Genomic DNA, 72,089 nt, shown 5'->3' on the forward strand with positions numbered 1-72,089 from the left:
GTTTTGATTTTGCCAACCCAAGCTGAAATTCTAATTCCTACGCATAAAGAAACACTTCTGCACGGGGAGCAAAATTGGTGAATATAGGGATGCCTATTTCTTGGAGAAATGTTTTACCCCAAAATTTCACAAAGATGCAATCAATGAGAAAGTCCGGCACTTCACATATTTTTTTGTCGGTAGACCTCAAATGATATTTGGATTCATTTTTGGCAAATTGTCCCGAAAGTGAAAAAGAGTACAAAAGAGGAACAGATATGTCTTCAGGTTTAAGAGTCAAGCCGAACGTTGACAGCACCGTTGAATGGTTTAGGCAGATTTCTTCCTCAGTTAATATACTGGCCTTATATGTGTCATTATTTGATATGTCACGTTTACCAAGCGTATATCAAAGCTCCATGTCAGATTATTTTCTACTTAATCCCCCCTGTTTATTGGCTTCATCACCTATGTTATTTGGTTTTTTTAGTCCCCAACTTGTGATTCAATTGTCATAACAGAATATGTATATAGACTTCTCATCACTTGGTTGAGTTCTGTAAAGCGCACGTTAAATCATCTTCATCATCGGTCGTAGTCACTTGATAAGGGTGTAAGAATCTACGACGAAACGTAACTCTAGCAAGAAACAAGAAATTGTCATCCATAACGTTTTATGCTTCATTTTTGACTCACCAACTTCTAGAATGCCGATCAAACAATTAAGGTTTTGTCCACGTGCATCCTGGAATCCCGTTTTGTTTCTGGAGTGGGATTTCAATAAGCAACTGTTGATGGTTTATGAATTGAGGTTTTCCACAAAATACATGTGTGCTCAGAATAAACAAAAAATGCGTTGGTACAGGTTTGAACCCAAGCAGCAAATGCAACATGGTCCCGATAATAATGCATCTGAATGCATCTGTCTGGAAGCTTCGTGTGAAGCGTGCATTTTTCGAAGGTGAAAACAGTAATTGTGAGACACTGGTCCAAATGCACGTGCATGATTGTGGCACATATACCGATGTTGGACAGAGAATGCATGCATTAACCAAAACCACCACGAATATGCCAAGATTTACGCTAGCGTAACGAGACAGGGTGATCGGTATGGCCAAAAGGGAATTCACAACGCGCTTAACATTTCATCGCCCAGACCCGTCTACACCGTAGATCCAATGGACACGAACTGTGCGACTTGGAGAGAGAGCTTTATACAGATGAAGTCGGTTCAGTCGGTTCAGAGTGGTTATCATCCGAGGAAATCTGAATGCCCAGCGATTCAGGGATGAAGAGTTGAGACCTCTTGTTATTGGACACCAGACAACAGGAGTCATTTTGCATCAGGGTCTCATGTCACTGCCAGAATTGTTCAAAAATACCAACGTATTGCCATGGCCAGCGCGTTCTCCAGACTAACAAACCCATTGAACATCGTTAGGACCATCTTGATCGTCAGCTGAGACAACGTGTACCATCCCCCAGCGAGCCGACAGGAACTTGAACAGACTCTCTTAAGACGTATTGAACAGGATTCGTGCTGACGTCATCCGTAGACTGACGGCGTCAATGAGTGGATGTGTGCTGGAGTTTATGGATGCCCAGGGTGGTCACACTGAACACTGGAATTTTTGACGGCTTGACTCTTTCGTGGTGAATTGCGGCAAGTGCAGGGCCGGCATTACAATGAATTTAAGTCAATTTATTGGACAATGATTTCTGTTTGTAAAATAATTATCATAACTCTCACATGTTTCATACTTTCAGGTGAAGTCAGTGATGAAAGTTTATACTAACTACACAGCATCTATATTTACACCCAATTAACGATATTCGTACCCGATCATGCTAAGATTCAAATAGAAAAGAAAATGAAACGTTCTCAAGAAGCTTTATTTCTCACCAACCACAACAATAATTCTCACCTGGGCCGCTCGTTGAAAACTCGGTGACGTTAACGGTACACACCACATCAGTGTTAGCAGCAACATGTTCTACACCAAAACTACAGTGACATCAGCGGGCACCATGTGACACCAGGACATCCACCACTTGTCTATGTCCTTCATCTCTCGCCACTCCGGCCGCTGTCTGCCGGTGGTCATTCCTACTGTTGATGTCCACCACATTCAGAGACAAGACAAACTCCACTACCCCCACGTCTCCTCCACCACAGGCTACGTGGAGGATGTTGTTACCGGCATCGTCCACCAGTGACACATCAGCTCCTTCCATCACAAGGAGCTCAACGACATCTCCGTGTCCACGCCTCGCTGCCTCCATCAACGGGGTCCTGCTCCCTCCTCCTCTACAGTTGATGTCCATCAAGTTCAGGGACAGGATCACCTTCACCGTCCCATAATCTCCCCCCTGGCAGGCCAAGTGAAGAAAGCTGTCATCAACATCATCCCTCAGTGACACATCAGCTCCATCCCTCACAAGGAGCTCCACCACATCTTTGTGTCCACGTCTTGCTGCCTCCATCAGCGGTGTCCTGCTCCTCCTCCGTCCTCTCACGTTGACGTCCGCCTGACGCAGATCCAGGATGCTCTTCACCACGTCCAGGTCCCCAGCACAGCAGGCGGCATACAGGTCGAGGGAACGTTGGGGGTTGTTGCGGGAGGCTTTCTGTGTCACTGTAAGAAACTTGTACATTGTACACAAACTGTCACTGTCCATCAATACAATAATGAAATACTTGTACTCTGTACACAAACTGTCATTGTCCATCAATACAATAATGAAATACTTGTACTCTGTACACAAACTGTCATTGTCCATCAATACAATAATGAAATACTTGTACTCTGTACACAAACTGTCATTGTCCATCAATACAATAATGAAATACTTGTACTCTGTACACAAACTGTCATTGTCCATCAATACAATAATGAAATACTTGTACTCTGTACACAAACTGTCACTGTCCATCAATACAATAATGAAATACTTGTACTCTGTACACAAACTGTCACTGTCCATCAATACAATAATGAAATACTTGTACTCTGTACACAAACTGTCACTGTCCATCAATACAATAATGAAATACTTGTACTCTGTACACAAACTGTCATTGTCCATCAATACAATAATGAAATACTTGTACTCTGTACACAAACTGTCACTGTCCATCAATACAATAATGAAATACTTGTACTCTGTACACAAACTGTCATTGTCCTTCAATACAATAATGAAATACTTGTACTCTGTACACAAACTGTCATTGTCCTTCAATACAATAATGAAATGAAATACTTGTACTCTGTACACAAACTGTCATTGTCCATCAATACAATAATGAAATACTTGTACTCTGTACACAAACTGTCATTTTCCTTCAATACAATAATGAAATACTTGTACTCTGTACACAAACTGTCACTGTCCATCAATACAATAATGAAATACTTGTACTCTGTACACAAACTGTCATTGTCCATCAATACAATAATGAAATACTTGTACTCTGTACACAAACTGTCATTGTCCATCAATACAATAATGAAATACTTGTACTCTGTACACAAACTGCCACTGTCCATCAATACAATAAAGGAATGTTTGTAGATTTTACACGTGATGTCACTGTGACATTTAGTGCAGATCTAAGTCTAGAATAGTGCTAATCTTGGGAATGAATACATATTTCAAACTCTGTGTTTCAGAAAACATATTCAGTTTTAGTACAAGGTATATTCAACATATTCACTTGCAGATCTACACAGTACATTCACTGTCTGTCATTACAATACTTATATATGGTTTTTACACTACTGGTCCCCTTGTAACAAATATGTACATCAAAATGAATATCAGAAACTGGTCGGTATATTACTAACATAATGTCCATAGCGATATGAGAACCACAATATGCTACTTGTTAACTCCTTGTTGGCATATTCATGACTTGAGAGTAAAGTTTCCTCGGGTTGTTTAACAAACATTCTTATTACAGTTCTGTGGAGTTCGTGCAACTTTGATGACGGCAACAACGATGATCCCGTGTCATCTGATTTCAACTCTTGTATCAAACTTCAGTCCCTTGAAGAATGTCTCACAGGAATTGAGATCAGAGGTCAGAGTATGTTTTTGTCAGTCACTTTCGAGGCCAGTACGGCGTCTTCCGGGTGGAGTCTGTTTGGGGAGTTTGACGAGATTAGTAATGTGGCCAGCGAACAGTGTTGAGACTATGGGAGGTCACTAACTGTGTTGCTGACATGATTCCACTTCCATTTATCTATTTTGGTCGATATGAAAAATATTCAATTAGAAACATATGTCACGTACACGTGCTTTAGTTAACTGATAAATAACTTATGCCCGATCTGTGATACAACTCTTGGCACTGGCGTGACATTCCAGTACCACAGTCCTGCCTACTGCTCTCACCTCCTTGACGTGAAACAATAACTTATCCTGATCTGTGATACAAGTTTTGACACTGGCGTGACATTCCAGTACCACAGTCCTGCCTACTGCTCTCACCTCCTTGACGTGGAACAATAACTTATCCTGATCTGTGATCCAAGTGTTGACACTGGCGTGACATTCCAGTACCACAGTCCTGCCTACTGCTCTCACCTCCTTGACGTGAAACAATAACTTATCCTGATCTGTGATACAAGTTTTGACACTGGCGTGACATTCCAGTACCACAGTCCTGCCTACTGCTCTCACCTCCTTGACGTGAAACAATAACTTATCCTGATCTGTGATACAAGTTTTGACACTGGCGTGACATTCCAGTACCACAGTCCTGCCTACTGCTCTCACCTCCTTGACGTGGAACAATAACTTATCCTGATCTGTGATACAAGTTTTGACACTGGCGTGACATTCCAGTACCACAGTCCTGCCTACTGCTCTCACCTCCTTGACGTGGAACAATAACTTATCCTGATCTGTGATACAAGTATTGACACTGGCGTGACATTCCAGTACCACAGTCCTACCTAGTGCTCTCACCTCCTTGACGTGAAACAATAACTTATCCTGATCTGTGATACAAGTAATGACACTGGCGTGACATTCCAGTACCACAGTCCTGCCTACTGCTCTCACCTCCTTGACGTGAAACAATAACTTATCCTGATCTGTGATACAAGTTTTGACACTGGCGTGACATTCCAGTACCACAGTCCTGCCTACTGCTCTCACCTCCTTGACGTGAAACAATAACTTATCCTGATCTGTGATACAAGTGTTGACACTGGCGTGACATTCCAGTACCACAGTCCTGCCTACTGCTCTCACCTCCTTGACGTGAAACAATAACTTATCCTGTTCTGTGATACAAGTGTTGACACTGGCGTGACATTCCAGTACCACAGTTCTGCCTACTGCTCTCACCTCCTTGCCGTGCAACACTTCCATCAGCTTCTCTCAATGTGGCGGTGGTTCCCCTCTCCTCAACGTCACTCGAGGCTGAAGAAAAACAATTGGGTTTTAGAAACGACAAGATACTAGTTCTAAACATCATATACAGTTTGTTGAGTAATAGATCTATGGATTCTGAGCAGTTTAGGCTTTGGGCTTGTAACATTTACACCATTTGTGTATATTGTCACTGCCGGGTCTAACTTAGATGCACTTTGATGCCAGTTTTTGTGTTACAAGACCCTGTACTTATAAATACACGCACAAGACCAGTTATATCCAGTTGTTCTTTTTGTTCTGTCATGTTTTAAGTACTAGATCTACACATTATCTTCAGTAGATATTTTTGTATTAGATCTATGTACAGTATATCTAGTTGGTTTCAAATATTAAATCTAAACATAACATATTTAAAATCTTTGCTTGTATGATATCACCCATTCTCTGTTATGGGTCTGAACTCTGGGGCACATCCTACTGTAATACTATTGAATCTGTCCATATTAAATTATGTAAATATGTCTTGAAACTTGGGAAATCCACCTGTATTAATATGGTCTTGGGTGAATGTGGAAGAGTGCCTTTACAGTTTACTTATACAACCAATGCAGTGAAATACTGGTGCAGACTTCTATACATGCCTGACTATAGATTACCAAAACAGTGTTATTTTATGCTATTATCTTTAGACAGGGTAGGACGAAAATCATGGGCAACTAGAATTAAAAATATTCTTTTTCAATTTGGCTTTGGATTTGTTTGGATAAGTCAGGAAATTGGTTATTACAAAATATTTATGGAATCATTTAAACAGAGACTACGTGATAATTTATTTCAATCTTGGCATTCATCTTTGGACAGTAACCGTAAATGTCTTTACTATAAGCAATTCAAATCTTTGCTAAATGTTGAGAGCTACTTGATAAATAATGACATCCCTCAATATTTAAAAACTATATATGCCCGATTTCGGTGCTGTAATTTTAAACTAGCAGTTGAAACAGGCAGATACACTGATGTTGCATATAATGAAAGACATTGCCTGTTTTGTAAATTAAATGGTATCTTCGTTGTTGAAGATGAATGGCATGTGTTTTATATCTGTGATGCATATTCTCATATCAGAAATAAGTACATATCAAAATATTTTAGTAAATGTCCATCACTTATTAATTTTATATCAATATAACAGAGTCAAAATGTTAATATTATCAAGGATGTATGTCTATTTTTATACTTTGTTGACAAGAAACACAGTTCTAAATGAAATATATATGTGCTCTACTTATCATCAATTTATGTATATGTAGTTTGGGCCGGGGGCCTGTTACTGAAATAAAATTCTGTTCTGTTCTGTATAACATGTTCGATGCAATATATTCACTTGGTCTTAAGTACGAGATCTACACAGTCACCAAGAATATATAAAATCAATTAGCCCAAGAACTAAAGCAGAAAGATATTGACGATTGCTTTCTTGTGTGATTCTATACATCATGAATCTAGTCAGATTTAAAACAATCACAAAGTGGTTTGTTTCTGTTGCGATGTCTCGTACATACACTCAAGAATCGCCATTTTGTTAATATTGTTCCACCAGAGACGGTGACATAGTTCAGTAATTGACTATGTCAATTCTGATATCAGGCCCTACCATTGAACTCAACCACTCAACTCTACCATTGAACTAATTCACATAAACCATTAAAACACTGAAACAACTCACACATCCAACGCAAAATCACTCTAACCATCAAACTCTCATTCTTCTTCGCCAAAATATATTGATCACTTGTGTGTTCCAGGTCAACCCCGTAACCATCTAACTCTACCTTTTAAAAATAAAAAAAATGAAAAAAAAAAACGAGAACGAAAAATTCTATCCGAGTTTAAACGTTCTAAATTCTAAACTGATATGGAAAACAATAAGAGTACTAAACAAACTCTTCCACACACACAAGGCCTGACACCTTGACTAACGGTGATATCAATTCATGGATGGAATCGTCCCACAGACATCTTGGATCACACCGCTACGTCTGTTTTGCCATACTAACCCACGTGTACTAAAGTCAGATCAGTAAATGTTATCATGTTCCTGTTTATGACATTTTAGTTCTTGAAACATAACAGTAAATTTACATACATTCCCTATTTAGCTGTGGGGAAAAACAAAAGGTATTCACTCAATATGTGAATGTGATTGATCACATGATGCCTGAGTTGTTCTTTGTTTGTTAACATCAATGTGGCCTCATCGTAAAATGGACTTCCTGAGACAGAGCAGAAACAAGAAGATGACAAAAATCAATGGCGTGTTCGTGTGTTTTCTTCTCCTATCCCTTGGTGTTGAAAAGAAGCTATTAACATTGAAGTGCGCATGGACTTAGTACATCTAGTATATAGAATTTCATACAAAAATATTATTTTCAAATATATAGCAGTTTCATATATATAGCTAACTCTAGACAGTATTTTATAATACAATAAGTTATTGAAAGTTGAGTTTGTTCTGTCGACACTGAGGCTTTTACAATCTCAACCAAAACCGAGGATTGGAGTGTTTTATCTAACTTATAAACCGTCTAAGACAACACTTAATTTCAATTTGTGCATGTACTGAGTAGAAGAACATTGATGGAACAGCCCGCAAATGATGGAACAGCCGGTGTCAACTGGGATGCGACTGGCAGCCAACACCTTGCCCCGCACGCGCAATGCTCGTGCTCTGCACCCGCGCTACCGCGTGTACCCTGCACATGGTTGCGCTGCAAAACTCATTCCTCACAGCGATCCTTCGTAGCGTGAATAAAACCGCCAGGCATGGTTCGAAACCTCGCCAAAGAATCTCAGTTTTCCTCACAGCGATCCTTCATCAGCGTAGTGGATACAAACCGCCGTACCTCTAGAGTAGCGATGGGTTGTGGTTATTCCATAATGCGAAGCAACTGCAAGAACAATAGACAACATTGGCCATAGGTTTATAATAGAGGGACAATACCAGAATATCACACCACTGTTGTCTTTGTAGACTACCGGTGCCCTGCCTTCCATAACACAATTTGCAAATGCGGTTTGTTCTACCATAGAACTTGTTGACAGCTTCACTGAGGTGTTGAATGTTATAGGCCTAACTAACTACACGGAGTCGGGGTCGGACGAGGAATGTCAGGTTAGGAAAGCCCTGTATATCAAAGCGTATTTACATGATATCTTCAGAAAATAAAGAAAGGTTTACAAATTAGGTATATACCCGTTAGCTTCAATGTAGAAAGGAATAGCATATGCCTGATAAAGTCAGCGTATGGAAGGGTATATATCTGATAGCTTCCGAAGATGTGAGATTCACTGCCTGATAGTTTCAGTATATATTAGACTGAGTAAGTTTTACGCTGTTCTTTGCAATATTCCAGCAATATTACGGCGGGGGACAGTATATATTAGAATAGTTATATCAATATAATGAGTCATATTTACCTATTAGCGTCAGTACATTCGATTACTTATCCTAATGCCTCATTGAATAAAGAAATGTTCACCTGTCTCTCTGCAGCCGTCCTTGCTATCTCCGCTGCTCCCCTCGCCATCCGTTCTTCTGTAAACAGTAAAATGCTTCATAACATACCACATCCACTTGAACGTGGTTTTATTCTGTAGTCCATATATTATTTCTGTCCATGTGTAAGTATTCTTAACGCATAGCTAATTATATACAAGCAATATACCAGCAATATAAGAGCTTTGTCATATAATCGTATTTCAGGAAGAGAAGCCAGCGGTTGCCAAGACGTACATTTGGTTGACATTTGAAATATCATGCAAATAATCTGTCAAGATTGTTTTGGCTTAGAAATTATTTCAGTTTTACTTTATGAAGCACACCTTTCATCTGGTCTTGCATTTGCCTCAACTTTTCATCATGCTGTTTCCACATCTATAATAGAGAGTAACACATACACACTAACGTTTTATGGCTTATTGTATGAATATATAAGTATTAATAAGTATTCCTCTTGGAGGAAAGAAATAAGACAAGCATTGCACGCTCTTCAATGATGGGTTATTTGATTTATTTCAATTGACATATAATAGTCTTATAATCTGGGGTTATACCATACCATAGATTTTAATCAATACTCAGTCTCTTACGTTGCTCAATGTATGTTGACAAACAGATCCAGCCATTGTGACGTGAAACATGGAGATCACACAGACCAATTGTGACGTGAGAACATGGAGGATCACACAGACGTGAGAATGAGAACATGGAGGATCACACTGACGTGAGAACATGAGAACATGGAGGATCACACAGACGTGACGTGAGAACATGGAGGATCACACTGACGTGAGAACATGGACGATGAGAAACATGGAGGATCACACTGACGTGAGAACATGGAGGATCACACTGACGAGAACATGGAGATGGAGGATCACACTGACGTGAGAACATGGAGGATCACACTGACACATGGAGGACGAGAATATGGAGGATCACAGACGTGAGATGGAGGATCACACTGACGTGAGAACATGGAGGATCACACTGACGTGAGAACATGGAGGATCACACTGACGTGAGAACATGGAGGATCACACTGACGTGAGAACATGGAGGATCACACTGACGTGAGAACATGGAGGATCACACTGACGTGAGAACATGGAGGATCACACTGACGTGAGAACATGGAGGAGGATCACACTGACGTGAGAACATGGAGACGTCATCACACACAGACGTGAGAACATGGAGGATCACACTGACGTGAGAACATGGAGGATCACACTGACGTGAGAACATGGAGGATCACACAGACGTGAGAACATGGAGGATCACACTGACGTGAGAACATGGAGGATCACACTGACGTGAGAACATGGAGGATCACACTGACGTGAGAACATGGAGGATCACACTGACGTGAGAACATGGAGGATCACACTGACGTGAGAACATGGAGGATCACACTGACGTGAGAACATGGAGGATCACACTGACGTGAGAACATGGAGGATCACACGACGTGAGAACATGGAGGATCACACTGACGTGAGAACATGGAGGATCACACTGACGTGAGAACATGGAGGATCACACTGACGTGAGAACATGGAGGATCACACTGACGTGAGAACATGGAGGATCACACTGACGTGAGAACATGGAGGATCACACTGACGTGAGAACATGGAGGATCACACTCACGTGAGAAGAGAAGAACAAATACAAATACTCACTTGTTCCTTCCATTCTCGTAGCTCCCTCATCTCATCTGGAGATAAAAGTCACTATCTATCATTTCCTGATTTAAACAATGACGCTCGTATTTATTATTCTGGAGATGATACAAATGTCCATATCATACATGGCGTTATAAAGTCCGGGTTGAACAGTATTGCTTCATGAAACATGGGGTGCCTGTTTAACGAAGAAGAACGGACTGAAATAACGCAGTTCTTGTCTGCCTACCGAAACCCTCGAGCAAATAAATTAATTAACTAAAGATAATTTTGTTTATTGTATCATACATACCTCTCAGATGTCGGCTTTGTTTGGCTTGTTCAGATCTGACAGCCTCCAGCTGTAACCAGAAACAATATCCTATCTGTAATAACCATGCTCAATGGTTTGTAGACTGACGTTTAGTTTAGTTTAGTTAAAACATATTTTATTGTCCAGAAAACAACTGGATTAGGCACAAGTGTACCACTTGATGGTCGCCTTCTCCCTAAGTACAGTTGAACATGATATTACATACTGGGGATGTACACTATACAGTGAACATGATATTACATACTGGGGATGTACACTATACAGTGAACATGATATTACATACTGGGGATGTATACTATACAGTTAACATGATATTACATACTCGGGATATACAAGTTACAGTGGAAGCTTGACACTGAGGAAACAAATGCAGTGTTGTTATACATATATACAGTGTTTTACATGATATATACAGCGTGCTGGAAAGTGGAAAATGTGCAGTTTAGTCACTGAATATTTATGATTTTAATAGTAAAAATTAAACTCATTTTAATTAGAATCAAATTGAAAAAAGAAGTCTAAAGTTGGGACATTCAAGAAGTCCTAATGAGTTGGGACATTCAGGAACAAAGGGAGAAATCTAGACTTGCTTCATATAGGACTTAGCAGGGAGGCAGTAGGGACAATAATGTGGTTCAAGGGCTGTGAGACAGACTACATTGCAGGACTTAGAGGGCTAGGCAGTAGGGACAATAATGTGGTAGTAAGAGGGAAAATAAAGGGCTGTGAGACAGACTACATTGCAGGGAGACTACAGTAGGGGCTGTGGTTCAGGGGCTGTGAGACAGACTACATTGCAGGGAGGGCTAGGCAGTAGGGACAATAATGTGGTTCAAGGGCTGTGAGACAGACTACATTGCAGGGAGGGCTAGGCAGTAGGGACAATAATGTGGTTCAAGGGCTGTGAGACAGACTACATTGCAGGGAGGGCTAGGCAGTAGGGACTAGGCAGTAGGGGGCTAGGCAGTAGGGACAATAATGTGGTTCAAGGGCTGTGAGACAGACTACATTGCAGATGTGGGAGGGCTAGGCAGTGCAGAGAGGGACAGTAGGGACAATAATGTGGTTCAAGGGCTGTGAGACAGACTACATTGCAGGGAGGGCTAGGCAGTAGGGACAATAATGTGGTTCAAGGGCTGTGAGACAGACTACATTGCAGGGAGGGCTAGGCAGTAGGGACAATAATGTGGTTCAAGGGCTGTGAGACAGACTACATTGCAGGAGAGGGCTAGGCAGTAGGGACAATAATGTGGTTTATGTGGTGTTTTGTAGACAGGTTTGTGAACCCTATATAATACACGTATATACAACGGAAAAACAGTGTTTTACATATCATTTACAATAGGTTTGTCTGCGTAGCATGCAGATGAATGTAGATGAACTGTACAAGACATCACAGCCCAAACATCATGGAGCTCGAGAGGATTGCTGATATGTTGTTTTATTGTTCATGTTTGTCCTCCTCTTGTTTTTCCTCCTCTTTAACAAGCACAATAGACATGAAGAGTAAAATGACGTCAGGCGAGACCCGCCTGTACTGCTGTGTCCTCACAAAACAGTCAGACCAACAGTCGTGTATTATATCTGGACGTATTCTCATGCCCCAATTACAAGATATAATATCTCACTCTCCGTTAGATCTTACCCAAATGTAATGGGAAGGACGTGTGTACATTTGCCAAGGCAAGACCTGTCTGCTGCTGGGAGTCGGATGTGTGGTGTATAGTGCGAGGTGTTAGTTCAAATCAACGATATTGGGTACTTACTTGAGTCTTTAGTTCTTGCACAGCCCTCATTTCACCTGAAAGTAACGGAAGAGATGAAATATTACTCCTTGAGTTGTGCGATGTAACGCTTCAGAAGTGAGCCGAATTGGCTCGAGTCATGAGAGCCTTCATCGAACTCTCCTACAACACTGGAAAAACACACCAGCATGTGTGCTCAGAACAATCCTACCTGAGGGAATGTGTCCACCTCCTTGTGTTAAACCCGCAGTTGTAGGTCACGTGAGCACTATATAGACAGTCAGACCAGTATAGAGTGGTAGATGTGTCTTATATACTCACATGTTTGTCTATCATGCCTAGATTCCACATGCTGTCTTTGTTTGCTATCATATCTTAACACAAACTTATTTACAATAGGTATGCATGTTTGTATCAAAAGAACAATTGACTTTGCCAGTAACTCGAAATGTGAGAACATTGATCAGAACAAGGCCTTCACATCAGTTCCAATATCAGATGAGTCAAAGTGTCCTAGCTAAACATCAGCTACCTTCATTTCATTCGGAAAAGCTAACCTGACTCTTTTTTCTTCATGTCGTTTTCCAACTTTCCAATCTGCAGATAAGAAAACAATCCAGTTTACTGCAGTGTCAAAAGAGAGGACGTCAGTTCACATCGATATACAACAGTATGACAAGTCAGTCAGGCTCCAGTCCATCACGTTGAGACATATCATTATGATCGGTGGTTTGATGACGGTGGTTGTGTGACGATGTTATAAGTGAGGTTTGATGTGACGATGTTATAATGTGACGGTGGTATTCTGACGGTGGTTTGATGTGACGGTGGTATGATGTGACGATGTTATGATGTGACGGTGGTTTGATGTAACGGTGGTTTGATGTGACGATGTTATAATGTGACGGTGGTTTGATGTGACGGTGGTTTGATGTGACGGTGGTATGATGTGACGATGTTATGATGTGACGGTGGTTTGATGTAACGGTGGTTTGATGTGACGATGTTATAATGTGACGGTGGTTTGATATGACGGTGGTATGATGTGACGATGTTATGATGTGACGGTGGTTTGATGTGACGATGTTATAATGTGACGGTGGTTTGATGTGACGGTGGTATGATGTGACGGTGGTATGATGTGACGGTGGTTTGATGTGACGGTGGTATGATGTGACGGTGGTTTGAAGTGACGGTGGTATGATGTGACGGTGGTTTGATGTGACGGTGGTTTGATGTGACGATGTTATAATGTGACGGTGGTTTGATGTGACGGTGGTTTGATGTGACGATGTTATGATGTGACGGTTGGTTTGATGTGACGGTGGTTTGATGTCACGGTGGTATGATGTGACGGTGGTATGATGTGACGGTGGTTTGATGTGACGGTGGTTTGATGTGACGTTGGTTTGATGTGACGGTGGTTTGATGTGACGGTTGGTTTGATGTGACGGTGGTTTGATGTGACGGTGGTTTGATGTGACGGTGGTTTGATGTGACGTTGGTATGATGTGACGGTGGTTTGATGTGACGGTGGTTTGATGTGACGGTGGTTTGATGTGACGGTGGTATGATGTGACGGTGGTATGATGTGACGGTGGTTTGATGTGACGGTGGTATGATGTGACGGTGGTTTGATGTGACGGTGGTATGATGTGACGGTGGTTTGATGTGACGTTGGTTTGATGTGACGGTGGTTTGATGTGACGGTGGTATGATGTGACGATGTTATGATGTGACGGTGGTTTGATGCGACGGTGGTATGATGTGACGGTGGTTTTATGTGACGGTGGTTTGATGTGACGGGGGTATGATGTGACGATGTTATAATGTGACGGTGGTTTGATGTGACGATGTGATGATGTGACGGTGGTATGATGTGACGATGTTATAATGTGACGGTGGTTTGATGTGACGTGGGTATGATGTGACGGTGGTTTGATGTGACGGTGGTTTGATGTGACGGTGGTATGATGTGACGATGGTATGATGTGACGATGTCATACCACCCCACAATGTCGGTATACCATCTTCATACATACGTCAGAGATCAATAACGTCCTTGTCACACCACCGCCACATTGCCACGTATGACAAGAGCGTTATTGAACTTTGACAGATGTGTGAAGGAGGTATACTGGCAATGTGACTGTGGTGTGACAAGTGTATGACTGGCATAAACTGGCAATATTCTGTCACGAGTGTATGACAATACCGTGACGGATATATGATAAGAATAGAATAACTGTTGAAGATCTTGATGGTTGAATAACAACTTCTTGAGTGGTGTGTGACACAACTATGTAAGAGCTGTATGGCAAGTTGTGATATTGATGAAACTACTGTAACAGGTGTACCGTACAGGAGCGTGGTGCTCATTATATGACGAGATCGATGGTTGTATGACAATATCGGGATGGTACCTGACAAGAAGATGCGGAATATGACACAAGAGAGAGACGAGTTGTATGTTATAACAAGAGCATGACGCACATATATGTTACGAGTGTGGAAGGTTTATGACAAGCATGTGATTGTTGTATAGCAAGCATCTGGCAGGTGTATGACAAGTATTTAACAATGTCATTTCAAGAATGTGACAGGTGTATGACATGGGCGTGACAGAAGCATGCGTTGTGAGATGATGTTACGCGTGTTAAGGGGGGTGAATTCTTGATTGATATTGATAGGGATATGTCTGTTTTTGATGTATCGTAGGACTATAGATATTCTAAAATACGTTTTCGACAAAAGTGTTCACTCGCTCTATAACGAGGAGTGTTATGTCACACAGGCTAATAAATGTTAGGAGGATGGATTGTCTTAAACAAAGTTGTCTTTGCAAAGTAAATGAGTCAGTTTATAATTGATCATGCAATTAATGAGATAATAACCAAAGCTACTTCCTCTCAAACAACTACCACAACACCTCCCACACACACACCACACACACACACACACACACACACACACACACACACACACACACACACACACACACACATTGTAAGGGAGAATGAGATTTCAGTGTGCTTGTATTGTCCCATACTCTGAGGTTAGACTGTCCGCTCGAGTCTTGAGATTATACCACAACATGTGATCGATAAAGAATACCAACCTGTCTATATAGATCTGTTATTTTCTCACGTTCATCTGTAAATAAAAAGACGTACCATGTTTGTACTCACGCATAAATAGAACTTACTGTCTTAACTGAATTAATTATTTCATACAGATCTAATGGTCAGTAATTATAGACAAGAAGGTAATATATACTCACGTGCCACGTCTGTACCGTACTTTTCTAGGACCTGTATCAGCCTCTGCATCTGAAATTGGAAAAATAACATGTGTAAACAAGACCCTGGCCAACATCATGGTGAACAGAAGACATGAAAGTGGGACAGTTGAGATACGTGAAGAAATATTGCTTGTATGAACAGTTGTCATGTCACAGATAATGTCAATCGAAATACGGTATGGGTTCGTTTCAATCAAATATAACATTTTGTCAAAGTAGAACAAATGAAGTTCTATCCACGAGATACCTTTCGCTTCAGAACTGGGATGTCGTCCATCTTATCTGAAAATAAATGATGCAGTTGATGCTGGATGAAGTATTGTTTCACAACTGTGTCAGAAATAGTTGAGGTAAGAGAGTTACCTGCCCGTACAGAAGAGCGGTAATTTGTCAAAAAGTGGTCTGCTGATTTGACAAGAAATAAGTAAAATATCAGCGTTATATGAAGGCGAACTGGGGCTCTTCTGTACCGCTATGGAATGCCGCATCTATTGGGCTCGTTCTTCAAACATGAGCCACCAGGCAAGTCTTCCATGTTTGAAGGGGAGCCCACTTCATGACTGTATATTGTCCTTGAAGCATAGGTTATAGGATAGTGATACCTTGGGCAGTCTTTTCATGTTTTTCTAGCTGATCTTTGACTTCGTCCGTCTGAAAATATTTAAAGGAGAGATTTTGTAATCAATTGTACCCACTGCTCACGTAATGAAAAACGAATGCAGTATTTGAGAACTCTGTTAGGAAACGTATGCCGACATGATTTTACTTACTATTTATTACTTACCTTGGCCATGAGATCGGGTAACACTTCGTTCTCCAACCCTGCACAAAATACAAGGAACAAAAGCATCAGTTTATAAAGTGGCCGTACCTGAGTGAGTCTTTCAATTCAATCGAATGGATTTGTGTTTGGTTTACTTGAATAACACAACCGGTCGCAAAGCGGGTAAGTGTGGTACTCACTTGCTATTTCAGATTTGTGCATCTTTATTTCTTCCTTCAGTTGACCAATCTGGAAACGGATACCAACATGCATCAACGGTTATCATGAGTTACACGACATGTAAGTCAGTCTGTAGAACACATATACAAAATCTTATATGTTGGTGTTTATTAAAGGAATTTTACAGTTACTCTTTAGACAGCCAGGGTATAAAAGCTATATGATGCTTCTAATAAAAGTTAGATAAGTTAACCTATAGAAGGTCTTCCAGAAATATAACACTGTGTTCGTCTAGAGGATCAAACAAAACTATGTAAATAAGATACATGTTTGAAGAGGAAGTGGTAGGATATATGTTTCGTTAAGCCATAAATGGGTTGTTAAAACAGTTCCCTCCAATCTGTTCCTGAACATGGCCCAGGAGTTTCGGTTTCAACAGAGCGCCCTGTTCCCTGTTACAGTGTACGGTGATACAGAGTTTCGGTTTCAACAGAGCGCCCTGTTCCCTGCTACAGTGTACGGTGATACAGAGTTTCGGTTTCAACAGAGCGCCCTGTTCCCTGCTACAGTGTACGGTGATACAGAGTTTCGGTTTCAACAGAGCGCCCTGTTCCCTGCTAGAGTGCACGGTGATACAGAGTTTCGGTTTCAACAGAGCGCCCTGTTCCCTGCTACAGTGTACGATGACACAGAGTTTCGGTTTCAACAGGGTGCCCTGTTCCCTGCTACAGTGTACGATGATACAGAGTTTCGGTTTCAACAGAGCGCCCTGTTCCCTGCTACGATGAAGTGTACGATGATACAGAGTTTTGGGTTCAACAGAGCGCCCTGTTCCCTGCTACAGTGTACGGTGATACAGAGTTTCGGTTTCAACAGGGTGCCCTGTTCCCTGCTACAGTGTACGGTGATACAGAGTTTCGGTTTCAACAGAGCGCCCTGTTCCCTGCTACAGTGTACGACGGTGATACAGAGTTTTCGGTTTCAACAGGGTGCCCTGTTCCTGCTACAGTGTACGGTGATACAGAGTTTCGGTTTCAACAGAGCGTCCTGTTCCCTGCTACAGTGTACGGTGATACAGAGTTTCGGTTTCAACAGAGCGCCCTGTTCCCTGCTACAGTGTACGATGATACAGAGTTTCGGTTTCAACAGAGCGCCCTGTTCCCTGCTACAGTGTACGGTGATACAGAGTTTCGGTTTCAATGGGGCGCCCTGTTCCCTGTTACAGTGTATGGTGATACAGAGTTTCGGTTTCAACAGAGCGCCCTGTTCCCTGCTACAGTGTACGATGATACAGAGTTTCGGTTTCAGAAGAGCGCCCTGTTCCCTGCTACAGTGTACGATGATACAGAGTTTCAGTTTCAACAGAGCGCCCTGTTCCCTGCTACAGTGTACGATGATACAGAGTTACGGTTTTGACAGAGCGCCCTGTTCCCTGCTACAGTGTACGGTGATACAGAGTTTCGGTTTCAACAGAGCGTCCTGTTCCCTCCTACAGCGTACGGTGATACAGAGTTTCGGTTTAAACACAGCGCCCTGTTCCCTGCTACAGTGTACGATGATACAGAGTTTCGGTTTCAACAGAGTGCCCTGTTCCCTGCTACAGTGTACGATGATACAGAGTTTCGGTTTCAACAGAGCGCCCTGTTCCCTGCTACAGTGTACGGTGATACAGAGTTTCGGTTTCAACGGAGCGCCCTGTTCCCTGCTACAGTGTACGATGATACAGGGTTTCGGTTTCAACAGAGCGCCCTGTTCCCTGCTACAGTGTACGGTGATACAGAGTTTCGGTTTCAACAGAGCGCCCTGTTCCGTGCTACAGTGTACGGTGATACAGAGTTTCAGTTTAAACACAGCGCCCTGTTCCCTGCTACAGTGTACGATGATACAGAGTTTCGGTTTCAACAGAGCGCCCTGTTCCCTGCTACAGTGTACGGTGATACAGAGTTTCGGTTTCAATGGGGCGCCCTGTTCCCTGCTACAGTGTACGATGATACAGAGTTTCGGTTTGAATGGGGCGCCCTGTTCCCTGCTACAGTGTACGATGATACAGAGTTTCGGTTTCAATGGGGCGCCCTGTTCCCTGCTACAGTGTACGGTGATACAGAGTTTCGGTTTCAACAGAGCGCCCTGTTCCCTGCTACAGTGTACGATGATACAGAGTTTCGGTTTCAACAGAGCGCCCTGTTCCCTGCTACAGTGTACGATGATACAGAGTTTCGGTTTCAACAGAGCGCCCTGTTCCCTGCTACAGTGTACGGTGATACAGAGTTTCGGTTTCAACAGAGCGCCCTGTTCCCTGCTACAGTGTACGTTGATACAGAGTTTCGGTTTCAACAGAGCGCCCTGTACCCTGCTACAGTGTACGGTGATACAGAGTTTCGGTTTCAACAGAGCGCCCTGTACCCTGCTACAGTGTACGGTGATACAGAGTTTCGGTTTCAACAGAGCGCCCTGTACCCTGCTACAGTGTACGGTGATACAGAGTTTCGGTTTCAACAGAGCGCCCTGTACCCTGCTACAGTGTACGGTGATACAGAGTTTCGGTTTCAACAGAGCGCCCTGGTCCCTGCTACAGTGTACGGTGGTACAGAGTTTCGGTTTCAACAGAGCGCCCTGTACCCTGCTACAGTGTACGGTGATACAGAGTTTCGGTTTCAACAGAGCGCCCTGTACCCTGGTACTGTGTACGGTGATACAGAGTTTTGGTTTCAACAGAGCGCCCTGTACCCTGGTAAAGTGTACGGTGATACATGTTACACTTGCAGTGTTATATATCCACTGACTGCACAGTGTCTATTACTAGTCATAAGTAGAAGTGCTACTTTACCTGATCTTGGACGTTTGGTGTGTCCTCCAAACTAGCTGCAAGTAGGACGGAATCCACAAACTATTGACACAGGGAATATATTTCTAATTCAAATTAACATATTAATAATCTTTGTTCTAGACTAAGATAATTTTGTTCATATGTCTAATATCCTGTAAGCTATATACATCATGAGAAAACATCCCCCACAAGCAAACAAAATCCCCTAATATTGCTTACCGTTACATTGGTGTTGTTTAATGTCGTTTTCCAGTTCTTGTATCTGTAATGTTAAGGATCGATAAAAACACAGAAGTCTAGCCAGCCAACATTTTAATACATAATAAAGTATCACTAAACAACATGTCGGCACAGGTTAAACATTGGTTGGCCGACAACATTTAGTCAGTGCTCAGCTGTGAACATCTGTTACAGAGAATGATTCTAGTAAACTGTGTGTCTCGATACTCTTTGACCTGATAATAATAGTCGTGAATTTATTTCAACATGAAACTTCTACTCACCTTTGATTCCATATCTGCAAAAACACAAAAAATATCATACCAGCATTGATATCGCACACATACACAGTATTGGAGCATAAAAACATGAAACATAAAATAAAATGATCTCCCCCTCTGTTTGAAGACTAAACTGAAATATGCACACTTATAGATCTATAAACACTGCTCAGATGACAAGCATACAGCCAATCGTGGCCAGAATAACACGGAAGATATAATCCATAGAACAAACCGAATGCTTCCACTATATGCACACTTACCATTCAATTGGCGTTGATGTATCTGCATTTTGTTTTCTAAAGTCCTGAGCTGTAAACAGAAATGACATATTTTATCAAAGTATCATTTCCATTAAGTGTTATGTTCAAGTGAACTGGGCTGTTGCATATGCAAGGAATGCTTATGAAACAATGGTTATCTAGCCATCACATCCTGTGGTTATGAAGCAATGGTTATCTAGCCATCACATCCAGTGGTTATGAAGCAATGGTTATCTAGCCATCACATCCTGTGGTTTTGAAGCAATACTTACCTTGCCATCACACCCTGTTATAGTAGGGCATCAACACAAGGATACTTTTCAAGATAATATTTCAACGTAACACTTTTATCCAAATATGGGTGTACATTTAAAGTAAAGGCAATTAAGCTGCTGACTGCAAATACGTGTGGGAGAAATTAGCTGTTCCTTGTCTAAATGCGAGTCCACATCTGATTTCCTCTGATCATTATGTTCATGTACTTAACTATGAAACAGATCATGGTTATTAAACGATATCAGATCATAGATATATCTGAAACTGACGTCAAATGTCTTGTCAAAGTTACTTTGTTTTGATTCACATGATTTTCTGACAAAAGTTTTACTCTAAATTAGATGGTATGAGTGAAGACTTCCAATATTCAATATACTTTATTCTCAGGACGATTTAAGTGACATTTGCTTTCCATCTAGATTTAGACCTTTTACTAAAGATGACTTGGTGAACGCATGTCTAATCTTGATATTCGTTCTGAAATCTTCCAATCAACAACAGAAGACGGCGTAAGGAAAGCTTTCAGAAAAATACAACCAATATAGAAATTTAAAATGCAAATAAAGTGGATGAACTATATTCTTTCAAGGCTTCTTTCAAAAGAAGGAATAAAAATGTCATATTTATGGTTCAGAAACGTTTAATAAAACAGTCATAAAACTAAACCTAACACAAAAAAACATGTAAAGAACTACATTGTCCAATAGTTAGACGTTCAATAGTTTAAAAGTGTTAGAGTAAATTTCAAATTAATGATGTGAAACAGTCAAGATGTCAAGATATTCCTCAGATATTTGAAACTTTTCAACAGGCTCTGAATAATAGTTTATTCTATTACACAGCTTAAACCGTAGCAGGTAACATGGCGTGTCTGTGGTCAATGTGCCGATACTAACATGGTCAAGATAAACAGCTGCCCATTTATTGTCCTCCAGCGCTACGTATCTACTATTGCCATTATGCACTATAGCTATGTGGGGTGGTGTATTTCCCAACACTCATAACTACCTATCAATACTTCCTGCGAGAGAAGCTGCTTTTCATGTACAATGTAATATTATTGATATAGCCACGTCCCCACAACCTAGTCGTAAATGCCTTTACCTCTTGTTGAGTCAATTAGAGCATTTCCGAAAGGATTTTACAGTTTATGCTTTTTCCGAAGTGTAAACTCATCTCATGAGGCGTGTCAATGTGTATGGTGATTGTAATCATTTCGTCTTGACAAAACAGGAATATTCAAGAGCAAATGTGTAGGCCAGTGTAGGTCAGTAGGGTCGTTTCATAAATTATTGAAACATTCATACCTGCAACGTGGAAGTAATGAATTAGACGTAACTGGCATATAATTGTTTTAATGGTTGAGAGAAATAGTATGCTGAAATTGTTCAGGGGCTCTATAAAATTCAAAATGTGTTGTCAAGATATGCCCTGGGAAGCGAATGCAGCTTTCACCCGAGGAGAGTTGTCATGTGCTACAGTTCCATGTGGCCCAGACAGCAATGTTCCATGTGGCCCAGACAGCAATGTTCCATGTGGCCCCGACAGCAATGTTCCATGTGGCCCAGACAGCAATGTTCCATGTGGCCCAGACAGCAATGTTCCATGTGGCCCAGACAGCAATGTTCCATGTGGCCCCGACAGCAATGTTCCATGTGGCCCAGACAGCAATGTTCCATGTGGCCCAGACAGCAATGGTCCATGTGGCCCAGACAGCAATGTTCCATGTGGCCCCGACAGCAATGTTCCATGTGGCCCCGACAGCAATGTTCCATGTGGCCCAGACAGCAATGTTCCATGTGGCCCAGACAGCAATGTTCCATGTGGCCCAGACAACAATGTTCCATGTGGCCCAGACAGCAATGTTCCATGTGGCCCAGACAGCAATGTTCCATGTGGCCCAGACAGCAATGTTCCATGTGGCCCAGACAGCAATGTTCCATGTGGCCCAGACAGCAATGTTCCATGTGGCCCACACAGGCAGGGACTCAAGCTGTAAGACGTCAACGCTGTGTACACGGTAACCAGTTAAGTCGAGAAGCCTGATTCCCTTTGGCCAACCCTCGTCACAATCAGTCTTCTGAACACATGACCAACATGATCCTACAAACACATCGGTTCATGAAGCCATTCTCCCCTCGAGAACACCTTCATCCAGTACGTGTAAAACAACTCATACCACAATAAAACACCATCATCCCATTCTGTGACACTGCCCGTGCTTGATACTAAACCATGTATCATTACGTGGATTTGTTCGTTGTATGTTCTTAAGAAATATGAAAATCTGCACAGATACTAGTTTTTGTATATCTGGCCACTTCAAGCGACCTTGGCACAAAGTTATGAAGTGTTCTATACACAGGCGGTCTAAGAATGTTGAGATATATGTTTACCAATGCATTCGTTACAAGTAATTAAAGTAAACAATACTTACGTTCCGTTTCAGAGCGGCCTCGGTGTCTGTAAACAATAATTTGTGGTGAAACTCAACATGTTATCCACATTTTCGTAGGAAAGTTCATCAATCCCGCCCACTTTCACTTTACTGAGAACATCAGTAGGTGCAAGCACTGTCAAAACAACAACATATAATATACCATAATATATACATGATGGTGTGATACTGTGAATACCATCATACTGCGAATACTGGGGTACTAGTATATTGAACAAGGAGGCATTTGTTACATTCTTACCTTTGTAGAAGACATTTGTGACGTTGCTGCCAACCGCACCATGTACAACCCCTGCAGCAATTGCGGTGTCGGTTCTGGCGTTTGTCCCCGTCGTTGCTGCAACAGTCATGGTCTGAACTTTGGGAAGTGTGACATGACCAGATGGGCTAAGTGTTTCTGGTCTGTCATCCTTGAGTTTGGCCTCAGTATCCAGTCCTGGGATTTGCCCCTCAGTCAGCCGCGGTGGTTGACTCATGCCTGTTATCTCCTTCCCAACTAAAACTCACAATACCTGTAAAAACAGTTGCATTCAAATGTAAGCTATATTGTACGCTATGCAGATATCTTGTGCCACTAAACACAATCCTATGTTCAATGTGGAGCACCCACTTACCCCATGTTACACCTTGGGCGGCGATGTGATCTGTTCACCAGGTGGAAGCATTCAACATGTTTATTATCGTAAATATTGCAGGGACTTTGTATTCGTACATTTCGATGATGAGACATGAATATTTTTCTTGATTCTCATTTTTTTAAATTCTTATTACTATTTTTCGCATTCTTTGGATTTTGGAAGCGTCTGATTAAAAAATTAAATAGTGTGCAACTATGAAACAAAAAGTGTTACATACATCATTACAGGAAAACGCAATAAAAAAAATCCAGTGCTTAAAGTCTGATCAAAATTAAAATATTGTTATAGATAATCAGAAATACTCATTGAAATTGTTGTTGTACATATATATATATATATATATATAGAGAGAGAGAGAGAGAGGGCGGAGGATATTCCATATAATGCAAAGGGGATATCTTATGAGCATTAGGAGAGAACTTCACGCACGGTGTTTATTATTCATATTTATATATTTCAATATATTATTGACAAAGGACATCTTGCAGCAAGAGCACAAAGGCTATGTTTCCTACCATGTTGTACCATGAAGCATTTAGTGTTAGGTCGCATAGTCCTGCAGTTGAATCATATTGAACTTATGTCGCAGTTAAATACCTGATAGGAATAGATTATCATTAACTTGATTATATTGTAATTTATGTTTCATGTTCCTGTATTTTAATCATAAAATCTTGCTACCATCATTTCCAGAAAATTAAACTAACATTTTTACTGCTGTATTATTTCACTAAAATCTGCATTGCAAAAGTGCAGAAATTTGTGCAAATTCGTGAAAGACGGTTACCGCAATTAACTTTGGGTAGGAGAGTCAGCACGCCCGGCCTTGTTATTGGCTCAACATAACGCATGCAGTAGTTTTGAATGACAAGCTGTACCCGTGTCGCCAGTGCTTACAAGAGAGGCTGTAAGGGTGTATAAACTGTATTCGGTCTTCTGTTAAACGTCCCCCTGAAGCGTTGGTTTTGTCTCGCTCGCTGTGTGTGTGTATGTGTGTGTGTGTGTGTGTGTGCGTGTGTTGACGCATAAGAAAACATCACGTACTTGGGTTATTGCAGGTGATTGGTTGGGTTTGTTTGTGTTTAACTATAATGTTTAGTAGTAGACATATTGTGAATGCAGACCGCGTCCATGTTAACATTACCATTAAGCCAGCAGACTTACCCTCATGAGGCGTCTCCTCCGAGGTCCGGGTGTGTGGCTCTCCCCACCACACACGTCCAATGCACACCGTCGATGCAGTGAAACACCGGGCCGAGTTCACAGTGTCACATCAACACACTGCTCGGTACAGTTAGACAGGTGTTGGTTTATAGAGAAACTGTGGTGTGGAAAGTACGTCCTAAATACTACGCTACGCTCTCCCACTTTATCCGTGTATTGTACATTCGGTACACTTCGTTCCTCTACGCAATCTGCAAGAAATATGAGCACGCCAGTCCGCTGACACGCTTGAGGGAGCGAGGCCATTGTGCATACAGCAACATACTGCTCACTGACGTAGAGACACTGACAAACACTCGCAAGCGCAGACAGTACCTATTCCAAATACTCGTCACTATACTGACACCCGGTGTTACAGTTCAGCAACACACAGCATGCCGGAATTGCTTGGAAAATGCTTTTTTGACTTCAATATCAACATGATGAATTTGACACAAGATAAAAGCTCATATATGATACAAGTACGACTCTACCTAGTTGGATACTGAAGCTCAGATGAAAAAATGCACTTGAGGGGTGACTGTATAGGCGCAAATTTTGAAGTTCTAACAACATTCGGATTCGGGATGGGTTCGAACCCCAGAAACACCACACCCACCCCAACCCACCCCTGGATCAGCTAATGATCTTGTTCACCCATAGAAGTTTCACTTCGTGTTTGAGCACTGAACTGGCAACATACAACTTGATATCTCTGCAGAACAATTAACTTCAAATTTATACCATTATTTCATACTGGAGAAACACAGGGGCAAACCTCTCGTCAGCTATGACAGGGTTTACTGTAGAATGTGTAAACCCCTAATTTTACAAAGTTGTTAACAAATCAGTCACATATAGGGTCGTGTCAAAATCAAAACCAGGTCAAAAACACAAACTGGATAGCTTTGATAAGGTATCATACGCCGTGCAGTTTATAAACTGTGTGAATGCAAAATCCCACCGATGTGTGCTAAAATACAAGATGAGTTCAAAGATACAATACATGTCTCGAAAACAATACTTATTAGAAATGGGGTTCAGGTACACCAAGAGGGGAGATGACAGAGCTGTGTTTAGAGAAAAGTACTCAATCCTGTCCATTGGATCAGTTGAATAATACCGCAAATTGGGGTTTCAAGTTATATACCTTGATGAAACCTGGTGTAATATAATTCACTCAACCGATCGGATGTGGCTTCCTTCACATTGTTCAAAGGCACCAGTGTTACCAACAGGCAAAGGTAGACGCCTGATCATCTTGCATGCTGGTACCCGTAGCAAGGGACTGATTGGGGGTTGTGACTTTGTTTTTGAGGACAAGAAATCTGATGGTGATTACCATAGCGAAATGAATGGGCAGGTATTTTTGGATTGGTTCGAACATCAGCTTTTACCGCAGCTGGACGAACCAAGCGTTATGATTTTGGATGACGTCAGTTACCATAACCTGCGTGTCCCTGGTACCATCACACCCACCATGAGCAATCTCAAGGCTCGGTTGCAAAATTTTCTCACTACCTGTAACGTGCTTTACAGGCAGTCAGAAACAAAGCCCCGGCTCATGCCAATAGAAAGCCAATAGAGTACATCACTGACGAACTAGCTGTGAAACAGGGCCACATAGCTCTGCGTACACCAGTACGGCACTGTGAGCTCAATCCCATCGAGCTGATCTGGGGTAACTGTAAGAATCTAGATCTGTACACTATCGCTCCTTCAGTACTGTTATATTAAGAGACGTGTACAGATCTAGACAGCCCAGTAACAAGTACAGATAATACTCTTTACTGTACTGACACCCGGTGTCACGATACAGCAACACATAGCTTAGTACTGAAGTGAGTGTACAGATCTACATAGGCCAGTAACAAGTACAGACTATACTACTTACTGTACTGACACCCGGTGTCACGATACAGCAACACACAGCTTAGTACTGAAGGAGTGAGTGACGTGTGTACACCCGGTGACCCTCCTATCACTTTTGAGGGAAACGACTTTATATCAGATCTACATGATAATACATTGTTTGGATGTCAGAATCGATGAAGGATTTTTATTGTTACATGGAAATGCCAAGAGCCTCCCTCATCCATACCTGTCCTGAATGTCGAAAGGATGCAGCCCTCTTTAAACTTTGTGCTGGAATGTGCCACCTGTGTGGCCTGTAGTGAACTCAACTCTCAAACAAGCCAGGACTTTCTTGCCTTGTTAAAATGAGCTACCCATGTTTCCACCACATTTGTAGAAAGACCTATTGTTGGGGAAAATATTCTCCCCACTTCGCTTTTGATGTAGCAAAGGCTTAATTAACTCCTCTGAGGTGAGGTGAGGTGAAACTGGGTTTAATGTCGTACTTGAGAATATTTCGCTCATATGACGACGTGCATGCGTGTGTATGTGTATGTGCGGCTGCTTGTACTAGCCCAGACTGAAGCTGGTTTTATAGTGCTAGCCCACTGAGATACCATGCCACAGTGAAGCATGAATACCACACTCAGACACATTATACTGACTCCGAGCCGACCAGTCCTTGTTGTACCCATTAATGCCGAGCGCTAGGCAGGGACCAACAAGTACCATATTTTAACGTCTTTTGGTATGGCGCGGTCGGGGATTAACTACTCTGAGGTCAAGTTGGGAGTAATACTGCTAGGGCGAAGGACATGCCACACAGTTTACCATGGATGCCCTTCTGGTTTTATCCTGAAGCTACCCTGCACCAGTCAGGAAACAGGTACCATACAGGTAGGAGGGGTTCGAACCACCACCATTCCTCTTCAAACAGATGCTATGTCCACTGCAACATGAAGGTAGTCAGGAGACAGGTACCATCTTCTACAGTGTTTTGGTAGGAGGCGTTCGAACCACCAACATTCCTCTTCAAACAGATGCTGTGTCCACTGCAACATGGAGGTAGTCAGGAGACAGGTACCATCTTCTACAGTGTTTTGGTAGGAGGCGTTCGAACCACCACCATTCCTCTTCAAACAGATGCTGTGTCCACTGCAACATGGAGGTAGTCAGGAGACAGGTACCATCTTCTACAGTGTTTTGGTAGGAGGGGTTCGAACCACCAACATTCCTCTTCAAACAGATGCTGTGTCCACTGCAACATGGAGGTAGTCAGGAGACAGGCACCATCTTCTACAGTGTTTTGGTAGGAGGGGTTCGAACCACCAACATTCCTCTTCAAACAGATGCTGTGTCCACTGCAACATGGAGTAGTCAAGCATCACGGCACATTACTCAGTAGATTTTATGATCACTCGAAAATAGTTAAAGAACAAGGTCATTCTGGTAAGTGAAATGGCATGACCAATTAACTCCTACATCGTGAGAGAATGTGGTGTTGTTTTGGGTAGCACATGCCGTGTACCACATGGGGAGCAACCAACAAGTTTCAAAGAGGAAAACACTGGAGCCAAGCTACTTCAAGAATGAAAACAAAGTACAGACAAGCAGTGAAAGATGGTAAAACAAGATAAATTATGACTTTGTGCATTGTATGTTTATTCATTTTCTGCTAACAAAGGTTTGCTATGAGGCACCAGCATTGGTAGTATGTTCACATGTACTCTAAGGCCTCCACTAAAATCATTACCATCTATCGTCTACAAATCTAGGCTGTATCTAGCAGACTTCGGTAAGCAAACTGAGAATAAAGTAATAATGTTTAGAAATGGGATTTTAAAATAGTTCAGTGTTGTTGAATATAACGTTACAGTAACACTGCATTCAATACAGTAACATATATACCTAAACATAACACTCGCCTACTTACTGGTCCTGTCAGTTGAATACAAGTCACATCTTTGAAGACATCGCATTAGCTATATACCACTATAAAATGACTTTGCATTCTTTATTCCAGAGTTGTAATGTTTATTGCCACTTGGTCCCTGACTGAGTACATGCTGATAAGCCCCTGCCAGACAGATAAATGTCCAGTGTCACAACTGTAACAAATTACTGACTGCTAGAACTACCACCAAGACAAGCAGCAAACTACGGTGGTGTGTCAGTGATGTACAAGAATGACTGAGTTTAGTTTTACGCCGCATTTAGTAATATTCCAGCAATATCACGGCAGGGGACACCAGAAATGGGCTTCACACATTGTACCCATGTGGGGACTCGAACCCGTGTCTTCAGAGTGAAGAGCAAACACTTTAACCACTAGGCTACCCTACCGCCCCTGGTGTACCAGAGACTTTGCAGTGAGAACCAGTTTCAGCTACATTGTTAGAATGTGCGATAATCTCTGGAATCTCTTTTCACCATACTAATTGTTTAAATGAGGATGAGCAGTCTTAAAAACAGTATAAAAAAAATTGGTAATATGCTTATTTTGAATATTATTTTGTTTATAATTTACGTTAAAATTCGTTGTTTTGATTGGAGGTTTCTATCCTTCAGTGACTCCTCATGATTTATTCTTATGTTTGTTCTGCCGCCTGTTTGTAAAGTTCAGCATCTGTCAAACCATTAGAACCTGTCCAACAAGTCACATTACCGTGAGGAACAATATACTTAAAAACAACGCTCTTCAAATTACAAAGCAAAGAAACAAAGAGTGAAAACACATTGCTGTGACTATGCTGATGTTTCTCATGATCAATGTACTCCATGATATCCTGTGTAGAAAGATATCTTATTGAAGTCATATTTGAGATTCAATCACTGGAACAGTCTATTAAAATTGACAACAATTAGAGTAAATGAAAACTGTTAAAACAAAATTAAACAACCAAGTGTGAAAACACACTGCTATGATGATGATGATGATGATGTGTTGATGACTAAATAGAGTCTTTAAATAACATTGTGTTTTGAGATTCAGGGCAGTAAAACAAGATGTTTTAAAATGTGACAGAGAGGTAACAAGTAACAACAAATATCAGTGACAAAACTATGTAACTACCATGGTAAAGAAACAAAGACCATATGGCCACGCTGAGTGTGATGACGTGCTCTCTTACGTTGTGTACAGAGAGTTTATGTTAAACAACAGCACAAAATAAGTATATAAAAATTATCCATAACAATACAAATCCTAAAAAAAAATTAAAACTAAATGATGGTACACATTCTGACTACTGAGTAAGTGAACTACGACAACCACATGATGATCCTGCACTGTGAACAGTAATAGCACTACCTGGGAGAACTGTGAAACAAAACCTTGCACCTATAGAGCTGACCAGACATTTCATGCCGGTCTCTTGACAGCTGCTCAGTCAATATGACATACTAGTTCCCAACAGTGGTAAGAAAAGTAGTGTGAATAGCAGGCCTTGATATCAAAACAATAATTATAAGCGAATATAATCTTACTTAACCCTAGTAAGTAAACTAGACCAAGCCTGGTAAATAACAAGGACAAGCGACATCTCCTTGTGGGGTTCCACTATCAGGATTACAACCGCCTGGCAGCAGATCACACACTAGTGATAGTTCCAACTAATGTCTAATCCTGGTCAGTTGCAAGCTGTCTTACATAATAAACAAACTTTGGGGATAATTTACTTATGACTGAAGGACTGTGTAAGTCTTGTCATACTACACCAGAAATGGTTCTTCAAAGCAGTGAATTAGGAATCTGACCAAGAAAACACCATGCAGTGTTACCGTGGCCAACAGGCACAGAGCCAGCTTAGAACAATTATCATTAGTTAATGACCAGTGTCTGAGAAACAGTGCCAGGATCAGGCCAAGGATGTGTTAGTCCCGCGCGGAGGTTGTAGCCAGTTGAGGTAGATGAGGTGAAGATCCTCTTGTCACCGGTCAGTACAAGGCCAGTGACCGCTGGAATGACCGGGATGAGGCCTAATGCAAACACTCCAATGTCGGACCCCCGTGAGGGTAAGCTTCTTGTTGTACAGTCCACAAGCCAGGCAGCAAGACGTCAACAGCAGGACCTACAGGGGAAACAATCAACCTTATAAACAGGCACACACAACATGTATGTTACTTCAGTCCAGCCAAAAATATGGTAGCTACTTTGCCAGAGGAACTACAACACTGAGAAGAGGTAAGATAGAAAATACTTTTATTTATTCAACTTTCTTTCTTTTAAATGACGAGAAAGACCGATAAACTGTAAGCATGGTAAGAGAAGAACACAATTAAGGCATACGTTTGTTGTGTATTGTTGTCAACAAGTTTCCAATATTTCAATATATACTCTGCAGCAAAAGAAACACAGAAGTAGAAATACTGCAAACATCTGACAGTTTTGCTGATATGCATACAAAATGAATTCTAAGTATGAATTTCACATGTCTCCAAGCATTGGGGGTGATTTGTGCAGGTACAATAAAATGTAGCCAAAACATGCCGAAACAGTGGGGCCAAACACTCCAACAAACAGGCGACCTGGCTTTGCCTGTTCTACATATCCACAAACACCATTACAAGACTGTAGAACTGCTACCTCATTCTACTGAACTGGGGCACACCTCGTACATATACTGTAGACAGTGGTATGGTACTGGGAGACACAAAATATATAAATATACTGTAGACAGTAGACTTACTGTGAGACGACAGCATAGGTAGCCCTTCCTCTCTGCGATGTTGCGGAAACCGAGGGCGTAGACTCCCAACACAGCAGTGGATAGATTGGCTGCACCCTCCAAGGTCGTTAGATGCTCATGGAGGAGGTCAAACCGTGCCGACTGGAGACATGAGAGCATGTGTTATGTGTATGATACACCCCACTACTCCTAGTAACCATGTGTTATGTGTATGATACACCCCGTTACTCCTAGTAACCATGTGTTAAATGTATGATACACCCCGTTACTCCTAGTAACCATGTGTTATGTGTATGATACACCTCGTTACTCCTAGTAACCATGTGTTAAATGTATGATACACCCTGTTACTCCTAGTAACCATGTGTAAATGTGTTATATGTTAAATGTATGTATGATACACCCCGTTACTCCTAGTAACCATGTGTTAAATGTATGATACACCCTGTTACTCCTAGTAACCATGTGTTATGTGTATGATACACCCTGTTACTCCTAGTAACCATGTGTTAAATGTATGATACACCCTGTTACTCCTAGTAACCATGTGTTATATGTATGATACACCCCTGTAGTAACCTATGTAACCATGTGTTATATGTATGATACACCCTGTTACTCCTAGTAACCATGTGTTAAATGTATATGTTACTCCTAGTAACCACCCTGTTACTCCTAGTAACCATGTGTTATATGTATGATACAGTAGTAACCATGTGTTAAATGATACACCCTGTTACTCCTAGTAACCATGTGTTAAATGTATGATACACCCTGTTACTCCTAGTAACCCCATGTTATGTTAAATGTATGATAGATACACCCCGTTACTCCTAGTAACCATGTGTTATATGTATGATACACCCCGTTACTCCTAGTAACCATGTGTTATATGTATGATACACCCTGTTACTCCTAGTAACCATGTGTTAAATGTATGATACACCCCGTTACTCCTAGTAACCATGTGTTATATGTATGATACACCCCGTTACTCCTAGTAACCATGTGTTAAATGTATGATACACCCTGTTACTCCTAGTAACCATGTGTTAAATGTATGATACACCCTGTTACTCCTAGTAACCATGTGTTATATGTATGATACACCCTGTTACTCCTAGTAACCATGTGTTATATGTATGATACACCCCGTTACTCCTAGTAACCATGTGTTAAATGTATGATACGCCCTGTTACTCCTAGTAACCATGTGTTAAATGTATGATACACCCTGTTACTCCTAGTAACCATGTGTTAAATGTATGATACACTAGTAACCATGTGTTACCCTCCTAGTAACCATGTGTTAAATGTATGATACACCCTGTTACTACACCCCTAGTAACCATGTGTTATATGTATGATACACCCCTGTTACTCCTAGTAACCATGTGTTATATGTATGATACACACCCTGTTACTCCTAGTAACCATGTGTTAAATGTATGATACACCCTGTTACTCCTAGTAACCATGATACACCCTGTTACTTAGTAACCATGTGTTAAATGTATGATACACCCTGTTACTCCTAGTAACCATGTGTTATAATGTATGATACACCCTGTTACTCCTAGTAACCATGTGTTAAATGTATGATACCCGTTACTCCTAGTAACCATGTGTTAAATGTGTTATACCTATGATACACTCTGTTACTAGTAACCATGTGTTAAATGTATGATACACATACACCCTGTTACTCCTAGTAACCATGTGTTATATGTATGATACACCCTGTTACTTCTAGTAACCATGTGTTAAATGTATGATACACCCTGTTACTCCTAGTAACCATGTGTTAAATGTATGATACACCCTGTTACTCCTAGTAACCATGTGTTATATGTATGATACACCCTGTTACTCCTAGTAACCATGTGTTAAATGTATGATACACCCTGTTACTCCTAGTAACCATGTGTTATATGTATGATACACCCCTGTTACTCCTAGTAACCATGTGTTATATGTATGATACACCCCTGTTACTCCTAGTAACCATGTGTTATATGTATGATACACCCTGTTACTCCTAGTAACCATGTGTTAAATGTATGATACACCCTGTTACTCCTAGTAACCATGTGTTAAATGTATGATACACCCTGTTACTCCTAGTAACCATGTGTAGTAACCATGTGTTATATGTATGATACACCCTGTTACTCCTAGTAACCATGTGTTATATGTATGATACACCCTGTTACTCCTAGTAACCATGTGTTAAATGTATGATACACCCTGTTACTCCCAGTAACCATGTGTTAAATGTATGATACACCCCGTTACTCCTAGTAACCATGTGTTATATGTATGATACACCCTGTTACTCCTAGTAACCATGTGTTAAATATGATACACCCTTGTTACTCCTAGTAACCTATGTATGATACACCCTGTTACTCCTAGTAACCATGTGTTAAATGTATGATACACCCTGTTACTCCTAGTAACGCGTGTTCCTGATACAGTTAACCATGTGTTAAATGTATGATACACCCCGTTACTCCTAGTAACCATGTGTTAAATGTATGATACACCCTGTTACTCCTAGTAACCATGTGTTATATGTATGATACACCCTGTTACTCCTAGTAACCATGTGTTAAATGTATGATACACCCCTGTTACTCCTAGTAACCATGTGTTAAATGTATGATACACCCTGTTACTCCTAGTAACCATGTGTTATATGTATGATACACCCTGTTACTCCTAGTAACCATGTGTTATATGTATGATACACCCCGTTACTCCTAGTAACCATGTGTTATATGTATGATACACCCCGTTACTCCTAGTAACCATGTGTTAAATGTATGATACACCCTGTTACTCCCTAGTAACCATGTGTGTGATATGTATAACTATGTGTTAAATGTTACTCCTAGTAACCATGTGTTATATGTATGATACACCCCGTTACTCCTAGTAACCATGTGTTATATGTATGATACACCCTGTTACTCCTAGTAACCATGTGTTAAATGTATGATACACCCCGTTACTCCTAGTAACTGTGTGTTACACCTAGTATGTATGATACACCCTGTTACTCCTAGTAACCATGTGTTAAATGTATGTTATATGTATGATACACCCTGTTACTCCTAGTAACCATGTGTTAAATGTAAATGTATGATACACCCTGTTACTCCTAGTAACCATGTAACCATGTGTTAAATGTATGATACACCCTGTTACTCCTAGTAACCATATGTATGATACACCCTGTTACTCCTAGTAACCATGTGTTATATGTATGATACACCCTGTTACTCCTAGTAACCATGTGTTAAATGTATGATACACCCTGTTACTCCTAGTAACCATGTTATATGTATGATACACCCTGTTACTCCTAGTAATGTATGTATGATACACCCTGTTACTCCTAGTAACCATGTGTTATATGTATGATACACCCTGTTACTCCTAGTAACCATGTGTTAAATGTATGATACACCCCGTTACTCCCAGTAACCATGTGTTATATGTATGATACACCCCGTTACTCCTAGTAACCATGTGTTAAATGTATGATACACCCTGTTACTCTTAGTAACCATGTGTTATATGTATGATACCCCCCGTTACTCCTAGTAACTATGTGTTAAATGTATGATACCCCCTGTTACTCCTAGTAACCATGTGTTAAATGTATGATACCCCCCGTTACTCCTAGTAACTGTGTGTTATATGTATGATACACCCTGTTACTCCTAGTAACCATGTGTTAAATGTATGATACCCCCCGTTACTCCTAGTAACTGTGTGTTATATGTATGATACCCCCCGTTACTCCTAGTAACCATGTGTTAAATGTATGATACACCCTGTTACTCTTAGTAACCATGTGTTATATGTATGATACCCCCTGTTACTCTTAGTAACCATGTGTTAAATGTATGATACACCCCATTAATCCTAGTAACCATGTGATTAAGGGATTGATACTATGAGCACTGAGCAAACAAAAGACTGAGAGTCTGACCACCCACAACACTTCCCACAAGCACAGGATCACCTGTAACCTGGACCACCACTTGGAACTAAGGAACTCACATTGTCTACTCCTAGGTCTTACATGTACATGCATGATTCCGATAACGGGAAACTTTCTTCTGCTTTTCCCTACATACAGCTGGTGTAACAAACCTTCTCTCATGTGAGCAGGACTAGAACATTCAGTTGTGTCACTGTTTCAATCATATATTTTCTGCTGCATCTTGGGGGCTGTGGGGTAGCCTAGTTGTTAAAGCGTTGGCTCGTCACACCGAAGACCCGGGTTCGAATCCCCACATGGGTACAATGTGTGAAGCCCATTTCTGGTGTCCCCGTCGTGATGTTGCTGGAATATTGCTAAAAGCGGCGTAAAACCAAACTCAGTCAGTCTGCTGCATCTCGGCTGTCTCTAATATCCTGTACCATATCATGTTCCCTTCCCGTGCAGACCTCACCATAATAAGTCTAGTATTTCCACAGGTTCTGAATCTCCTGCCCTCAAATTGTATGTACTTGCTTGGTTCAGTCTAACTTATCTATTTTCAGAGACATAACGTTATTCTCTATGCAACCCTTAAACGCGACTCTCTTTGAGCTTTGAAAAGAAATCCTCAGATATATGGATTTCCAAATTACTAATCCTGACACCAAGTGAATAGAACTTGGGAAATAACCAAATTGTTTATGTTGTACTCACTATCAAACTGCCAGCAAAGCGTGCAAACAGGAGGTCAAAGAGGCCGTACAGGGCAGCAATGACGATATCGATCTTGATGTACAGGTTGATGGGGGAGACACGGCCACGTCTTGGGGGAGCGATGCCGCTCCGGTACAGAACATATGCCGCCAGACAGAACCACAGCACAGTAGAAGACAGTCGGACAGAAACATGCTGGAACAATAGAGGGTGTAGTGTGGTTGTGTGGAGAGTGTGGTTGTGTGGAGAGTGTGGTTGTGTAGTCAGTGTCATTCAAGAACATATGAGGTGATCATCTATTAAATAATGAACTTTTTAGTACGTAAACTCTTAGACTTGGTGAGCTGCAGTCATTTCAGTGATGATCACAGGATAAAACATAATTACCTATGAATGGTTATGATGAACCTACTGATGCTACTAGAGTCAGATGTTATCGAACACATGTTGTCTGTATGTTGTATGATATTGTCTACTAGAGTACTGTCGGGAAATAGAAAAAAACCTGTTTTTAGGCTGCTAGTCTGTATCACTAAATTTTACACAATTGCAAATAGCATATGTCAAAATAACCCACATCCACCTAACTGGGCGTTCAGGGGGATGCATAATAGGATATTTAGAAAAGCATGTTTACTCGTAAAATCGGACAAAACTAAAAATAGGAAAAAATATAATTAGCTGCTGAAAACAATAGATCAGACCATAGATGGCAATTAGGTCACTCAGCCAGGTATGACGACAGACTGTCGACTCACATGGCATTAAATGCATGTGCTGCCCACAGGTACAAGGGGTCATCTCAAAGATATTTTATGTTTTTTCATTTGTATTGAATATGTCTCTATTGATTATCTTATCTTAGCTAATATCTCAGTTCCCCAGCCCGACCCCAACCACCGCCTGCGACACCCGTCCTGGTTTTGCTTTTGAGACGACCCCTCCTCCCTTTTTATAGTGATATTGAGAAGCCATGGTAGCTACATCCTTAATAGTTTCAGTATCAAAGGTATTATTTTTTATGTCTGCTATCATTTACAACGAAGCTAAGTCTAATTTCAAAATGGTCATTTAAAAAGTGTCCTTTGTAATACAATATCATCACACATTAATTTCAATAAAGCCATGGTCTGTTCTGAATAAGTCGTATTGGACTTAGAAAAAATCTGCATTGCTTATTTCTGCACTAATCTCTCCTCAGTAAAATCCTTCTTTTACGTTTCCTATCTCCCTCCCACTGCGACTGTAGTTAGGCCGAACTTAGTTTTACAGATATTTCACTTTCACATATTAACTACCTAAATTGTAGATATAAATGTGAAAAAAACAGCTTTTTTCTATTTCAGACAGTACTTTAAGTATATTTGTATTTCATACATTTGACAGTCTGCAAATATCATCACTTATCTCGTAAAATATTCCTTGTCCTAGTACGCCCACTATAACAGTCCATATGAAAACACTAATTCCATGATACTCAGGGCTGTGTTTAGGCTTATAGTCCATACAGGCACAGACTGGTTTGGTATTTAATCTGTGCGGTTATTTAGTTTGGATGTAAATACTAGACTCAATGTCTCAACAGTTATTGAAATAGACAGATATGGAGTCACATCAAGCATATTCACTGTAGATATTGTCTGAAGTAGGACTGACTGTGGTTTAAGGGTTAACTGTGTTGGGTTGTGTTCAGGAGGAACAAATAGCTGGAATATTGCTGGGTTAGATTCAACACACCATGACTACTCTACACTGTGATGTGACAATTAAATATATGACAAATAAGACACCAATGGATTATAATGTATATATCACTCTGTGACTGATATATTCCCTCTACCCTATAGCCACCCGTATCCATCACTCCCCTAGTGCATACTAACTGTGTCCTTGAAGATCCGAGGGTTTCTCCACTGGTTGAAGGCGATGATGAAGGTAGCAAGACCAATCATCTGTAAATGAGACAAGTCAAGCAACATCATGACATAAACAGGGCTCAAATCAAATTGGGTCAAAGGGTCCTCGAGATCTGTTGCTAAAGTATTTGACGATGATAAGCATTGTTTGAAACAACACCTGTTAAAGAGTCTATGAGGAGCCAGTTTTGAACTTTAGAACCTCTTATTAGTCCTAATCTGCAACATTAAAGCAATAACAATGATCTGTTTCTTGTTTCTTGACAAGATTAATACTGTGTCAAATGTCAATTCTTGTTTTAGAAACATGACATAGATTAGATAAGGTGATAAACTTGTGAATGAAACAATCAACTCAGTGAAACAACACACAAGACATTTTGAGCTACTCACAAGAGTTCGGGTGGCAAGGAGGCCCTGTGCTGCGTCGTCATCTTTGGCAGAGCGAGCAAAGAACAGGTAGAACAAAGCTGGCATCAGCACGAAGCTGATGAGAGTCTGATTAATGAGGACATGGAGGCCATCATAGGTTAGGGTTGTCTGAAGCAAATACATTATTCATGGTGACAGAGCTTCTGTTATGTACATTCACTGTGACAGCATTACTGCTGAAATATACATTTACTGTGACAGTGCTTCTGTTACATACATTCGGGTTGCAGTCAAAAGGGCCAAAGGACAAAAGGGCCATAATTGAAAAAGTCAAAAGGGCCATAGATTTAAGTCAAAGGAAAGATTTCCGCTTGTAACCCGTCTGTTTTTTATCATTCTATGCATAAGAAGTATGTTTTTAATAGAAAGCTAACCCTAACATAATGCTAAATCTAAACCCTAAAACCAAACCATAACCCCTAGAAATAATAATAATAATGCTAATTTTGCACCTAGAATCCAACATGACGCTGTTCTCTGGCGTTACATTATTACCCTGACGGAATTGTACTTCCAAAGCCGCTACTAAGCGTTTGCGCGACCGTATAGGTCCGTACATCCGCCTCCCAGGTACCCATTTTGAACAGCTGGGTGGACTGAGTGCAATGTGGATGAAGTGCCTTGCCCATGGACACAGCACAGTATGTGACCAGGTCACAAATTTTGGTGTCTCCACCGGGATTCGAACCCAGGCCTTTGGTGTGAAAGGCCAGCATGCTAACCACTACAGGCGGAACTCTTACCCACACATTTACGCATCGCATAAAACCTTGTACAAAGTACTCTTACAGTGCTTCTGTTAGATACAGTCATGGCGACACTGCTCGAACTACAAACATTGACGGTGACGGTGCTTCCGTCAACAGATACATACAAAGTATGTTCATGGTGACAGTGCACATGCAGACATATGTACAGACATACAAATTACAGTATTAATACATATTATAATTTACTGCATAGTTTTACACCTGTCTTTGAATAGAGCAGTGTTGTTTCCAGTTATTGTTTCGTCTGTGTTTCATGGGGTCTGTATACCAGGTTGGGGAAACCTACTGATATGCCTATAATAGTCCAAACGGGATATAATAGGCCGTTCCGCCTATTTTGCTATTGGCCTATAATTATGACATTTATCAAATAAATTTGAAGTGGTGCCTTTCCGCATGAGGATATTAACATCATTCAAGTTTTGATGTCCTAAGGTTTTTATTCAAACCCTTTTTGAGCATTTTCATCACAGAATATTAAAGGAGTTTGGAAATTGCTAGATCTAATTAAATATAAGACTATAATATATTTGACAATTTTCACTGAAAATTAATGACATAAATATTCAGTTTTAGTCAAAATGAAAATCTGTGTTCTTAAATGAAACATCTTTTCCTGAACATTATATAAACTTATTTTTTTTTCAAGCTGAGCAGGTCCATTAACTATTCATCTCTGTGATCTAATAAAACCATTTCGTGCGGAAATTGATAATTTGTGAAATGTTAATAATAATGGTCAAATATAGCCTGATCGGCCTATAGCAAAATAGGCAGAATGGCCTATAATATCCCGTTTGGCCTTTTATACTTTATAGGCCGATCGGTAGGTTTCCCAAACCTGTATACGGGTCTGCACTTTATATTCACTGTTATTCAGAACTGTTTCGTTAACAATTTAGTGGTGACTCTTCATCAAACATTATCTGTGACCCCACTCAATCTCCAAGAAATTCTCACCTCAGATTCGTACGTCAGTTGCGAAAACCCCCAAATTGACCCTACTCCGGTTGTGAGAGTGATAACTGCGTCGGCAAGTATGTAGGTTTTCGCCTTTTGGGTTGCTAAAACAATGACGATGACAATCAGGGCTGCTAAGCGAACATAGTCGTATATTGACATAGCCATTGTGAAGGTTAATGGACCCGTTTGTTTGGCAAAAAAGGGTACGATGAAGCGACAAAATGTAAACAATAGCAAATCGTTTGAATGCAAGCGGGAAGTAACAGCGCCCTCTATCTATAATTAGGGGAGGTAACTTGTATCCAGATAAAACAACCACATAAATATTGCTTGGCTTAACCAATGTCGTAAGTGTCATTCCGCCGATCATTACGATTCCAAATATATATAAATATATATCTAATTCTAAACAATAAATGTAATTAAATGACCAAGTTACCAGGATCTTAGCATAAATTGCTGTTTGGGGGTTTGATACACCGGATATCCCTCAGCCGATACGAGTTTTAAAAGTTCCACGAAAAATAGATTCACTTCAAATATACAGCTTGTCTAGGAAGTTATTTTGGTGCAGATGATAGATCAGCAGCTGGAACTTTTGTTTGTGAAGTACCGATCATGATATTTTTGTTTCAGTATTTGGTCTCTGTTTTAGGTCAAGATTTCGAGGTAAAAGTTCCACTGAAATTGCATCATATGTCTACTAGCGAGATGTCTTATTAGAGCGAATCTTATTGTATGCTGAAATAACGAAACGAGAGCTGAAAGCGAAACGAAAGGAAAATAAACACTCCCCACCCCAACCCCCAACATTGTGTATAAATGTTTAAATAATAACACGGATACGTGAAGAAGCGACCGTAAAATCCTCACCAACGTACACCTAAACGATTTGTTTCTGTTTGTCAGGCGCGTAGCAAGCCATTTTTTTCGTGTAAGCCCGATAGGTTGCAAAGCTTTATATTTAGAGAGTATTCAAGGCTTGCCCAATTCAGCAACAATCATGTGTAAGCCCGGGCTTTGTTTTGACAATGGTAGCTACGCCCCTGTTTGTTGTCAAACATCGCTCTTATATTGCTGCTACACGAAGGTGGTGGGTATATAGTCAGTACAATACAGTGACATACCACACGACCTGGAGGCAACCACACGACCTACATCAAATGAAGCAAGGTGTCAGAGGATATCACAGTTATACATCACAACAGTGTGTAGCCAGATGATATCACAGCTGTACATCATGGCTGTGTGTAGTCAGATGATATCACAGTTATACATCACAGCAGTGTGTAGTCAGATTACGTAACAGCTGTACATCATGGCTGTGTGTAGTCAGATGATATCACAGCTGTACATCGTGGCTGTGTGTAGTCAGATGATATCACAGATATACAATATGACTATGTAGTTAGGCTATATGTAGTCTGATGATGTCATACTTTTACACCACGTCTACATGTTGTCAGATGATATCACAGTTATACATCACGGCTCTAGGTAGTCAGATGATATCGCACCAATACGTCACAGCTGTAGGTAGTCATATGATATCACAGATATACACTAATCGCCAAAAGAACGTTTCTCCTAGTCGCCCCCATTCCCGTGTACATAAAACACAACAAGCACACACTGAACAACAGGAACCGACGTGCGTTCCGCAGCCAATTTATTTACATTGTTTCATCACAAAACCTACATTCAACAATATGATACGTGAATAACGAAATGCATGCTGAAGCCCGACACGTAAACCAGAGATAACAACTCCCGTAGAGAAAAAACTCTGGAACCGTGTTCCCTCAACGAATGCAGCAGCAGCACCAAAAACTGGAGGGTTTACAGTATCGTTAACCTTAAACATGGACATAGCTGCAATCCAGCGATACGTTTATGTAGGTTGATGTGAGCATATGCACAACTGACAACAGCAGCATAAATTACATAAATATAAGCATTATTTACACAACATTCAAGCATACACCTGAGATTCATAATATACAGTATGCTGACAATTTCTGTCATCAAAACACAGGAGGTATTCAATGGACAATATCATAACCACCAATACATTATTCTCATATTACCGTAGTATAACCGCTCGACATTCCAAAATCATCGTATTATAACAGCTCGACAGCCAACATATGGTATACATTCCAACATTACCGTATTATAACAGCTGGACAGCCGACATATGGTATACATACCAGTATTACAGTATTATAAAGGCTCGACAGCCGACCTATGGTATACATTCCAGTATTACAGTATTATAAGGGCTCGACAGCCAACATATGGTATACATTCCAACATTACCGTATTATAACAGCTCGACAGCCAACATATGGTATACATTCCAACATTACCGTATTATAAAGGCTCGACAGCCGACATATGGTATACTTTCCAGTATTACAGTATTATAACGGCTCGACAGCCGACATATGGCATACAATACCATATTACCGTATTATAACGGCTCGACAGCCATAAAATTACCCTTCTACTTTTATGAATTACTGAAAAACTATCAAAGATACGTTAGAAGGTTTTAGTATACAAGAAAGCTTAACAACACAGCTTTATGCAAATCACACCAAATAAATCTCAAATGCTTTCATATTTAGGTGAAATGCATCTTTTTCAGAAGAGGTACATTGTCCTATATTCGTCCATGCCGAAATAAACCAATAACAGTAATTTTGATGTCCAAAAGAAAGGCTGAAACAAAATTCTGCTTTGAGACAAAGATAAAACATTTAAAGCCACCATTTTTCACCTATTACTACAAGAAACAATTGTTGTAGAATGTGTAAAATTGTAAAATAATCATTCCTATGATTTCAGTCTTTAAAATTAGCGAAAACAAGTAAAACGTGTCTTTGATATTGTGAAAAAAATGTTTAGGAACATCTTAAATTATCTTTGTTAACATTTTTGCTTGCAAAGTAACATTTTTGCATTTTCTGTTTACACATAGCAATATCAATCGCCAAAACGCAGCAATATTCAAGCAGTATTTGCATCCATTTCACATGTAGAATGATTCTATAGGGTATGAAGAGAGCCTAGAATACATGATATGATACACAAGTACAAGAAATATGCCACGATTAACAGTTGAAGAGAGAAAAGCGCCATTGGGATGGTGCAGATGGGGTCGACGTACAATGCTGTTGCCAACGCCCTCGGATGCCACCGTATCACGGTTATAAGGCTTCAGACAGACATGGGTAACCGTAGAGAGACCAAGAAGTGGACGTCCATGCATCACAACGCCAGCTGGAGATAGGTACCACCGTCATTAAGGAAGGAGGGTAACGTTTCTTTTGGCGTTTAGTGTATATCATGTCTGTATGTAATCGGATGGTAATAAATCTGTACAACTGTACTACCTGCAGCCGTGATGTACAGATTTATTACCTGTTAGTATTTGCACTTAAAGGCCTGTACGAAAGTGCACCTAGTTGCCTACAAGAATGCGGACTTAGTTGCCTGTAAGAATCTGCACTTAGTTGCCTGTACGAATCTGCACTTAGTTGCCTGTAAGAATCTGCACTTAGTTGCCTGTAAATACTCCTTTACACTTATTTCGAATTTGACATGAATCAAGGAGAATCAGCCAGATTATTTCCAAACTTCGAACCGCATTCGGGAGAGATTGTCAAAATATACCATTTTGTTCAAGCTTATTAAGAATGCCGCTGGAATGCACAAAGAACCCGCCTCGAATGATTCTTGTTCAGTCCGAGTGTAATAGACCTCAAATGCAGCTCAAATGAATCGGAATACAGTAGGAATATTAAGAATGCCTTTAGAATACTCAGAATATTTCGAAAATATTTCGACTGCCGCATGAGTCCGGTTCGATTGCTGCGTGAATAGCATTCGAATTTCAGTTGGAAAGTACCTCGAATGCTGTACGAATTTACATAGAATGCATTAAGTACCCCCTTGGGATTGCCCCCCGAATATGGATCGAATGTTAAAGAATTAAAACAGAATGCAGCTCGAATATTACAAATGTCTTTCAAACGCACTTAGAATGTAACGCGAATGTCCGGAATGCATCAATAATGCTGCCGGAATGTTCCACGATGGGGTATAAAACCTGTAGATTCTAAACCATTCATCAGTCTCTGTCCAGTCTCTGTTCTATGGAACCCTGGATCATGTTGTGTTGCTCCAGATGGCTGTCCTCCAGCAAGACCTGATTAAAAGAGATGTGGAGGAGGCCAGGAGAAGAAACAGGAGAAGACCCGGGAGATTCCAGACCAGACCATGGCTGACAGAGGAGAGGAGGCTGTATGGCCATTACGCCAGACTCCTTTTAATGGCGACTCCCAAATGCTATCTGACGGTTCGACAGGTGGCCACGTTTTTATGCGATTCGGCGGTGTTCTGATGACGTCAGGGCTCATTTGAAGAGCATTCGGGGACGTTCCGATTGTATTCGAGGTGTAGTCGATGTACATTCGTGCTGTATTCGAACTGCAACCGAAATATTCCGATACATTTGAAGAATATTCCACCTGAATTCCAGCAGCAATCGAGATACAGTCCGACTCATTCGAGGCACATTCGGGACAATCAGACAGGATATCAAGAGATGTGCCCTTTCCATTCTCTTTCCATTCCGTTCCGGATACTTAGAATGCAGTAAGAATACTTAGAATGCAGTTAGAATGTACTTGAAATAAATGCCGCTTGATATTTTTCCACTTCAAATGTACCTCCAAGGAACATGTTCAAAACATTCGGGCATGTTACAAGAATTGATACGAATAGCTGGAATGCATTCGGAATGCAGTAGTAAGTTTTAGAATGCAGTTCGAATTTTTCATTCCGACAGCACTCCGTCTCATTCCGCCTCAAGTGTGAAGGGGTTAAAAGAATCTGCACTTAGTTACTTGTAAGAATCTGCACTGAATTGCCTGTAGGAACCTGCACTTACCTGCCTGTAATAATCTGTACTTAGCTGCCTGTAAGAATCTGCACTTAGTTGCCTGTAAGAATCTGCACTTATATCAGTGTAAGATTCTGCACTTAGCTGCCAGTAAGAATCTGCACTTAGTTGCCTGCAAGAATCTGCACTTAGTTGCCTGTAAGAATCTGCACTTAGTTGCCTGTAAGAATCTGCACTTAGTTGCCTGTAAGAATCTGCACTTAGTTGCCTGTAAGAATCTGCACTTAGTTGCCTGCAAGAATCTGCACTTAGTTGCCTGTAAGAATCTGCACTTAGTTGCCTGTAAGAATCTGCTAGTTGCCTGTAAGAATCTGCACTTAGTTGCCTGTAAGAATCTGCACTTAGTTGCCTGTAAGAATCTGCACTTGGTTGCCTGTAAGAATCTGCACTTAGTTGCCTGTAAGAATCTGCACTTAGTTGCCTGCAAGAATCTGCACTTAGTTGCCTGTAAGAATCTGCACTTAGTTGCCTGTAAGAATCTGCACTTAGTTGCCTGTAAGAATCTGCACTTAGTTGCCTGTAAGAATCTGCACTTAGTTGCCTGTAAGAATCTGCACTTAGTTGCCTGTAAGAATCTGCACTTAGTTGCCTGTAAGAATCTGCACTTTAGTGTGCCTGCAAGAATCTGCACTTAGTTGCCTGTAAGAATCTGCACTTAGTTGCCTGCACTTAAGAATCTGCACTTAGTTGCCTGTAAGAATCTGCACTTAGTTGCCTGCAAGAATCTGCACTTAGTTGCCTGTAAGAATCTGCACTTAGTTGCCTTAGAATCTGCACTTAGTTGCCTGTAAGAATCTGCACTTAGTTGCCTCTAAGAATCTCTGCACTTAGTTGCCTGTAAGAATCTGCACTTAGTTGCCTGTAAGAATCTGCACTTAGTTGCCTGTAAGAATCTGCACTTAGTTGCCTGTAAGAATCTGCACTTAGTTGCCTGTAAGAATCTGCACTTAGTTGCCTGCAAGAATCTGCACTTAGTTGCCTGTAAGAATCTGCACTTAGTTGCCTGCAAGAATCTGCACTTAGTTGCCTGTAAGAATCTGCACTTATATCAGTGTAAGATTCTGCACTTAGCTGCTCGTAAGAATCTTCACTTAGCTGCCTGTAAGAATCTGCACTTAGTTGCCTGTAAGAATCTGTACTTAGTTGCCTGTAAGAATCTGCAACACGGATACCACACTCAGATATTTTGTTATTTGGTGTGTCTCATCCAGGGTTCGAACCAAGCGACTGTCCGCTCTTGGGTTGCTCTCCGGACTTTTCGGTCTCCGTGCAGGTGTTCTGTTCACTACAGTCTTCAGTTCTTGAGAGTCACCAGGAAAAGCTACACGCACGTGATTCAGTAGCTTTATTGCCATGAGAGGATTCCGTATTGACATGACAATGAATACGTACAAATAGGAAAGGTGAAGCCGACGGACCTATTGTCAGACGGCTGGTGTTTGTCCAGGAAAGTGACATGTTCTACAATAAGGTTGTGTGTAATGTCCTCATAATGCCAATTCCATTGTGTGTAACTGTAGAATAATGAAATATACAGCTGCAGGGGGAACATTTGACCTCTCTATACCGTAAACCCTACCATGTCCACATTGCAGACCTGGAAATGTTTTGAGAGAAAGAATGAGAGAGAGAGAGAGAGAATGAGAGAGAGTTATTAAGAATGAGAGAGAGTTATAAAGAACGAGAGAGTTATAAAGAATGAGAGAGAGAGAGAATGAGAGAGAGTTATTAAGAATGAGAGAGAGTTATAAAGAACGAGAGAGAGTTATAAAGAATGAGAGAGAGAGGGAGAGAGAGGGAGGCAGACATAGGGAGAGAGAGAGAGAGAGATTGAGAGAGAGAGAATGAGAGAGAGTTATTAAGAATGAGTGAGTTATAAAGAACGAGAGAGAGTTATAAAGAATGAGAGAGAGAGAGAGAGAGAGAGAGAGAGAGAGAGAGAGAGAGAGAGAGAGAGAGAGAGAGAGAGAGAGAGAGCGTGTGTGTGTGAAATGCTTGCCTCTCAGGGCTATTGTCGCCCCCACCTTCTGGTGAATGTAGGTATACATCAGTGCCAACCATTAATCTATTCCACAGAATGTCATCTCTAGACATAAATAAATGCATATACATTTAATTGAACGAACGGATCCACAGATGCCTTCATTCTCTCTACGATTTACCTATTTTAAAACTTCCTCATGTATATCAAGGATCTGAGTGTATTTTGATACATACAATTAATTGCAAAATGAACATATACCAACTTGCAGTGTAAGGGTTGTATAATTGTGACCCAATGCTAGTTTGAACGGTCAAAGGTATTACAGGCAAATTCAAGTCTCTTTTCCCTGTTTGTCGCGATTGAAACGAATGCCCCTTGAAATCTGTATCCAACATATTGAGGTAACCCAGTCGTTTGCACTCAGTCAAGGCTGTCGATGAGTTGGCAAACAGGAAGCGAGTCAGGTTAGCTGGAAGCGGTGGTGGGGTTGGAGGTCTTGGACATGCGCAGTCCTGTTGCATGTGATTCTGACGTCCATTGACATCATTATCTTCGTCGTGGGTTTCAGAACTGAAGGACGGCATTTGTTTGAGTTCCGCTTTCTGAAGCTCCCCTGTAACATGAAGGTCAAGGCGTTAAAGGGAGATAATTCACAGTCGCATCTGTTCTAGTTGGGGGCATAGTAATGTATTACTATTCATTCCAGTATGAAACTGTGAGGAAACTGTTGATAATTATTAACCTATTTCTGGAACTTAATTAAATATTTACCAAAAAATGTTAGTTTTGCAGGAAGTGGTCAAGTGACAGATATTGGCAAGTCCTCAGCACAGATAGTGTCATGTTCTCAACATTTTAAATGTTTGCTGTGTTAGCTTTTAGTCTAACGTGAGTTCTTTACCTATATTTCAGAGCACACCTTTCTTTGGTGAACAGTAAATATCAGGACATGTAAGCTTTGTGTGAAGCAGGCCGTAAACGTGGACCCCTCTAGTGAAACCCACGGGCCGGAGTTAATAAAACCAACAGCCTTAGAATAATCTTCGAGACAAGCCATGATAATCTCATCTCTGTATGACCAAGGACCCGCTGTCACTCCTCTAGGGATGGAAGCCTCCGTATGAACTCGGAGATAGACCAGTGCCCCGACATCCTACGCTGGTCGGAGATACACCAGTGCCCCGACATCCTACGCTGGTCGGAGATAGACCAGTGCCCCGACATCCTACGCTGGTCGGAGATAGACCAGTGCCCCAACAGCCTACGCTGGTCGGAGATAGACCAGTGCCCCGACAGCCTACGCTGGTCGGAGATAGACCAGTGCCCCGATAGCCTACGCTGGTCGTATGAGGCGACGGAAATAGACTCGGCGACACGGTTGATGCCAATGGTTGACGAACCAAGACGACGCGTGTAGTTGTTCAGAATATCGATCACTAGGTCGTCGGGTCAGATCCTAGTATTTAGTGTCTTTTGGTTGCGTGACAGGACTGTAGTTATCGGCCTCGTTATAAATTAGGGGAGCCTAGTGGTTGAAGTGTTCGCTCATCACGCCTAAGGCCCAGGTTCGACTCCCCACATGGGTTTCTTCTTTGAGAGGTAGTTAGAAGCTGGTATGATGAACAGGAATGAATGTTATGAATAGACATCAGTTACACCGAAACGTCGCTTCTATTGCAATAAAGGTGTCTTTCCATAAACACCCGTTCCTGTTCCCCACATGCGTACAGTGTGTGAAGTGTCCCCTGCCTCGGTATTGCTTTAAGCGGCGTAAAACTCAACTAAACTAACTCACTCACACGTCATAACATATATTGCCATCAGATTGAGTCAGAAGCTTATAATTCACAGGTTAAATTTCAAACACCCCTTTACCTGGGTGGTTCCTAATTCAATCAACCGAGTCTGGAACACTCCAAGACATGTCCACGCCTTCGCTCGAACACTTCCGAATGATATCTGCCACAGGGGTGCAATGACCATACTGGATCAAATCGAACCCATGTTACCAATAACAACAGCGCCATCTAAGACTGGACGATCATTAAGCTCAGTCTACTGGAGTCCTCGGTTTAACACAGGCTTGATGTCATGTTGCCTAGTCTAGGTTGGGGTTTGTATGACATTTTGACGAAACAAAGAGATAAATACACAGACTTGATTAATTAGGTGATATCGTAGCCCGAAGGCGTGAGACGTTGCTCATAACAAACATTGGCTTGTCTGGAACAGATCACCGTTAATTGGTTGAAATATTCCTTAGTGAAAGAAACAAACGAATAGATGTTTGTCATGGTTTATAGAGGTGGTGACCGGACTGGTTTTCATAATGGTAGCTACGCCCGTGTTGTTGACTGCACGACCCTCCTGCTTGTATAGCAGACTGGCGACTTCTTGCACAGGTTTACATGATGGTAGCTACGCCCCTGTTGTTGACTGCGCGACCCTCCTGCTTGTATAGCAGACTGGCGACTTCTGGCACAGGTTTTCATAATGGTAGCTACGCCCTGTTGTTGACTGCACGACCCTCCTGCTGGTATAGCTGACTGGCGACTTCTAGCACAGGTTTACATGATGGTAGCTACGCCCGTGTTGTTGACTGCACGACCCTCCTGCGTGTCTAGTCGATTGGCGACTTCTAGCACAGGTTTACATGATGGTAGCTACGCCCGTGTTGTTGACTGCACGACCCTCCTGCTTGTATAGCAGACTGGCGACTTCTGGCACAGGTTTACATGATGGTAGCTACGCCCGTGTTGTTGACTGCACGACCCTCCTGCTTGTATAGCAGCCTGGCGACTTCTAGCACAGGTTTACATGATGGTAGCTACGCCCGTGTTGTTGACTGCACGACCCTCCTGCTTGTATAGCTGACTGGCGACTTCTAGCACAGGTTTACATGATGGTAGCTACGCCCCTGTTGTTGACTGCACGACCCTCCTGCTTGTATAGCAGACTGGCGACTTCTAGCACAGGTTTACATGATGGTAGCTACGCCCGTGTTGTTGACTGCACGACCCTCCTGCTTGTATAGCCGACTGGTATCCTTGCATCGTTATCATATCTCAACAACAGTTCCTTCTGTTCTACTCACAACTAACACAAGAGAGTATAACACAAGAGAGTATAACACAAGGTACGGCGACAAAGACGTCATTGACTGGTCGAACCATATAGGTGGGTGTGCCCCTGGGGAGTTGCCCCTGAACTTCAAGGCGGACAGTACTTACAGCAGACTCGACAGAAAGGCCATCAATGTTTGTACTGCCGTGCTAGTTGATATAAAAGGTTACGTTAAATTGCCTTGAAGTGTTGCTGCGGTGAGTTGCCTCAGTGAGTGGTGGTTACCACTTTGGTGAAAAACCCACGATCTGGGTGTGGGGCTGACACGCCCAGTCTGGGATCCAACTGCTGGAACGGTGAAGTGACGAACATCGACTCGTTAGGCTGCACGGACAACCTTGTTATACTTTCCAAAGACATGTCGTTAACAGGAACGTACTGTGTAAATACACGGGATTTTCAAGACATACCTTCCGATCCATATGGTATTTGTAAATGGGAATAACATGTACCAATCTGATTTCACCTCTCACATCGATAGTACTTACTTCAAACCAAATTCAGTTTAATCTATCTGTCCAAAGAGATAGCTCACTGGGACTCTAGCAACAGGTCCCTTGTATGAGTGGCAACTGATTTGTCCATACAGAAAGCTCACTGTCCAAGGTTGGAGTTGTGCCGTTGTTTTTGTTGATATGTTGTCGACACTGGTCACAGTGTTGTGGGTGGTGTCCGAGGTCACGGAGTTGATGATGGTCACAGTGTTCTGGGGGGTGTCAGGGGTCACGGAGTTGATGATGGTCACAGTGTTGTGGGTGGTGTCCGAGGTCAGGGAGTTCATGATGGTCACAGTGTTGTGGGGGGTGTCAGGGGTCACGGAGTTGATGATGGTCACAGTGTTGTGGGTGGTGTCCGAGGTCAGGGAGTTCATGATGGTCACAGTGTTGTGGGTGGTGTCCGAGGTGAGGGAGTTGATGATGGTCACAGTGTTGTGGGGGGTGTCAGGGGTCACGGAGTTGATGATGGTCACAGTGGTGTGGGTGGTGTCCGAGATCACGGAGTTCATGATGGTCACAGTGTTGTGGGTGGTGTCCGGGGTCAGGGAGTTGATGATGGTCACAGTGGTGTGGGTGGTGTCCGAGGTCACGGAGTTCATGATGGTCACAGTGGTGTGGGTGGTGTCCGAGATCACGGAGTTCATGATGGTCACAGTGTTGTGGGTGGTGTCCGGGGTCAGGGAGTTGATGATGGTCACATTGGTGTGGGTGGTGTCCGAGGTCACGGAGTTCATGATGGTCACAGTGTTGTGGGTGGTGTCCGAGGTCACGGAGTTCATGATGGTCACAGTGTTGTGGGTGGTGTCCGAGGTCAGGGAGTTGATGATGGTCACAGTGTTGTGGGTGGTGTCCGAGGTCAGGGAGTTGATGATGGGCACAGTGTTGTGGGTGGTGTCCGAGATCAGGGAGTTCAAGATGGTCACAGTGGTGTGGGTGGTGTCCGAGGTCAGGGAGTTCATGATGGTCACAGTGTTGTGGGTGGTGTCCGAGGTCACGGAGTTCATGATGGTGACAGTGTTGTGGGTGGTGTCCTAGGTCAGGGAGTTGATGATGGGCACAGTGTTGTGGGTGGTGTCCGAGATCAGGGAGTTCAAGATGGTCACAGTGGTGTGGGTGGTGTCTGGGGTCAGCGAGTTGATGATGGTCACAGTGGTGTGGGTGGTGTCCGAGGTCAGGGAGTTCATGATGGTCACAGTGTTGTGGGTGGTGTCCGAGGTCAGGGAGTTGAGGATTGTAACAGTGTTGTGGGTGGTGTCCGAGGTCAGGGAGTCCATGATGGTCACAGTGTTGTGGGTGTGGTCCGGGGTCAGGGAGTTGATGATGGTCACAGTGTTGTGGGTGGTGTCCGAGGTCAGGGAGTTCATGATGGTCACAGTGTTGTGGGTGGTGTCCGGGGTCAGGGAGTCCATGATGGTCACAGTGTTGAGGGTGGTGTCCGAGGTCAGGGAGTCCATGATGGTCACAGAGTTGTGGGTGATGTCCGAGGTCAGAGAGTTCATGATGGTCACAGTGTTGTGGGTGGTGTCCTAGGTCAGGTAGTTCATGATGGTTACAGTGTTCTGGGTGATGTCCGAGGACAGGGTGTTCATGATGGTTACATTGTTGTGGGTGGTGTCCTAGATCAGGGAGTTCATGATGGTCACAGTGGTGTGGGTGGTGTATGAGGTCAGGGAGTTCATGATGGTCACAGTGGTGTGGGTGGTGTATGAGGTCAGGGAGTCCATGATGGTCACAGTGTTGTGGGTGTGGTCCGGGGTCAGGGAGTTGATGATGGTCACAGTGTTGTGGGTGGTGTCCGAGGTCAGGGAGTTCATGATGGTCACAGTGTTGTGGGTGGTGTCCGAGGTCAGGGAGTTGATGATGGTCACAGTTTTGTGGGTGGTGTCCGAGGTCAGGGAGTCCATGATGGTCACAGTGTTGTGGGTGGTGTATGAGGTCAGGGAGTTCATGATGGTTACAGTGTTCTGGGTGGTGTATGAGGTCAGGGAGTTCATGATGGTTACGTTGTTGTGGGTGGTGTCCTAGATCAGGGAGTTCATGATGGTCGCAGTGGTGTGGTTGGTGTATGAGGTCAGGGAGTTCATGATGGTTACATTGTTGTGGGTGGTGTCCTAGGTCAGGGAGTTCATGATGGTCACAGTGGTGAGGGTGATGTCCGAGGTCAGGTAGTTCATGATGGTCACAGTGGTGTGGGTGGTGTCCTAGGTCAGGTAGTTCATGATGGTCACAGTGGTGTGGGGGGTGTCAGGGGTCAGGGAGTTCATGATGGTCACAGTGGTGTGGGTGGTGTCCTAGATCACGGAGTTCATGATGGTTACAGTGGTGTGGGTAGTGCCCTAGGTCACGGAGTTCATGATGGTCACAGTGTTGTGGGTGGTGTCCGAGGTCAGGGAGTTCATGATGGTCACAGTGGTGTGGGTGGTGTCCGGGGTCACGGAGTTCATGATGGTCACAGTGGTGTGGGTGGTGTCCGGGGTCAGGGAGTTCATGATGGTCACAGTGGTGTGGGTGGTGTCCGGGGTCAGGAAGTTCATGATGGTCACAGTGTTGTGGGTGGTGTCCGGGGTCACGGAGTTGATGATGGTCACAGTGGTGTGGGCGGTGTCCGGGGTCAGGGAGTTCATGATGGTCACAGTGGTGTGGGTGGTGTCTGAGGTCAGGGAGTACATGATGGTCACAGTGTTGTGGGTGGTGTCCGAGGTGAGGGAGTTCATGATGGTCACAGTGGTGTGGGTGGTGTCCGGGGTCAGGGAGTTCATGATGGTCACAGTGGTGTGGGTGGTGTCCGGGGTCAGGAAGTTCATGATGGTCACAGTGTTGTGGGTGGTGTCCGGGGTCACGGAGTTGATGATGGTCACAGTGGTGTGGGTGGTGTCCGGGGTCACGGAGTTCATGATGGTCACAGTGTCGTGGGTGGTGTCCGGGGTCAGGGACTTCATGATGGTCACAGTGTTGTGGGTGTGGTCCGAGATCAGGGAGTTCATGATGGTCACAGTGTTGTGGGTGGTGTCCGGGGTCACGGAGTTGATGATGGTCACAGTGGTGTGGGTGGTGTCAGGGGTCACGGAGTTCATGATGGTCACAGTGGTGTGGCTGGTGTCCGGGGTCAGGGAGTTCATGATGGTCACAGTGTTGTGGGTGGTGTCCGAGGTCAGGGAGTTCATGATGGTCACAGTGGTGTGGGTGGTGTATGAGGTCAGGGGGTTCATGATGGTAACAGTGGTGTGGGTTGTGTCCGAGGTCAGGGAGTTCATGATGGTCACAGTGGTGTGGGCGGTGTCAGGGGTCAGGTAGTTCATGATGGTCACAGTGTTGTGGGGGTGTCCGAGTTCAGGGAGTTCGTGATGGTCACAGTGTTGTGGGTGGTGTCCGAGATCACGGAGTTCATGATAGTCACAGTGGTGTGGGTGGTGTCTGAGGTCAGGGAGTTGATGATGGTCACAGTGGTGTGGGTGGTGTCTGAGGTCAGGGAGTTCATGATGGTCACAGTGTTGTGGGTGGTGTCCGAGGTGAGGGAGTTCATGATGGTCACAATGGTGTGGGTGGTGTCCGGGGTCAGGCAGTTCATGATGGTCACAGTGTTGTGGGTGGTGTCCGGGGTCAGGGAGTTCATGATGGTCACAGTGTTGTGGGTGGGGTCCGGGGTCGGGAGTTCATGATGGTCACAGTGTTGTGGGTGGTGTCCGGGGTCAGGGAGTTGATGATGGGCACAGTGTTGTGGGTGATGTCCGAGGTCAGGGAGTCCATGATGGTCACAGAGTTGTGAGAGATGTCCGAGGTCAGAGAGTTCATGATAGTCACAGTGTTGTGGGTGGTGTCCTAGGTCAGGTAGTTCATGATGGTTACAGTGTTCTGGGTGATGTCCGAGGACAGGGTGTTCATGATGGTCATAGTGGTGTGGGTGGTGTCCTAGATCAGGGAGTTCATGATGGTTACATTGTTGTGGGTGGTGTCCTAGATCAGGGAGTTCATGATGGTCACAGTGGTGTGGGTGGTGTATGAGGTCAGGGAGTTCATGATGGTCACATTATTGTGGGTGGTGTCCTAGGTCAGGGAGTTCATGATGGTCACAGTGGTGAGGGTGATGTCCGAGGTCAGGTAGTTCATGATGGTCACAGTGGTGTGGCTGGTGTCCGGTGTCAGGGAGTTCATGATGGTCACAGTGTTGTGGGTGGTGTATGAGGTCAGGAAGTTCATGATGGTCACAGTGGTGTGGGTTGTGTCCGAGGTCAGGGAGTTCATGATGGTCACAGTTGTGTGGGCGGTGTCAGGGGTCAGGTAGTTCATGATGGTCACAGTGTTGTGGGGCTGTCCGAGTTCAGGGAGTTCGTGATGGTCACAGTGTTGTGGGTGGTGTCCTAGATCAGGGAGTTCATGATAGTCACAGTGGTGTGGGTGGTGTCTGAGGTCAGGGAGTTCATGATGGTCACAGTGGTGTGGGTGGTGTCCTAGATCAGGGATTTCTTGATGGTCACAATGGTGTGGGTGGTGTCTGAGGTCAGGGAGTTCATGATGGTCACAGTGTTGTGGGTGGTGTCCTAGATCAGGGAGTTCATGATAGTCACAGTGGTGTGGGTGGTGTCCGAGGTCAGGGAGTTCATGATGGTCACAGTGGTGTGGGTGGTGTCCGAGGTGAGGGAGTTCATGATGGTCACAATGGTGTGGGTGGTGTCCGGGGTCAGGAAGTTCATGATGGTCACAGTGGTGTGGGTGGTGTCCGGGGTCAGGGAGTTCATGATGGTCACATTGTTGTAGGTGGGGTCCGGGGTCAGGGAGTTCATGATGGTCACAGTGTTGTGGGTGGTGTCCGAGGTCAGGGAGTTCATGATGGTCACAGTGTTGTGGTTGGTGTCCGAGGTCAGGTAGTTCATGATGGTCACAGTGGTGTGGGTGGTGTCCGGGGTCAGGGAGTTCATGATGGTCACAGTGTCGTGGGTGGAGTCCGAGGTCAGGGAGTTCATGATGGTCACAGTGTCGTGGGTGGTGTATGAGGTCTGGGAGTTCATGATGGTCACAGTGTTGTGGGTGGTGTCCGGGGTAGGGAAGTTCATGATGGTCACAGTGGTGTGGGTGGTGTCCGGGGTCAGGGAGTTCATGATGGTCACAGTGTTGTGGGTGGTGTCCGGGGTCAGGGAGTTCATGATGGTCACAGTGTTGTAGGTGGTGTCCGAGGTCAGGGAGTCCATGATGGCCCCATTGGTGTAGGTGGTGTCCGAGGTCAGGGAGTCCATGATGGTCACAATGGTGTGGGTGGTGTCCGGGGTCAGGGAGTTCATGATGGTCACAGTGTTGTGGGTGGTGTCCGGGGTCAGGGAGTTCATGATGGTCACAGTGTTGTAGGTGGTGTCCGAGGTCAGGGAGTCCATGATGGCCACATTGGTGTAGGTGGTGTCCGGGGTCAGGGAGTTCATGATGGTCACAGTGTTGTAGGTGGTGTCCGAGGTCAGGGAGTTCATGATGGTCACAGTGTTATGGGGGTGTCCGAGTTCAGGGAGTTCGTGATGGTCACAGTGTTGTGGGTGGTGTCCGAGATCACGGAGTTCATGATAGTCACAGTGGTGTGGGTGGTGTCTGAGGTCAGGGAGTTCATGATGGTCACAGTGGTGTGGGTGGTGTCTGAGGTCAGGGAGTTCATGATGGTCACAGTGGTGTGGGTGGTGTCCGAGGTGAGGGAGTTCATGATGGTCACAATGGTGTGGGTGGTGTGTCGGGGTCAGGAAGTTCATGATGGTCACAGTGGTGTGGGTGGTGTCCAGGGTCAGGGGGAGTTCATGATGGTCACAGTGTTGTGGGTGGGGTCCGGGGTCAGGGAGTTCATGATGGTCACAGTGTTGTGGGTGGTGTCCGAGGTCAGGGAGTCCATGATGGTCACAGTGTTGTGGGTGGTGTCCGAGGTCAGGTAGTTCATGATGGTCACAGTGGTGAGGGTGATGTCCGAGGTCAAGTAGTTCATGATGGTCACAGTGGTGTGGCTGGTGTCCGGGGTCAGGGAGTTCATGATGGTCACAGTGTTGTGGGTGGTGTATGAGGTCAGGGAGTTCATGATGGTCACAGTGGTGAGGGTGATGTCCGAGGTCAAGTAGTTCATGATGGTCACAGTGGTGTGGCTGGTGTCCGGGGTCAGGGAGTTCATGATGGTCACAGTGTTGTGGGTGGTGTCCGAGGTCAGGGAGTTCATGATGGTTACAGTGTTCTGGGTGATGTCCGAGGACAGGGTGTTCATGATGGTCATAGTGGTGTGGGTGGTGTATGAGGTCAGGGAGTTCATGATGGTTACAGTGGTGTGGGTGATGTCCGAGCTCAGAGAGTTCATGATGGTCACAGAGTTGTGGGTGGTGTCCGAGGTCAGGGAGTCCATGATGGTCACAGAGTTGTGAGTGATGTCCGAGGTCAGAGAGTTCATGATAGTCACAGTGTTGTAGGAGTGGTGTCCTAGGTCAGGTAGTTCATGATGGTTACAGTGTTCTGGGTGATGTCCGAGGACAGGGTGTTCATGATGGTCATAGTGGTGTGGGTGGTGTATGAGGTCAGGGAGTTCATGATGGTTACATTGTTGTGGGTGGTGTCCTAGATCAGGGAGTTCATGATGGTCACAGTGGTGTGGGTGGTGTATGAGGTCAGGGAGTTGATGATGGTCACAGTGTTGTGGTTGGTGTCCGAGGTCAGGTAGTTCATGATGGTCACAGTGGTGAGGGTGATGTCCGAGGTCAAGTAGTTCATGATGGTCACAGTGGTGTGGCTGGTGTCCGGGGTCAGGGAGTTCATGATGGTCACAGTGTTGTGGGGGTGTCCGAGTTCAGGGAGTTCGTGATGGTCACAGTGTTGTGGGTGGTGTCCTAGATCAGGGAGTTCATGATAGTCACAGTGGTGTGGGTGGTGTCTGAGGTCAGGGAGTTCATGATGGTCACAGTGGTGTGGGTGGTGTCTGAGGTCACGGAGTTCATGATGGTCACAGTGGTGTGGGTGGTGTCCGAGTTGAGGGAGTTCATGATGGTCACAATGGTGTGGGTGGTGTCCGGGGTCAGGAAGTTCATGATGGTCACAGTGGTGTGGGTGGTGTCCGGGATCAGGGAGTTCATGATGGTCACAGTGTTGTGGGTGGGGTCCGGGGTCAGGGAGTTCATGATGGTCACAGTGTTGTGGGTGGTGTCCGAGGTCAGGGAGTCCATGATGGTCACAGTGTTGTGGTTGGTGTCCGAGGTCAGGTAGTTCATGATGGTCACAGTGGTGTGGGTGGTGTCCGGGGTCAGAGAGTTCATGATGGTCACAGTGGTGAGGGTGATGTCCGAGGTCAGGTAGTTCATGATGGTCACAGTGGTGTGGCTGGTGTCCGGGGTCAGGGAGTTCATGATGGTCACAGTGTTGTGGGTTGTGTCCGAGGTCAGGGAGTTCATGATGGTCACAGTGGTGTGGGCGGTGTCAGGGGTCAGGTAGTTCATGATGGTCACAGTGTTGTGGGGGTGTCCGAGTTCAGGGAGTTCGTGATGGTCACAGTGTTGTGGGTGGTGTCCTAGATCAGGGAGTTCATGATAGTCACAGTGGTGTGGGTGGTGTCTGAGGTCAGGGAGTTCATGATGGTCACAGTGGTGTGGGTGGTGTCTGAGGTCACGGAGTTCATGATGGTCACAGTGGTGTGGGTGGTGTCCGAGGTGAGGGAGTTCATGATGGTCACAATGGTGTGGGTGGTGTCCGGGGTCAGGAAGTTCATGATGGTCACAGTGTTGTGGGTGGTGTCCGGGGTCAGGGAGTTCATGATGGTCACAGTGTTGTGGGTGGGGTCAGGGTCAGGAGTTCATGATGGTCACAGTGTTGTGGGTGGTGTCCGAGGTCAGGGGAGTCCATGATGGTCACAGTGTTGTGGTTGGTGTCCGAGGTCAGGTAGTTCATGATGGTCACAGTGGTGTGGGTGGTGTCCGGAGGTCCAGGGAGTTCATGATGGTGACAGTGTCGTGGGTGGAGTCCGAGGTCAGGGAGTTCATGATGGTCACAGTGTCGTGGGTGGTGTATGAGGTCTGGGAGTTCATGATGGTCACAGTGTTGTGGGTGGTGTCCGAGGTCAGGAAGTTCATGATGGTCACAGTGGTGTGGGTGGTGTCCGGGGTCAGGGAGTTCATGATGGTCACAGTGTTGTGGGTGGTGTCCGGGGTCAGGGAGTTGATGATGGTCACAGTGTTGTGGGTGGTGTCCGGGGTCAGGGAGTTGATGATGGTCACAGTGTTGTGGGTGGTGTCCGAAGTCAGGGAGTTGATGATGGTCACAGTGTTGTGGGTGGTGTCCGAGGTCAGGAAGTTCATGATAGTCACAGTGTTGTGGGTGGTGTCCCGGGTCAGGGAGTTCATGATGGTCACAGTGTTGTGGGTGGTGTCCAGGGTCAGGGAGTTGATGATGGTCACAGTGTTGTGGGTGGTGTCCGAGGTCAGGGGGAGTTCATGATGGTCACAGTGTTGTGGGTGGTGTCAGGGGTCACAGCGAGTTGATGATGGTCACATTCCATTGTCCATAATTCCATCCATGTCTTCCATCCATACCACTTTCATTATTATTTGTCTGTTATTCTCTTCAGGCTTTGTCTCTTCTGGGCTCAGTTCCACCATTGTCCTTTAATTCCATGTTTATGTCCATTCTTCATGCCACTGCTGTTATATTTCTTATATACATCCATTCGGCTTTACATGGCTATTTCCCTTCCATTTACATCCATTCTTCCTCTCACTCCATTCCCCATCCATTATTTCCGTCCTCTTCCATTTGCAAGCAAATCTTCAATTGTGCATCCATCTAAGTCCCTGTGTCAATGCCTTCTTCCATTTCCATTATTTTCCACAATATTTGTGTTCGTGCCCTGTCTCCTGTATTATGGCCATATACCTTCTATTACTTCCATTTTCCTTTCTTCAAAGTTCCATATCTTCTATGTCCTCTTTGTGTTACATGCTGTGTGCTGTCGGCTCCAGCCATGTGTGTGGGCCTCCACTGTGTTTGGGATATCAGTATACAAGTGGGATATCTGTGGCTGTGCTGTCTGTGGTCCTGGGGCTGGGGTATACCTATCTGTGTCCATTTTCCATGTCCTTGGTGTGTCTTCCGTCAATACGTCTGGGTCTTCACTGTGTCCTTTGGCTGGATTGTTGTGGGTCTGGTTGTCTCTTCCATATCCGTTCCATGTCTTATGTGTCATTTATCCTTGGCTTCTTGGTTCTGTCTGTGGTCACCTCAAGTCCTCGGTCCAGTCAGGTGGGGTCCTGTGTTTCCTGGTGTGTGTCTCTGGTTGTGTGTTGTCCTGTTTCTGTGGGATCATCCGGGATGGCTGGGATTATCCATTTCTGGATCATTTCTCTGGATTGATTTGGGATCCTATGGATGTCAATGGTTCGATTCTTTCCATCCGTTGTGTCCTTTTTGTTTCAGTCCATGTGTTTGTGGTTGTGTGCTGTGGAACAAGAGCTAAGGCTGTCTATTTATGGTCTGTCTGTGTTGTCTCTACAAGGATCTTTCCATCCCTACACTTGGTCCCTATATTCCACCCTATATACTTGACCCCCTTTTTCCACTCCTACACTGACCCCTACACTTGACCCCTATATTCCACTCCTACACTTGACCCCTATATTCCACTCCTACACTTGACCCTTACATTCCATCCCTACACTTGGTCCCTATATTCCACCCATATACTTGGCCCCTTTATTCCACTCCTACACTGACCCCTATACTTGACCCCTATATTCCCTCCTACACTACCGCATTTGATCCCCCTATATTCCACGCTTCCTACACTACACTTGACCCCTATATTCCATCCCTACACTTGGACCCCTATATTCCATCCCTACACTTGGTCCCTATATTCCACCCATATACTTGGCCCCTTTATTCCACTCCTACACTGACCCCTACACTTGACCCCTATATTCCACTCCTACACTTGACCCCTATATTCCACTCCTACACTGACCCCTACACTTGACCCCTATATTCCACTCCTACACTTGACCCCTACATTCTCCTTGATATCTACACTGGACCGTAACTAAATATCCACCGAATTCCCATTTCTTGTTTGGTTCATTTTAATCACCATCAACATTAGGTGTGTACTTTATTTTGAGCATCAGTACATCTCAAACATGAATACTCTCCCAGTTTTTTTTGTAATGTAAATCTTGACCCATCCATCACGTGACCAGCTAGAGGTGTTTGTCAAAACAGGAGCATTCACAGAGGTTTCTTCCGAGGCTAAAACCCCCCTAGCCAAACCGTGCATTTGCAGGGAGAAGACATGGAATTTGAGGCTCGTTACATAATAAGAAATTTACACTATTAGACCTAAAATACAAATCACGTTCACATTGACCTTGACATTCGACAGACATATCACAAGTATTTCATGAGGCAGAAGGTGTTAGGATATACGGAAGCAGATTCATGCCTACAGAAGAAGCAAAGCCTCAGGAAGTGTCAGTGACTGAACCATGTTCTACTTTGACCCAAACTTTGGTCATCTGGTGCTGATGTAACCGTGCTGTGTGGATGTTGTCCATGTAGAGAGCTGACATGCACTCAGGAGTTAGTGACAGGGTATAGGGGAAGGTGTGGTCAGACGTTACAGTCGTAAGTATTCCACTTTTGGGATTTTATTTGTCTTCCTGTCTTTGTGCACCGCTCGATGTCGTCCTTTAAGCAGAGGTACGCGAGCCTTTAACTGCCTCCCTTTAACTCGGTGTGAGTTAAACATGTAATTTCGGATCGACAACTACACGTGTCCCGACACACAAACCTGTCCGTCTCACCTGCGAGTTTCGGGAAGATCCGCTCCAGTAGCAGAACGCGGTCAGCCAGGACGTCCACGGTCTTCCTGGCATCCACGGTGGAGTTGAGCTCCCCTTCCAGTTCAAGAACACGGCCCTCCAAGTAGTCGACCCTTTCCTCGAGTCGAAGGATCCTGTTCTCTTGTGCTGGACAAAAGCAAGAAACGCTGTTGGTGTATTTCAGTTACTGATGGGGATGTTTGAAAAGAGGCCAATCTTATCATTAATCAGCTCTCAGTCCTCTTCTCTATATTCTCAACATAGTTGCTACATCACAAGCGTTCAGTCGGGCTTCACTCTGAGTAACGTGTTTGCTTCAAATATTATGCTTGGACACTCTACAAAGTGGTATTTAGGTCGATATAACTCTATTCTAAAGATACAAACACCTCTTTCAGGATACATCTGTCAGGTTTTAAGTTGTTTTTGAGAGCCAGGGCCAGGTCGGACCGATCAGAGACTTAACACTTTTGATTGAGGCTATGTTGGAAATGGAGAAGGAAAAGGGCTTCACTTTAATGGACCAGTTATCTCTTTGATGTAATGTGACATTACGAAGTGATATTTAGGTAGATATAATACTAATCTATGGATAAAAACACAATTCAAGATACATCTGTGAGGTTTAAGTTGCTTTTGATAGCCAAGCCGGACCGAACGATTGTGACGCGGACAATGTTAAGAGTGGAGAAAAAAGATCGTATCATTTACAAGTGGGCATGCTTTAAATACGCTGAACAGTGACTTCCTACAGTGGTATTTGCTTGGTTGTCTTTTATGACATAACCTTGGCCAGTCACGTTCACAGACCGCGCTCGTCTTCCTGAGTTTTAAGCCATTTACTCGCAATAAGGTTATTATGGTACACGATTGTGGATTCTGATTGTTGCATTAATCAATTATAGGCATGGTTTTCGACAATGGATTGATTAGCCAAATTCCAATAATATCGTAGACTGGCCTACTGGGATGTGTATTATGGGTAGTCTGACACTCAGTGAATTGGGAGACGGTTATTGAGAGTTTGTTTACCTTTCTCTCTCTGTTCATCCTGCAGCGTCGGTTTTCCTGGTGGCCCCTTAGGTCCGACTTTACCCTGCTCGCCCCGGGGTCCCTGCTCGCCCCTCGGGGCCCACGGGACCTGGAGCACCTGGCAGTCCTGGTGCCCCCACGGGCCCAACTTGACCAATAACTGTCGGACTTGATCCTCTGTCTGGGTCAGCTTTGAGGGTAACGCCTGGCGGCCCGGGGGGACCCTGATGGCCGGTCTTACCCCTCGGACCTTCAGGCCCCGTCTCCCCTGTAGGCCCCGGGGGGCACTTGCATGTTTGAGCTTCTGGAGATTTCAAGGCACTGGGTGCGGAATGGGTGTATGTCATCTGAAATTACACATGTAACGGTATATACTGAGTGACCAAGTATCACAAGGCTGATGTTGCCGATACTCTGGGGTACCGTTACAGAGTGTGTTATCCAAGGCAGTTTGGTGAACCCCGAGGTTATGTGACCGTACAGTTAACATTAAAGATGTATGGCTTCTTTAGCCAACTAGATGACAGCTTTTTTTCCACAGCTCGACTTTGTATCTTTACAGCTTCATTTCGGAAACTCCGATCATAGTAAAATTAAACCGATTTTGATTTTTTTTTAGCAAAACAATATATATAGCGCAGCCGTGAATTCGGCCCTCCATGATTACATTCGTTTTAGACATACAGCCATTACACATGCGATCGTTCGTTCATGTCAAATCCATGGGTTACTGAGGACGGAATATTCACGGATCTATACCGCCTTAGGAAACAACATTTATGATTTCATTACAAAACATATAGGAAATATATCTTCAGTTGTTGTAATTACTAAATTCATTGACTATCTAACTGTAGCATTTTGAATTTAATCTAGTTTACTTTTGCAAAAATCTCTCTCGATTCAATTCATTTCATAAGCGGTATGCATTCTCCGTTATAACTCTCCAAGGGAGATAAGTCTGTTTTGTGTGCTCGCGTGCTTTGATCGATATGCTTCGTACCCTAATTTTGACACTCGAGTATATAAACAGTATGTTATTATTTACAAAGCTATTAAATTACCATATAACACATGTCCGAATATATAAGCTATATTCAATGTGCTAGGCATTTCATTTTCTAATTAATAAAGTGTATTTTTCATGTTAAAAGTGTAAAACTCGCATTCGAATGTAACATTGACTGCAGCTACTAAATTTGCATCTTTTTGATTGTTTTGAGGGCAATCTAATAGAATGTACTTATACTAAGACAATGAACACGACTATAATCTACGAGAAATACATAGAAGTATTTAAGATTCTGAATTGTCGTTCTTGAACACTAATTGTTATAATTTTACGAAATAAACGTACGGCGGAAATCAGAATCAACCCAATAAATGTCACAGCACGACATGAGAACAACAGCTGCTTCCCACACAAACCCGCACAAGGAGGAGAGTCAGAAGCGGTTATAAAATCATGTTAGTCTCACGTAAATGACCGTACATCTGCTGAATTCGAACCGGCACGCCGAGGTGGAACAGCGAACTGAACATTCCCTTTGTTCACATTTATCACGTGACCCTGGTTCCTCTCACCTGTCTAACAATGCTCTCCGTGCTGTCTAGTCTAGCCTTCAGCTCTCGTATACTGGTGCAGTTGAAGCATTCTGGAAGCATAACCAAATGTGAACAGTCCTGTGTGTCCTGAACAAACCATTTTGGTGAAAGGAGGGAGCATATGTGTCACAATGCTCAATAATTATATATACCTAGACCGACACAGGGACACAGAAAGGACCAAAAACATTTTGAGAATAGATTGAACCTGGAACATTGCTACACACGGTAGAGGGTATACACATTGTGAGGGTAGATGGAAACTGGAACATTGCTAAACACGGTAGAGAGTATACACATTGTGAGGATAGATGGAACCTGGAACATTGCTACACACGGCAGAGAGTATACACATTGTGAGGATAGATGGAACCTGGAACATTGCTACACACGGTAGAGAGTATACACATTGTGAGGATAGATGGAACCTGGAACATTGCTACACACGGTAGAGAGTATACACATTGTGAGGATAGATGGAACCTGGAACATTGCTACACACGGTAGAGAGTATACACATTGTGAGGATAGATGGAACCTGGAACATTGCTACACACGGTAGAGAGAGGATATGGAACCTGGAACATTGTAGAGAGGATGAGATGGAACCTGGAACATTGCTACACACGGTAGAGAGTATACACATTGTGAGGATAGATGGAACCTGGAACATTTGCTACACACGGTAGCAGAGAGTATACACATTGTGAGGATAGATGGAACCTGGAACATTGCTACACACATTGTGGTAGAGAGTATACACATTGTGAGGATAGATGGAACCTGGAACATTGCTACACACGGTAGAGAGTATACACATTGTGAGGATAGATGGAACCTGGAACATTGCTACACACGGTAGAGAGTATACACATTGTGAGGATAGATGGAACCTGGAACATTGCTACACACGGTAGAGAGTATACACATTGTGAGGATAGATGGAACCTGGAACATTGCTACACACGGTAGAGAGTATACACATTGTGAGGATAGATGGAACCTGGAACATTGCTACACACGGTAGAGAGTATACACATTGTGAGGATAGATGGAACCTGGAACATTGCTACACACGGTAGAGAGTATACATTGTGATATCAGTGAACCTGGATACAATAATTGCAGAGAGTATACATGAGGATAGAACCTGGAAGATGGAACCTGGAACATTGCTACACACACACGGTAGAGAGTATACACATTGTGAGGATAGATGGAACCTGGAACATTGCTACACACGGTAGAGAGTATACACATTGTGAGGATAGATGGAACCTGGAACATTGCTACACACGGTAGAGAGTATACACATATTGAGGATAGATGGAACCTGGAACATTGCTACACACGGTAGAGAGTATACACATTGTGAGGATGGAACCTGGAATGGACACACTAGAGGAACATGAGGATGAACCTGGAACACACACGGTAGAGAGTATACACATTGTGAGGATAGATGGAACCTGGAACATTGCTACACACGGATAGAGAGAACATACACATTGTGAGGATAGATGGAACCTGGAACATTGCTACACACGGTAGAGAGTATACACATTTGAGGATAGAGGATAGATTGGAACCTGGATACACATTGTGAGGATAGATGGAACCTGGAACATTGCTACACGAGTAGAGAGTATACACATTGTGAGGATAGATGGAACCTGGAACATTGCTACACACGGTAGAGAGTATACACATTGTGAGGATAGATGGAACCTGGAACATTGCTACACACGGTAGAGAGTATACACATTGTGAGGATAGATGGAACCTGGAACATTGCTACACACGGTAGAGAGTATACACATTGTGAGGATAGATGGAACCTGGAACATTGCTACACACGGTAGAGAGTATACACATTGTGAGGATAGATGGAACCTGGAACATTGCTACACACGGTAGAGAGTATACACATTGTGAGGAATGCATGTGGAGGGAGATAATAGAGAACGGTAGTGTGTGATACCAGAGGTTGATCTAATGCTGATATATATCTGATGAGTTTCGCGATGGTTGGACTGGTGGGCACCACGTGTCACCAGGGATAACATCTTCAGTAATCATATCTGTCACATGATTTATGAAGGCAATTACTACCACTGACATTGACCTCTGGAAACCAAATATGCATTGATGAAAGCTGTCCTGATACAGAATGTATTCTGCATGCTATTAATCTTGATACATTTAGACCGGCGAAGCAATGAACCACGGCCGAAGGCGGATTATTGTTTGAATACAGAAACACGCTGTAAAAATGACCGGTCAGAGGTATTTGTGGGAGAGAAGGGCTCTATTACATGTTAGTTAGAGTGATAGATAGGTATTAAATGCGGCACATATAACCATGGTCGGAGTTCCGTCCAGGCATGGATGACCAACCAGGAGTGTACCCCTCATTTCTGGGTGCGAGGTACGACGAAGTCAAGCATTCAACCGGGGCATCTGATCCCCACAAGATGTCGCTGCCCATCATTCACAGGATCTTTGTATGGTCCACCCACCATGTCGCTGCCCATCATCCACAGAATCTTTGTATGGTCCACCCACCATGTCGCTGCCCATCATCCACAGGATCTTTGTATGGTCCACCCACCATGTCGCTACCCATCATCCACAGGATCTTTGTATGGTCCACCCACCATGTCGCTGCCCATCATCCACAGTATCTTTGTATGGTCCAACCACCATGTCGCTGCCCATCATCCACAGGATCTTTGTATGGTCAACCACCATGTCGCTGCCCATCATCCACAGGATCTTTGTATGGTCCACCCACCATGTCGCTGCCCATCATCCACAGGATCTTTGTATGGTCCACCCACCATGTCGCTACCATCATCCACAGGATCTTTGTATGGTCCAACCACCATGTCGCTACCCATCATCCACAGGATCTTTGTATGGTCCACCCACCATGTCGCTGCCCATCATCCACAGGATCTTTGTATGGTCCAACCACCATCATCGCTGCCCCCATCATCCACAGGATCTTTGTATGGTCCAACCCACCATGTCGCTACCCATCATCCACAGGATCTTTGTATGGTCCAACCACCATGATCGCTAAGCTGCCCATCATCCACAGGATCTTTGTATGGTCCACCCACCATGTCGCTGCCCATCATCCACAGGATCTTTGTATGGTCCAACCACCATGTCGCTACCCATCATCCACAGGATCTTTGTATGGTCCATGTCGCTACCCATCACCACCATGTCACCCACCCATCATCCACAAGATCAGCCCATCATCCACAGGATCTTTGTATGGTCCACCCACCATGTCGCTGCCCATCATCCACAGGATCTTTGTATGGTCCACCCACCATGTCGCTACCCATCATCCACAGGATCTTTGTATGGTCCACCCACCATGTCGCTACCCATCATCCACAGGATCTTTGTATGGTCCACCCACCATGTCGCTACCCATCATCCACAGGATCTTTGTATGGTCCACCCACAAGATCTTTGTATGGTCCACCCCATGGTCCACTACCACCATGTCGCTGCCCATCATCCATGTCGCTACCCATCATCCACAGGATCTTTGTATGGTCCAACCACCATGTCGCTACCCATCATCCACAGGATCTTTGTATGGTCCACCCACCATGTCGCTGCCCATCATCCACAGGATCTTTGATCTTTGTATGGTTCAACCACCATGTCGCTACCCATCATCCACAGGATCTTTGTATGGTCCAACCACCATGTCGCTACCCATCATCCACAGGATCTTTGTATGGTCCACCCACCATGTCGCTACCCATCATCCACAGGATCTTTGAATGGTCCACCTACCATGTCGCTACCCATCATCCACAGGATCTTTGAATGGTCCACCTACCATGTCGCTACCCATCACCCACAAGATCTTTGTATGGTCCACCGACCATGTCGCTACCCATCGCCCACAGGGTTTCTCTGTACCCATCGCCAATAGGGCTTTACTGAATAGTTAGTTAACTCTTGCATGATCATATCCTGGTTTGATACCGCTGAGAAGGCAAATACCGAGACACTGAAGACAGGGTACAAGACTTCATACTTTTCCTTAATTAAATTCACAAACAGAAAATTCATAAACAGATTGTATGCAGGTTAATTTTGCATTGTCATACACGGTATGTTGGCACAAAAATCGTGTTAATCATGACACGCACCTCTTCTGAACGGTCCGCCATGCTATATTTAAAATGTGAGGTGATTAAATACTTTTAATACAATGAAATCAGAAATTACCATGAAAACATATTCAACTCAATCTAGCGATATCCAGGTCCTTGTCTTAGAGAAAACACCAGGTTTGAACTCAACTTAGCGACTTAATGTAATCAATGCAAAACTGACATCATGTCAAGAATTTAGAGTTATGTGTCCTTGGTTTTTGTAGCGCCACCGCTCCCTCTAGATAATGGCGGAACACAGCTGTTCCCTTCTGCCACTTGGTGTCAGAAACTTTCTCAGGCGAGAAAAACTCACACATAGTCGAGATAAAATAAATCAGAAATGTATGCTTGATGGCCGAGACGTGCCACTTTATACACATGTCGTGTGTGGAAAAATGACTAGGTCGTGATAAGCTGGTGTTTATGCGAGGTGCTGATGTCGGTAGGCGGGAACGCCAAGGGATGGAGGTCAGCCATGCAGCATTTAAAAACTCTTCACAGGTTGTCAGATATTCAAGGGAAGTTACCTAATGTTAGCCGACATGTGTGTAAGCACATGTTACGATAAACCTCTCAACGCTCTAGGTAATAAAACGGATCTTTATGGAATATTTGATATTTAGTTCTGTAGTAATGTTCTGTATATTTGGCGCTAGTTATAAGAAAGACCTGTTTCAACTGACTGGGTTTCTGCTGCTGTTGTAGGATTAACGTGTGGATATTACTGTCTGTAGAAAACTTGCTGAATGTGTAATTTTGATCACATGTGGTAGCCAGTAGGTTGAGCAGTGCATCAGGAACATGATAGGTTCTAATGCTGGAAACAGTCCCATTGAGGCAAGTGTCACTCACCTTTCGAGATCCACAAGTAGCGTCTTCTGAGGGCAGAGTTCTCTGCATGAACCACATAATTTTGTGTGGGGAGCCGAGGAAACAGAGAACCAAGCCGGATTCGTGTCTCGGATCACGGCATCAATAAGGACAGGGTAATGTAGACCTGTACACGATACACGCAGAGCACACACACGCACACGCACACACACAAGCACGTCTACCGCGACATGACATGTTGTCACTGACCACGAGGACAGGGATCGAACTCTAATACGTGTAACTGACTGCTGTAGGTTCCCTGACACCAGATGTGAAGTACGTGTAACTGACTGCTGTAGGTTTCCCTGACACCAGATGTGAAGTACGTGTAACTGACTGTAGGTTTCCCTGACACCAGATGTGAAGTACGTGTAACTGTTGTAGGTTTCCCTGACACCAGATGTGAAGTACGTGTAACTGACTGCTGTAGGTTTCCCTGACACCAGATGTGAAGTACGTGTAACTGACTGTTGTAGGTTTCCCTGACACCAGATGTGAAGTACGTGTAACTGACTGCTGTAGGTTTCCCTGACACCAGATGTGAAGTACGTGACACCAGGTTTCCCCTGACACCAGATGTGAAGTACGTGTAACTGACTGTTGTAGGTTTCCCTGACACCAGATGTGAAGTACGTGTAACTGATGTGAAGTACGTGTTGTAGGTTTCCCTGACACCAGATGTGAAGTACGTGTAACTGACTGCTGTAGGTTTCCCTGACACCAGATGTGAAGTACGTGTAACTGACTGTTGTAGGTTTCCCTGACACCAGATGTGAAGTACGTGTAACTGACTGTTGTAGGTTTCCCTGACACCAGATGTGAAGTACGTGTAACTGACTGTTGTAGGTTTCCCTGACACCAGATGTGAAGTACGTGTAACTGACTGACATTGTAGGTTTCCTGACACCAGATGTGAAGTACGTGTAACTGACTGTTGTAGGTTTCCCTGACACCAGATGTGAGTAGTATGTGTAACTGTTGTAGGTTTCCCTGACACCAGATGTGAAGTACGTGTAACTGACTGCTGTAGGTTTCCCTGACACCAGATGTGAAGTACGTGTAACTGACTGTTGTAGGTTTCCCTGACACCAGATGTGAAGTACGTGTAACTGACTGTTGTAGGTTTCCCTGACACCAGATGTGAAGTACGTGTAACTGTTGTAGGTTTCCCTGACACCAGATGTGAAGTACGTGTAACTGACTGCTGTAGGTTTCCCTGACACCAGATGTGAAGTACGTGTAACTGACTGTTGTAGGGTGACCCCCTGACACCAGATGTGAAATACGTGTAACTGACTATTGTAGGTTTCCCTGACACCAGATGTGAAGTACGTGTAACTGTTGTAGGTTCCCCTGACACCAGATGTGAAGTACGTGTAACTGTTGTAGATTTCCCTGACACCAGATGTGAAGTACGTGTAACTGACTGCTGTAGGTTCCCTGACAACAGATGTGAAGTAAGGAGACACTACTGGCTATGTCTCTTGTTTAAGACAACATCGTCCATCATCCCCGACGGTTTACAGACAGTAGTACATTTGTGGGTAAAGAACGCTGGCAGAAAATTGTGGTGGAAGCAATACGAGAAACTCAGAGACTTATAATAGTTCAGGGCGAAAGTGTGTTTTATTACACTATACATGGTGGTAGGGCGAAGTGTATTTCTTTTCTAAGATGCCAAATTTAATACTTTCTAAAGATAATTTCGATTAATTTAAGGCAGAAAACAAACGACGGTGTCGGTGACCTAAATTAAGAATCCTCGCACAGGGCTAACTGGCGCGCTGTTCTATTGATGTGTCTGCCCCCTACGTTAAGACGAACGTTACCAGAAAAAAAACAAATGATAACAGTTTGATGACGGTTTACTTTCGAATTAAATATCTTCTCTGAATTATTTTAATTACATCTGTCATTAACGTAAACCATATGGGGCAATATGAACGTTGCATTTCTACTACCAGCGTAAGTTTAGATCAGTACATCCAGAGGAAGTTGAGTAGTCAAGCGACATTCCACAATTGCATTGTGGGAATGTAAACATTACGAACGTTACCGTGTCGCTGAAAACTTGTGAGTCGAAATGACACATTTTAACCGTCGTAAAACATAAACGTAATGTTTCCACCAGTGATGTTAGCTGCGTGAAGCAACAGCAAACCAAGAAACTGGATGCAACGGTGTAGTTTACTGTAGGAGGCCGTACGAGGCGATGACAACTGACATGCATCGTGACGTCGCTTACATTGTGACGTAATGTAAAATGGTTCAATTACGAGGGGGCACACTAAAATGGCGCAGTGACGGGATAACGTCATTCAATTGTTACGTCATCAAAAAACTATACCTTTATTGTCTGATAATGTATTTTTTTTTCGATTGTTCTAACAGCTAGGCATCTTAGAATAGTTGATAGTAGTATATTTGATCTAATATTTGAGGGTGTTACATGGTCAAACATTTGATTCTCCAGTATTAAATATGATAACATAAAGCTTTACAATCTTTGAACTTGAAACGATTGTAACGGATCGTGTTTACTATGTTTAGACCTTCGATTTTATACCAAGTTTATGAACAGAGTGATGTAGTCTTCATT

At 43.4% G+C, this 72,089-nt stretch overlaps 2 protein-coding genes across 2 annotated transcripts; both read right to left on the reverse strand.

Moving 5' to 3' along the window:
• Positions 1-1,851: 1,851 nt before the first annotated feature.
• On the reverse strand, positions 1,852-25,322 carry LOC124265746 (spindle pole body component 110-like). Its single transcript, XM_046700572.1, has 22 exons — positions 25,040-25,322; positions 23,479-23,749; positions 23,217-23,242; positions 20,504-20,552; positions 20,244-20,257; positions 19,960-20,002; positions 19,741-19,775; positions 16,934-16,982; positions 16,755-16,792; positions 16,573-16,621; positions 16,218-16,252; positions 15,950-15,998; positions 15,788-15,822; positions 13,227-13,266; positions 12,691-12,725; positions 10,904-10,952; positions 10,609-10,643; positions 9,247-9,298; positions 8,904-8,959; positions 7,116-7,122; positions 5,338-5,412; positions 1,852-2,615 (listed from the first exon to the last, which is right to left on the reverse strand). Exons 2-22 carry the CDS (start codon positions 23,711-23,713, stop codon positions 1,996-1,998), a joined length of 1,626 nt encoding a protein of 541 aa, XP_046556528.1. The 5' UTR covers positions 23,714-23,749; positions 25,040-25,322; the 3' UTR covers positions 1,852-1,995.
• Positions 25,323-28,573: 3,251 nt separating this feature from the next.
• Positions 28,574-40,669, reverse strand: LOC124265734. The gene is made up of 6 exons (XM_046700565.1): positions 40,407-40,669; positions 38,638-38,784; positions 38,212-38,280; positions 36,329-36,523; positions 31,621-31,761; positions 28,574-31,002 (listed from the first exon to the last, which is right to left on the reverse strand). Exons 1-6 carry the CDS (start codon positions 40,572-40,574, stop codon positions 30,862-30,864), a joined length of 861 nt encoding a protein of 286 aa, XP_046556521.1. The 5' UTR covers positions 40,575-40,669; the 3' UTR covers positions 28,574-30,861.
• Positions 40,670-72,089: the final 31,420 nt, after the last annotated feature.

The sequence above is a fragment of the Haliotis rubra genome, unplaced genomic scaffold, assembly GCF_003918875.1.
Source record: "Haliotis rubra isolate DU_JTF1 unplaced genomic scaffold, ASM391887v1 Scf1216, whole genome shotgun sequence".
Classification (NCBI taxonomy): domain Eukaryota; kingdom Metazoa; phylum Mollusca; class Gastropoda; order Lepetellida; family Haliotidae; genus Haliotis; species Haliotis rubra.

What these genes read in the sequence shown, in the direction of transcription:
- LOC124265746 (XM_046700572.1), bottom strand. Translation starts at nt 23,713, where the DNA reads ATGAGTCAACCACCGCGGCTGACTGAGGGGCAAATCCCAGGACTGGAT. An exon ending in TAAACAACACCAATGTAACG is followed by an intron (nt 19,776 to 19,959) that starts GTAAGCAATATT and finishes TCCTACTTGCAG; the next exon opens with CTAGTTTGGAGGACACACCA. An exon ending in TACGAGAATGGAAGGAACAA is followed by an intron (nt 9,299 to 10,608) that starts GTGAGTATTTGT and finishes TCTCTATTATAG; the next exon opens with ATGTGGAAACAGCATGATGA.
- LOC124265734 (XM_046700565.1), bottom strand. Translation starts at nt 40,574, where the DNA reads ATGGCTATGTCAATATACGACTATGTTCGCTTAGCAGCCCTGATTGTC. An exon ending in TCCTTGCCACCCGAACTCTT is followed by an intron (nt 38,281 to 38,637) that starts GTGAGTAGCTCA and finishes TCTCATTTACAG; the next exon opens with ATGATTGGTCTTGCTACCTT. An exon ending in CTCGGATCTTCAAGGACACA is followed by an intron (nt 36,524 to 38,211) that starts GTTAGTATGCAC and finishes CTATTGTTCCAG; the next exon opens with CATGTTTCTGTCCGACTGTC.